Consider the following 61627-nt stretch of genomic DNA (forward strand, 5'->3'; position numbering starts at 1 on the left):
ACATTGCTCAATAGCCTTTGGGAAGGGACATTGGGCTTTCTGAAAGTTTAAGTACACTATATCCACTAGATCACCCTTATCCACAAGTTTGTTGACCCCCTCAAAGAATTCTAATAGATTAGTGAAGCATGATTTCCCTTTACAAAAGCCATGTTGATTCTTCCCCAACATACTGTGTTCATCTAAGCGTCTGATAATTGTGTTCAGTACCAGGCAAATTTGTAGAAAAGACAGTACAGAAATTCAGTTTACCAGCCTATAATCTCCAGGATCGCTTCTGGATACTTAAAAAAAAAAAAAAAAAAAGATCAACATTACATTAGCTATCTTCCTGTCATCTGGTACAGAGGCTGATTTAAGCAATAGGTTACATACCACAGTTAGTAGTTCTGCAAATTTCATATCTGAGTTCCTTCAGAACTGTTGGGTGAATGCCATCTGGTCCTGGTGACTTATTACTGTTTAATTTATCAATTTGTTCCAAAACCTCATCTACTGATACCTCAAGCTGGGACAGCTCCTCAGATTTGTCACCTAAAAAGAATGGCTCAGGTGGGGTATCTCACTCACATCCTCTGCAGTGATTAGCAATGCAAAGAATTCACTGAGCTTCTCTGCAATGGCCTTGTCTTCCTTGAGTGCTCCTTTAGCATTTCGATCGTTGAGTGGTCCCACTGATTGTTTGGCAGGTTTCCTGCTTCTGATGTACATAAAATTTGCTGTTGATTTGTGTGTTTTGCTAGTTGCACCTCAAATTCTTTTTTGGCCTGCCTAATTATACTTTTACATTTGACTTGCCAGAGTGCATGTTCGTTACTCCTGCCATGAGTGCAGGGGACTGAACAAGATGACCTCTCAAGGTCCCTTCCAGGCGCACGATTGTATGATTCCTTTCTATTTTCCTCAGTCACATTGGACTTCCAATTTTTAAAAGAGGTCGGTTTATCTCTAACCACCTTTTTTACTCTGTTGTTTAGCCAAGGTGGCTTTTTTTGCGCTCCTTCCTGTTTTCTCTTTTATTTGGGGTATACATATAGTTTGAGCCTCTATTACAGTGTTTTTTAAAAGGTTCCATGCAGCTTAAAGGCATTTCACTCTGGTGACTGTTCCCTTTAAATTCCATTTAACTAGCCTCCTCACTTTTGTGTTCCCCCTTTTGAAGTTAAATGCTATTGTAGTGGGTTTCTTTGGTATTTTCCCCAAGGATGTTAAATATAATTACATTTATGGTTGCTATTACCAAGTGGCTCAACTACATTCACCTCTTGGACCGGATCCTGTGCACCACTTAGGACTAAATCAAGAATTGCTTCTCTCCTTGTGGGTTCCAGGACTAGCTGCTACAAGAAGTAGTCATTAATGATGTCTAGAAATTTTATCTCTGTATCCCAATCCTGACGTGACACGTTCCCAGTCAATATGGGGATAGCTGAAATCCATTATTATTGGTTTTCTGATTTTTTAGCTTCTCTAGTCTCTAAACATTTCACAATCATGGTCACCATCCTGGTCAGGTGGTCAGTAATATATTGCTACTGCTATACTCTGATTCAAGCACAGAATTTCTACCCATAGAGATTCTGTGTTTGATTCAGTTAAGATTTTTACTATATTTGACTATGCTTTCTTTCACATATAGTGCCACTGCCCCACTAGTGTGACCTACTCTGTCATTCCTATATATTTTATACCCTAGTATTACTGTGTTCCATTGATGATCATCATTCCAGCAAGTTTCTATGGTGCCTGTTATATCAATATCCTCAGGACCGGCGCAACCCATTAGGTGACCTAGACGGTCGCCTAGGGCACTACAATTTGAGGGGCGGCGACCGCGGCAGTATTTCGGCAGTGGGACCTTCCACTGCCTCTGTGGCGGGGCGGCATTTCGGGGCGGGACCTTCCGCCGCCTAGGGCGGCAGAAAAGCTGGCGACGCTCCTGAATATCCTCATTTAATAATGCACTCAAGTTCACCCATCTTAAAATAAACCCAAAAGTTGATTTCAAGTAGAACTTTAAGAGCAACCTAGTTCCATAAGCAGCATCAGATCTTATCTTAGCCAACTTCACCAGTGGGGGAAAAGCCACAGCACACATTTCTCTATATTAGGCTTGAGCTGGAGAACTGACAGATGAGATCTCATTCAACTGAAACCAACTTTGCATTGGGTGGGGGCAGCTTTTCCTTCCTTCCTCCCTGTCAGCAGAAACCAAAGCAAGAGCACTCATTTTCAGAGCAGCTAAGCACAAACAGATGGACAGTATCTCTACAGCTGTCCCATCTGCAACGTAAACTGGAGATCATTAAGTCCTTGCTGACCATTATATCAAATGTGTTGAATATTAGTTAGAGGCTAATGTTTTAGTATGGGGGGGGGAAAAAAAAACTTCCGAGTACGTGTTATATTCATGTGATATAGATGCTAGAAGAAATGAAAAAGCCCCAAACAGGAAAAACTCAAAACCCACTGGGGGCTGAAAAAAGTTTCACAAGCTTGAATAGTGTCACTGAACAAGTGCCTCAATGTCACTGAGGAACAGACCAATATCAAATTGCCACAACAGCCTTACTAGGGCCAGGGAAATACTCCAGGCTAGCTTGCCAAGGAAGCTCTGAAGATAAATGTTTTAAAGAGAATATACTTATATCATCCTGTGGTTGGCAAACTGACTGTTAACCAGCTGATTTGTCTAACATGGGAGAAGTGATATCAAGTTTGCCTTGATGATTTTGAGAGTTGGAAGATAATCTGTTATGACAACAAGCAGTATGGCTTGGATTAAAGTTTGTAACAAGTACTTGCCCTTTAGGCTGACATGCTGCAAAAACTGTACATTCTTTCACAACATGAAAGATAAAGGTTGACATCAGAAAGCAAATTTTGTACTTAATACATGCTGGTTTGGGTGCACAGTATTCCAGAAGCCAGCTGCTGTGGTATAAAAATTAGTTCCAGAGCAGAGACAAACCAACTCCAATCCAGTTTCTATTACAGATGGCTAAAACATCAAGGTACTTAAATATTGAACCTCCAGGCAAGCTTTGATTTTACTCATTTGAAACGTTAAAATCTCCAGAGAATAGGAGTCTTTCTGCCTACGTAAACGTAAGGATTTCCAGAGTCCCATGTAGTTCTGAATTTAAACCTTAAAGAGACATGCTTACACAAACCTAATTTTAAATATTACTACAGATAACGCAACTTTGTCAGGTAATTTAGGTTGCCTGTTTAGATCCACAATAAAATGTTTTACTAAGACTATTTATAGGAGAAATTAAATATTCTGCAATTTCAATTTTATCCTGGTGTGTTTGCAACCTCAATGTCATAGATCAGGGCTAGCAAATGAGAACCAGAAAATGAAAGTTACTATAAATGACAAATTGACGTGAGGGATGGAGACAGAAGATCAGGGAACTGACTAAGCTGGTTTCACTGCCCGAGTAAAATACCGGGGGGGGGGGGGGGGGAAGAGATATAGCACTGATGGAGTGGAAATCAGAGTTTAAAAGTTCTTTCAGTTTTAACAATGTCTCATCATGTTAGCAACCTGGGGAAGAGCTATTAAAAATACATATTTTTAAAAAAATATAGTAGTGTAGAATAATGGATATAACCATGAAATGATACTTCTGACAACAGAACAAAATCTACAGACCTCTAAATCAGACTTTACATTTTAGTCTCAAATGGTGTATGGATATTTCACAACTACCTGAAAAATCATTGGTGTTGAGAAAGGTAACACAAGGGGAAACATGGTTCAAAGAGCACTGAACAGCCTGTTGATGTCTCTACAGGACCCATGATAAGAAGTAATAGAGATAACTACAGTTGCATTCATGTGATTTTTTAGTTGGTGTTTTACAAAGAGATCCCTTATCCAGCTTTTCCAAGGCTCTGTGCCTAGAAACAGATTACTAAATGGTTACAATATCTCAGTAGCAACTTGAGACAATTATGGATTACTACATTTAAGAATGCAACTTCCCTTTTGTCTGTAACCTTAATGTCTGAAGTCACACACCAAGGCGTACATGAATATTTCATTTCTTCCCTTACAAACTGACACTCATACAAAAGACAGGTTTCAGAGTAGCAGCCGTGTTAGTCTGTATCCGCAAAAAGAACAGGAGTACTTGTGGCACCTTAGAGACTAACAAATTTATTAGAGCATAAGCTTTCATGGACTACAGCCCATTTCTTCGGATGCATATGCTGTAGTCCACGAAATGGGCTGTAGTTCACGAAAGCTTATGCTCTAATAAATTTGTTAGTCTCTAAGGTGCCACAAGTACTCCTGTTCTTCATACAAAAGATTTACTCTTGTAACATACCACTACTTACAAGAAGGAGATCAGAACTGCCGACAGTAAAGCATGATGGAACATTTCCTAAATGAAGCATAAGGAATCAAACTGAAGAATCTTTTTAAGAGTCCCTTTATGCAAACACATAACTAGCATTATAAACAGAGATATGTTCATTTTAAAAAGTCAGCTGAGATTTACAAATGAATAAAAATTGCATTTATAAAGCGCTCATATATAATAAGCCTCCATCTCTCTTCTGAAATAGGCAAGTATTGCCATTCTATAGACAGGAAAACAGGTACCAGGGTGCGGGGGAAGGGGGAAGAGAGAGAGAGAGAGAGAGAGAGAGAAAGAAAGAAAGAGAATGGCAGTCATTGGCAAAGCAGGGAACAGAAAAAGAGTTTCAGAAGTCTAACCTATGCTCTGACCACATTTTTTCTTTAATGTGTTATGTATTCTGGGATACAGCTAATGTAATGGACGGACAAAGCAAGGGAATATGATTAAATGATTGAATAATTCTCAATATCTGTTTTGGCATAAAATTTTCAAATAGCAATCTTATTGCAGGATGGGGTAGAGATGAATCCAGTTTTTATTTACAATTGCACATAACTTGGTATGTTAAATTGAAGTGAATTTACAGTGTACATGGTTTAGCAAGAGAAGCTTATGACTGCTTTCTTTAATAATGCTAACAAGACAGAACAGAATCAAACTGAAAGAAAAAGGTGCAAAGGCAAAACGTGTCCTCCCATCTCAGAGAGGGGTCAGTTTCCCTTCAAACATTCATGACTTTTTGCTCTCTAATGCAATATCAGCAGGGTCAACCAAGCTGTGATAAGCACACTTGTTAGAAATGTTAGTGACATTGTCAAAGTTGGCAGGCCCCACATTAAGTCTACTAGAATATTAATTTTTAATTTGAATTTTGTGAAATATGCTAAATTACAAATCCCACTCTAGAGAACAAAGTTCTCTTAAACCACAATGAATAACTACAATGGCCATGCAAGGTTTCCTGTCAACGTGTCTAAATCCTTATTTGGCTGGACAATCTCTAGGGGTTTGGTTTCCCCAATCCAGTCAAGCTTGGCCACTCTGAGGAGTGCTCCAGAAATTGGGTCTATTACAGCTATTGTGGGTTTTTTTATGGGCACTTCTACTGGGAATTGGAACTGGAGTGAGACAAAACTCATTTTACCTGGGCCAGTCACGAGTGTCAACCCGAAGGTCAATTTTTGGTGATTTCCTCTTATCATGGAAAAAAAAAAAGTACATCTGCCCTCCAAACTGAGGGATGCAAAAGAAAGAAAGCACTCAGCACTCTGGGTGTGCAATTTTATATCACACCTCTTTACTACTCCCTTCTAGTGTTACTAAGATTTACAGGAATTCTACTCAGGGCATATACCTGAAAACCAAAACAAGATCGGTTAGATCTAATTTTAATCTATTTTGGTAAATTAATCTAGAAGAGGTCTGCACCATCACTTCACTTCTACTGATAAATAAAACTGATTCTGTTTCTGGTCACAATTCTTTTAATTTATATTTAATAAAATAGGGTTTTATTAATTGTATTGGTAGCACATCTAGAGTTTCCATGTGAGATAAGAGCACCATCACACTAAGCACTGTACATGGAGTGAAAGATATTCCCAACGCCTAAGAGCTTTCAGTCAAGAGACAAGATAGAGGCCAGAGAGGAAGTGAATTGGCTAATGTCACAGACGGTTATTGGCAGATCTGATGTAGAACCCAGATCTCCTGAGTCCCAGTCCAGTGCCCTGTCCTTTAGCAGCTGATATCTTAAAGGGGAAAAATTAGGTTAAGGTGTCACTCCTGCTGTTGGTGCTTATACATTAGACCCTTTTCTGAATACAGTGCACAGGATACACTGGGAAACATACAGGCATTTAAGCAGTTGTATGTAGGAGCCTCTACGACAGGAGATCCCCCACAAAAGTGGAAGATGCATAGAATGTGTCTGACTAAAAATCTGATAGAAGTCACAAAATATTATATGCATGTTTTAAAAAGAAGCTCCTCTCTCACTTCCAGATTATGGGGATAATCAGTTAAACACCCTCCACATCACTGGCAGCAGAAAGACTGTTTGCTAGTGCACAGGCTGTTTATTTTTTAAACTTAGACGTTTCATATGTGAAACAAAGCAGTCCAGTGAACAGCCAGAACTTACATAATAGAATTACAAAGACTGCAAGATCATGGCTCCTTACGAGCAAGAATACAAGTCAGCTTTTACCACCTAGGGTGACCAGATGTCCCGATTTTATAGGGACAGTCCCAATTTTGGGGTCTTTTTCTTATATAGGCTGCTATTACCCCCCACTCCTTGTCCCGATTTTCCCCATTTGCTGTCTGGTCACCCTATTACCACCAGACCTGCAGGAGACCTACAGTAATATCTATAACAAAATGAATCTTTTTCCGAGATAGGCACCCATGATATGAAAGGAAGGAAAGATTCATAAAGAGGAAGCTACGTGGAATTGATCTCAATCTGAGTCACAATTCTAACCAGCCTCTGAATATTGTAATATAATGGCTTACAGTCTTGCATCTGAGAAAGGGAACAAATGAAGTATGTTATTTAGCACAGATATTGCCTGCAGGTTAGGCTCCATTGTGCTAGGCACATAGCCTACAGTATAGCATCCAGACTGCATGTCACTACAGGAGATCACTAGGAATGAGAACATTTTCCTTTACTTTTAACTTATTGGGTGTGAGTTTAGTGCTGACAGCTCTGGAGACCAGATGCCTCTGTTTATCCCTAGAACAGGTACAAAAACAGCAATAGCAACAATGCCAGCTTCCCTCACAGACTGCTACACAATATGGATCAACACCCCACTCTGGAGAGAAAGAGTTCAGTCTCTAGCTCCTATTCAATCCCGGTCTTCCGCAAAGGCTGCCAAATAAAGAGCTCATTAGACCCAATTGCAATGATGGGTTTAAATGACAGGCACTGAGACCAAACATTTTCCATAGACTATTTCCCTTTTGGAATGAGAAGCCTCCACCTCTGTATAATACAAAAAAAAATTGTTGCATCTTTATGCTCATTTTAACTATCACCACAGGATGTTGTTTTTAAAACTACAACACACAAACAGTGGGTCCAGAAAGAATCTGGTAAAGATCTCTGAGCTGACCGAACTGACTTTCGGGCATATTTAAATACTCAGCTCATATGCTATAGACAGCCACTTTTACCCTAGCAATCCATCAAATATTCATGGCAACACAGGTATCTTCCAGGGGTCACTTGGGTCCCTAACAACTAATACATTTTGCCTTAACACCTCCCTGGTCCCCAGTTTTGCATCCTGCTTCCTGACTGCATACATCAGAATGCAATTATACAATTACATCCTATTTCACTCAGTTAAAAGGTCATGATTATCAGTAGCTCTGGGCAGACACTTGATAATATCCCCTCCCAGCATATGGATGCACAAGCTTGTGCCATGACTCACAAAAGGGCCTGTGGATGCCAGCATTCTTCACCTTTTTAAACTGGAAAGCACAGCAAAATCTGGATGCCTTACAGCCACCTGAATCTCTGTGATAAAGAGACTGTGCCTGCAAAACTAAGGCACTCAAGTATCTCAGATCACAGCATCCGGCCTTCTGAATCCAGTTACCTCTGAAAATGTTTGCACTGTATATGTTAGAAACCCTGAAAAAACCATAAAGAACTAGATTAACCACTTGTTAACTAGCCACTTCTTTGCCCACACAGCTGTTATCTAAGCTGTTTGCTGAACTGCTGCCATTTCACTATAGAAACTGGTGCTGCTGCAGTTTATTACACTCCCAAATGGGAATCTCTCTAAACATATAGGCAGCACTTTGCAGTAGGTGGAAAGAAAAGGCACACATCAATAAGCACAAGGGAAGCAAGTCTTCTATACTCTGTTTTATCAGTGACATTTGGATCAGCCCCCGCGTGTACTAATCAAAGCCCACCCTGCTTCGTGAAAGATCAATGCTTGCTCTGTGGGGAAAGAGAATGCTTCATGGCTTTATCTCCCCTGCGGACTCACAGGGAAAGGGGGAGAGGAGGGTCAAGAATGGCATGAAAGGGATTCATGCTGACAGCTTACAAAGAACAGCTGTCCCAAATGTCTCCAAAGACTGAAAGTGTTGGGTTGCTCTACAAAGGTCTCCAACTTAAGATGTATTAGGCTTAAAAAGGGACCAGACTGAGAAAAATTTGACTAACTCAAATTTGCTGCCTTTATTCTGTTATAAGATTTTCTCAGCTCAATCCTCTCCCCAGCAAGACTACTCAGTGATCCATTTTCCTGCCTGCTGCACACACTTCTTCCTAGTTCTGACGCTTTCCCATTTTTAGTCCAAATTGCACCCACCATCATAGTACTTAAGCGCTTACTCCTTAATCTTCCTCCCACATGTTAGACAACTTAGCCTATCTGTGATATGATCCAAGGATCAAAGGCTGAGGGATGGGAAGCCACCTCCCTGTCCACGTTCTGTAGAGCGCACGCTGTTGTGTATGCACAACTTTACTTCTCACCTACCAACTTTAACACCACAAAATAAATATTCCTCAGATCACTGAAGGATTAAGTTGGCATTCGACAATATCTCTGGCAGGTAAATACATTTAAACACACAACACTGGAGTATGCACAAACCAAACTGTTTAACTAGGAATAGCATGAAACTCCTGTCGTTCCTTCTCCCTTCCAGAAATAAAACACGAAGGCACCAGTGCCAGCACTACAGAAATCCTATTGGCTGAACATTAGAAATGCAACCTCTCAAGCATCAATGTGTCCACTATCCCAGTAACTGCTCAGTGTCTCATCTTGGCTTAAAGTCAATATGTAGGAGCACAAAAGTATTAGGATGGAAGGAGGCCAGGCATCTGCCAAAACACAATCTGCCAGTGGTACCCCACTAAATACTCTGGTAGTAAATATCCTTCAAAGAACTATTTACACTAAATACTGGTATTGCTGCCTTTGGTAGTCCCACACTTGTATTTTAACTGATCTCTGCAAACAGAAATTCTGCTTGAGTTCCAATAGGTCAAGTCTTCATTACCTTTGTTCTCATATCTGACATTAACTGAAATTGCTATGCAGCATCTTATTCCATTGCCTTTAGAAGCAAGACCCACTAGCCCTGGCATCATTAGTTTGGCCATCTTATGCCCTCTGATAGTCTCAAATGTCACTTGTTATGCTGCATCTGTACCTAGAATAAGCATTCCTCTAACAGTCAACTCCACTTTCATGCAAACTGAGATAGCATCTGCAGGGTCTGTAGCATTTACTAGTAACTCTTCCACATGGAGACAAGTCCCAACCACCTCCTGACACGAGTACTATGTGCTTGTTCAGTTACCAGGAACTGTTCAGAGAGCTAGTAGCTAACTGTTACTGATCTAAGTCAATTAATCTGTCCTTTAAGACCAACAGTTCTCAACTTTGCCTAGCTGCAATACCATATGATCAGTGAACAGAGTCACAAAGCCACAAAATCCTGGTGTGATGACTGACATTACACTGACAAAGCATGTAGCTACAACATAGTTAGGTATGTAGTCAGAGGACACTGCACTGTGATTACTGTGTGGCTCATTTGGGCCAATGTTCTGGGTGAAATTCCACCCTCTAACTCCAGCCTTCTACATTCATGCAACACTAAATACTTCAGGGGCCAATGGGTAGATATTATCTCTTCTTCCTCTGCTAGGAAACTCACTGCTCCCTTGTGTGTTATGGGCAATATGAGGAGTGCTCCTGTGATCAACCCTCCCTCTTGCTCTGCTCACAATTAGACCAACAGCCACATGCGAAATTAAAACTACAGACTCAGAATCAAGAGTTTAGACCAGGAATTGGCAACCTTTGGAAAGTACCCTGGCGGGCCAATCGCGGCTCCCACTGGCTGCGGTTCACCGCTCCAGGCCAATGGGGGCGGCAGGAAGCGGCACGGGCCGAGGGATGTGCTGGCTGCTGCTTCCCGCCGCCCCCATTAGCCTGGAGCAGTGAACCGCGGCTCGCCCAAACCTGCGGAAGCGGCAGGTAAACAAACCGGCCCAGCCCACCAGGGTGCTTACCCAGGCAAGCCGCACGCCAAAAGTTGCCAATCTCTGGTTTAGACATTAGCCCTGCCACAGTTGTTTTCCTGTCTCTACATATTGAGGGCACAACTTTCAACTTGCCTCAAAAATAATGTCCCATTGGTTAATAAAACTTTTCTAACAAATCACACTGCAAGTAGATGACCTATAAGCAACGTGCCTTCCTCATATGCAGAAGCATACTAGAACTTAAAAATGGTGCAAGAGAAATATTTGTTAAGCTTAGAGTTCAGTCTTTAACATGGTAATCCACAAAGGCACAGGTTTATTTGTCACCTCTATACTGAAGTAGCCTCTGTCCACATAGTCTCCCAGGAAGAGGTAGCGGGTGTTATTGGGTGATCCTCCAACTTCAAACAACTTCATCAGGTCAAAGAACTGCCCATGAATGTCACCACACACTAAGGGAGGAAGGACAGCAAAAAAAGGGAATTACATTCTAAGAAGAGGAAGGTCATGGCAGCAACAGGGAGCATGGCTTCACTTTGATCTAAGCTACTGTGGCATTATATACAGCTTCTGTGAAAACTTTATCTATGCTACCAAAATGCTCCATCTTCTGGGATGGAAAGCAATTTTAAAACCCCACTGCCTGAACAATGATGGAAAGAACACGCAGCAGCAGATCTGCTATTTTTGGCAGCTTGCGATTCTAGATAGCCCTTATATGTGACATCAGCTTCAGAAAGCTCTCTCTGACCTGTGATTGGAGCCTCTACTTCAATCATTGTCTTCTCATGCCTCAGAATGGCAGCCCCATCATTGATTATCTTCAATGCTGCATCCTCTTCTAGCCGCCCTTCCTTCACCAAGTGGCTTTTCAAGACATCAAGCCTGGGCTTTCCATCCTCAAACACTTCCTTCAATGTGAGCCGCTGCGTGGGAGGAAATGGGACAGCTAGAAAACAGAAGAAAAGACATTAGCAATGTGTCTCTTTAAAGGGACTCATACTCACATTAGACTTCTGTCCAGCACTCAGACATGAACAGTCACAAGCATCTGTTTCAATACACATTTGTCTTCTCAAATGCAACAATATCAAAGTTATGCTTCCAACCCAGTTAACAGACAGCCTCACATTAAAAATCACCATATACAGCCATGCAAAATGTTATCTGCGTACCTGGGGCGGGTAACAGGGGTGCAAAACTACAGTTGATGTGGGAACTAAAGTGCTTCCTGACTTCAGTGAGGGAAACCACTACCATAACACTGTTTTAGAAGGGATAGGTTATGGGTGCAAATATTGTATACCAGCAGAATAACTAACCAAACATACTTTTTTGTAGAGAACAGAAATCAAGTGTTGGTTATCTGGAGCTTAGGAGATGAGCATTAGTGCTTGCAGCTCAACCTACATAGTTTATCAGGAAGTTGCTTTCACCTTTACAATAATCTTGCACTTTATTCAGCACATGCACTATTTTAAGTGTGACTCATACAGGCTCAGCTCTGGGTAGCACTTGGCTAGTCATGTTGATACCCTGTATTCATTTATTGTACATATTCTAAGGCACCCATCACTTCAGTATCTAAGCATACCTTTGAGATACACTGCTTAACTTTCACCATGTTAAAGAAGGTGACACGTCAAAAGCCACTATACTTTCATGAAAGAGAATTGTGTTATTTGTTAACGGCTTCCAGCAGAAGAGAAGTATTTGAAATTTGGAAGAAAAATCTCTAATGATTTGTTAGAGGTGATCAAATTAAGATTCCCCCCTGCCATCTCTCAGGTCAGGATAAATTAAAAATAATAAAAAAAAAAACAAGTGACCCTTGCACAGTATTTCAAGGATACAGTGTTTCTAGTTCTGAAAAATGACCTCCAGAAAGACTGAATGCTGAGGGTGCTCTCGAAACAGCAAGAAAGGGAGACTAAAAGTAAAATCCTGTCAAGCAGATGTAAAAGCATGTACCCCAACTAAAGGTGGTGCCAAATACAACGTGACTTGCATGTAGCTATTTGCCTCTCTTTTCACAAAGATGTGGTGTAGAGATGATCTTGGGTCCTGAATCCATTTCCTTTTAGAAACATCTTAAATAACCATGTATCTTTTCAACCATCTACCCTTGGCTTTTCTCCTACAGCCCCCATCACTGCAGTATCTAAATGCTCAAGATAAAGCATTACTAGGAAACACTCCACAGGGAACAATTCGGCATTGGGAAGAAGAGGCTAGGGTACAGATATATTAGGAGGAATTCTACTTCTAGGGACACCCCTGGGACACTGCACACTACTGTGAGCGTAAATTGACAGGAAAAAACCCTTAACTGGTCAGGGAAAATTCCTGTGGTGCAGGTACTGTTTATGCAGATCCCTCATCAGCTGTGACATAGGGGATAGGGCCATAGTGCACATCTCTGTGGAGATTGTGGTAGCACTGCTGTCCACAAGCAGTTGGGGACTGCCCCTGGAATCGTGATGGCACAAACGTGGCTTAAAGACACCTTAGTCACTCCCGCCCCTGGGTGTGCCTGCATGACTTGCGTCTCCAAGTGTCACAGCACACAATCCCAACTTTGACTAGATAAGGTATCAGGTCTTTCCTATCTCCAACTTCAATGTTATGACCATGTACCGGGAAAATGGATTTGCTCTTAACTCTAAACCAGATGCAACACAAAAATATTACTGAAATGCAAATGAAGTTGATGTCCCTAGCAATCACCAATGAAAGACATTCAACATGCCAAACTGTTGAATTTATAAGCATGGTAAGGTTGCTTATCAAACAATACAGTGACTAGCAGAAATGTAACTGATCTCTCTTAAGTGCAAATACAGTAGCTCCTTAGGGCTGGTCTCCACTTACGATGAAAGTGGAGACAAGCCTTAAGGATTGAAAACCCACTAAATTGACCACAAATCGCTCTCCCATTAACTCCGGTACTCCACCGGAACGGGAAGAGTAAGGGGAGTTATCGGGATAGCATCTCCTCTCGACATAGCATAGTGGGGACCCCGCAAACTTGAGTTACGCTACTAATGTCACTGAAATTGTGTAGCTTAGATTGACTTCCCTCCATAGTGTAGACCTGCCCTTAGTTTGGAAACCCAGGGGCAGAGGGGAAGACAGCAAGTTTGTACCAGAGGGTATGTCTACACTGCAATTAAAATCCTGCGGCTGGCCTCTGCCAGCTGACTCCAGCTAAGGGGCTGTCTAATTGCAGTGTAGCTGTTCAGGCTGGGGCCAGAGCCTGAGCCCTGGGACCCTTAGCATGAGCCCTGCAAGCCTGAGTCAACTAGCATGGGCCAGCCAAGGGTGTATAATTGCAGTGTAAGCATATCCAGAGTGTCTTAGAAGCTGAACATTATTTTCCAATAATGTGGAATGTAGGACAGAAGGAGAACAAGACTGGATGTAATGAAAGGAGACCCAGTCTGTGACTGGAATAATGTGACAACTTTACTCACTGTCAGAAAGAAACTGCAGGATTTGGTAGCTTGGTAGGCTTGGATACAGGGGAAGGAAGGAAGGAGAGGGACACCAATGAGTGGAGTACAAATCTGTGTACAGCACCCAGCACACTAGGGCCCCATCCTGATTGGAGCTTTCAGACATTACTGTAACTAATCAATCATATTAAAAGTTAATTCTTGTATGGAACTCAGCATTTGTCCTATCTGTCCTTATGGCAGGCTCACAGAATTTGAGAGTCAAATGACTCATAAGGGGGAGAAGAAAATTCACGATAAATCAGGAATTATTTTATGTAGCCAATATACCACGTCACTGCTTTCTCAAGTCTTCAAGATGGCCAGTAACTCTAACATCACCCTAAGCTTTTAAAGCTCTTAAGAAAAAGTCAGACCACAGAATTTAGGATAGCATGTTTAATGAAAAAGGTATGTGATCATAGAAGAGGCAGTGCCCATCCACAATTCAGAAACAATCCAGGAAAAACTTCTGGCAAATTCTGCCTTGCCATTTCCCAGTAGTCTTAGTAAGTAGAGTCTTATGCAAGATAAAATGAGGATTATTTGTGCCAATCCATTGATGTGAGCAGCCAAGAACTTTTATGTACTTTTCACTGCTATCTTTATGTGACTGTTAACTCCCAGATGAAATCGAATATAAGTGATCAACTTCTTTTCTGCTCTGCCAATTTGTCCACCACTCTGCAGTGACCCTAGAGGAATGGGTGCTGCATACATACACCAAGGAGGAGAATTTGCGCCCATTACTACTGCATCTCCTACTGTGTATGGGAATATACTCCTCACTTCACTTCCTACAGACCAAGCCAAAAAGAGTGTTCTCTGTTTTTTAAGCTAGTTCTATAGTAAGGTGCTGGAATAGTAATTAAGAATGTTGTGATATCTGGAGAGGACCAAATATGCCAGAGTCCACAAGGAGGACAGATGAAAAATCCACCCAACTAGACAGAGGGGTCAAAATTGGAGGCTCTAACAAAAACAAAACCCACCCAATATTATTAAGCAATGATTATGTCTCCTGCACACAGTAAGTGATAAGGATGAGCATTTAAGTAATCAGTGTTGCCAAAGCAAATAATCCTGTTAGCCAGCATAACTTGTATAAAGGCTTTAATCAACTCAGTGCAAGTAATTATCCCATGTACTAATTTTCACCTTTATAGATTATGCCCTCATTTGCACTCAACCCCATTGAAATGGTCAATACTGTAAGAAGGTGCTGTGGAGGAAGTTTCTTTTCAATACTACGTTTAGTTTGCAAAGGGTACAGACTGCTTCATCTAGTGGTTAGATCGACAGATTGGGAGCTACGAGAACTGGGCCCAAGTCCTGGCTCTGCCATCATCTCAGACCATGGAGCTATACATTTTTCTCTAGGCCTCATCCTCCCTCATCTGTAAAAGGTGTAAATACTTACCTACCTCAGAGGGGAATGAGAAGGATCGTTAGACTGTCAAAGTACTCTGAAGATGAAAAGTACTAAATTGATCTGACACGAGGCTCCCAAGACACTGCCCATAAATACTAAGTTTAAGAAAGTTCAAAGAGGGTGAAAGGTGCACATAACATTGAACTTCTCATGATCATTCACTAAGATCCTCATGCCCACTCCTTTTGTTTACTGTCATGCCCTGTGTCAAATCTAATTTAGACTACAAAATCCTTGCGGCAGGGGCTTCCGATTTTGCAAAGCACCATACACACCCAGTATAATGAGTAATATATTAGAATTCCTGGTTAGCAAAACAGCACACATTTTATACCACGTGCCAGGCAATGACTAAGGGACACAAGCGCACGTGAACTTTGAGACGTAAACATCCATGATCTAAAATGGATTAAGGGGTTAGTCGTGTTTCAAGGAGTTCAGTAAAAGAAAGAGGATGACAATATCCTTGCCAAACTGCAGTGCAAGAATGGATGTTTGGTGAAGTTAACATGCTCTATATTTACAAATCCAGGTGTACACACCAACTGTAGGTATTCTTAGCCTGCAAACTAAGAGGCTGAATATGGCAAAAGGCTATTTACAGAATGACAACCTGACAAAAAGCCACTTCGCTGAAACACTGCAAAACCAGATATCAGGCAGCTCAAGTGTGGAACCAACTCACCTACAAAAAAGTCACTCTGCCACTGCCAAATCTCCATACTCCTTTATGTAGAAGGCCTGCTCTTTTTCTACATTACAGCTTAAAATGTTCATAATACTGTTACAGCTGCACTAATGCTACACATCTATTAAACATGGTAATAGTCTTCTCGAGCATAGACTGGGTTAGGCAAAGCAATCTGTAGCATAGTGTTATAACACTGTGGTTAATGTGTTCATAAAAAATGCTTATCACTGGTCAAAGAAATCATGCTAGTAACAAACGTTAAACAAGATCAGAATTAAGTAATCCACACCTTCAAAAAGAACAGATCCATGCTATGAAAATGGAAACACAAAATCTCTCATATTACCATTACTCGGACAATTGTACAAAATAACCAATACTCATTACTGAAAAAGGAATAAGAAGTATTTGCCTAAAATAACGATTGGTACAGACTAATTTGTTCCCAAGCCCTCCATTAATGGTTCTGATGGACAGAACCAGACAGAGAAGACAGATTTTACATTTCAAACCATCCAAGTCTTCCAGCCAAAAACAGCAGCTCAGGATTAAAATGACAGTATTGCTCAGCAGTGAACATCAGAGAGATAATGCTGCAAGTCATGAACCCAATATGGAAGAATACCTGAAAAGTCATTCACTGCAATGGGCTCCTTTCTCCTGTCTGCTTCTAGTCAGATGGGTGGAGGAATTACAGCTGGTTAGTTCAACAGATGGCTAAAAGCCTCCTCTGGGGGGAAAAAGGCATTTCAAGCATTCTGAAAGAACAGCTAACACAGTTCTGACTAGAACTGTACCCTTTCAGATAGGGTTTCATCTTGGTACAAGTCACAGTGGATTTTGGCTAGACTGTCATTTTCTACACTCAGACAAAGGTTAGCTTGAAAGAGTCTCCTTTAGAACAACTTAAATAGATTTAGGTACTAACAGCTTCCAAATATTTCACGCTTTCCACCACTTTACAACTAGTCATCTAAAAAGTTTGACAATCAGCTAACAGTCTGACAATTCATAACAGATGTCCACCTGTCACAGCAGAGGTCTAATTATTGCCAAGATCAGACCCAGATGCCCAAGGTAGGAACATTCACAATAAAAATACTGCACTGGATTCAGTTCTGTAAAACCTTTTAAAGGGTTACAAGAAACTCTCTCCTGTGTTAAATTATGAATAGCATGAATGTCAGGTCTCTGGCATTTTCTATTACAAAATATAGCAATGCTATATTTCCTGAGATCTCTTTTTGTCCACTGGTAACCTAACATTCTTCTGCTCCACAGAGCTGATTGCATATTTTTAGGGTTCAAACAGACTATTGCTTCACAGGTTTCAGAGTAGCAGCCGTGTTAGTCTGTATCCGCAAAAAGAACAGGAGTACTTGTGGCACCTTAGAGACTAACAAATTTATTAGAGCATAAGCTTTCGTGGGCTATAAGGTGCCACAAGTACTCCTGTTCTTTTTATTGCTTCATAGTCAATTGGCTCAAGCTGAACAAATCCACCTGGTTCAGTGATGAAAGGTAACAAGTGTGCCATTCTGTGTTCACAGAAGGCTAAAGTTTCAGCAATGCGCAAAGCTGTAACAGTAATTAACAGGGAACAAATACTTGGATCGCAAGCAATGGATGACATCTTTATACAGCCACAGCAATAGTCTAGTCAATCTGTTTCACTATTTCTCTTTATTCCATGGCACCATAACAAGATCTTCCTACAGCCTGTGTTACGCTGCAAACTTCCATCACCACACACATGAATAACTTACTAATTTATCCTTCTATAGCACCTTTCATCCCAAGGCCTTAGACCATTTTAGAAACAGTTCAAACCAAGTACATAGCAGAGAGATAGGAAATGAACAGACATAGTGAATACTGCATCCAAGTTAAATTGCAAAGGGAATGATAGGTAGGCAGCATGTAATGCCTCCAGATGGAATTTGGGCAGAACTCGTGGGTTGACATCTCTAAGACACATGAAAAGAGGACTATGGAATTTTTAACAAGCCATCAGTACCTCAGTTTTTATACCCCAGCTAACAGCAGCTCCAGCAGTTCCTAGGTGCTAGAATACAAATAAATAATATATTGTCCTTAGCAATATGCTGGGGCATTGGGTCTATACTGACTCAGAAGGAGAATACCACATATTAAATCTTCAACACAAGCTTCCCGCAGCCAGGGCCGCCGAGAGTGGGTTCGGGCCCCGGTGAAAAAATTTTTTTGGGCCCCCCAGCAAGGGCAGACCAGCTAAAGAGGGCTGACAAGAATGGGGGGGAAGCCGGGCCCCGGTAATTTGTTTCGGCTTCCCCTCCCCTCTCGTCAGCCCTGCCCGCAGCACCTAGGACCAATCCAACCCTGTTTCACCTGCGAGATCTGACAGAACCACCATGCATAGCTTAAAGGTGGAAATTTGGGGGGGTGGGGGGAAAATCACATTTAAAACTAGAGGCTGTAAAGTGGAAGAGACCTAGCATGAAGTTTTCTTTACAACCAGAGCTGTAAATATTAATGGCAGGCAGAGGCTTGCCATAATATTAAAAAAAAAAAAACTATTCCTGTAATATGGATAACTGCTATAGGTGTACAATCTAAACAGGAAACCAAGTTAGGTTTCTTAAGTTTTCCCCAGACTGATACCACAAATGGGTTGAACCCCGTCTGACCCTTAACATTTAAGTAAATTCATCACATTCAAATCTGCTGTTAGTTCCCCAATATATTTATAGCTAGAGTTTTCTTCTTGAAATGATCATCTGCACAAATCTCTGGTCACACAACCCCAGGAGCTCTTCATTCCTAGAGCCCCATTTTGAGCTATGTGATGTTCCCTCGCACTAAGCTGAAGTTAAGCGTCTGCAGGAATAGATCTGTGTTTCATCCTAACTTTCTGAAGCATGGACCAGCCCAGACAAATAATCTTTGCCATTATTCAGTTTAAAGCAACTCTGGCACAAGTAGGGATATTGATGTGCCTCAGCAGAATTACCACTTCAGCTAAATAAGCACCATGGAAACTAAATAATCACAACATGAAGCAAAGAACAGCTCCTCTAACCTGTTACCCACCCCAGAATATAACTTACTCCATTAATGTTTGATCCTATTAATCCAAACTCAATTCATGCCTTGCTTGGGCAGGCCACTTAATAAAATGAGAATCTACCTCGCAGGACTGTCACATCACTATGTAAATGCTTATTATTACACCACTTTATTGCTCTTTGTTCCTCTGTAACCCCCTAAACTTTTGCAGATTCTCGTATCTCCCCTGTAGATTGTAATTTTCCTTTTTTGGTATGAATATGGTGCCTGAATTTCAGAACATCCACAAATCCAGCTGAAGTGGACAAGAGCTACAAATTCTCAGCACCTTGAAAGTCAGGCCAATCGTCATCATGTGGGTATTTACTGTTGCAGACAGCCAAGGTGACATGACAGTCCCTGGATTCACTTTCAATGTCCCTATTAACGATGATATGCTGAATTTCAGAATCTGGATATCTTACCCTCCTTCCCTGTTTTTACAGCATACTCCATTTTTTTTAAATGAATAGTGACTACCCCAAATAAATTAGGAGTGTTTAAGCACCTGATTTCCTAGGGGTGATTTTAGGGCTCACCAGAAATTTTGATCCAATATGAAACTGGTCTAAGTCAGCTATAACTTCTGAATGAAAATTAATCCTTTCTATGGAACAGATTCAGAAAGCTTACCCTACCCTTCATACTGAACCAGATCATTTCTTCTGAAATTAGGATAATGCCTATAATAAATCCTAAACAATCTACACAATATTTTAAAAAATCATTCATACTAAAGTTGAACAATTTTTTCCATGGGGAAAGAGGGAAACACAGTAAGTTATCACAATACTAGATTCAAGTCTCACAGATATACCATTGAACTGAAATGCTCCCTTTAGAAATCAGAACCTGAAGTCTCACCACTACATCGCTTATCAACTGCATTCCAGTAAGGGAGCAATGCTCAACCTCTGAGGCCAAGTTCGCCTTTCTGTTCCAACAGCGTAACAGAATTTGGCCCTCAATGTCTATTTATAAGCCACATGCATCTAATTCCAATAATCAAGTTACACTTTCATGTTTCAAAATGCAAATAATCATAATATGTGCGCGCCAAGAGTGTAATCACTTTTAAAGCTCCTTTTGAAAGTGCACCTCACAGCCTTTCCCACCCTGTGGAGGGACCTACTGGTAAATACAAGGAGGTTAGAAAATAAAAGCCAACTAAATCTGAGTCCACAAGAACAGTTTGGAAGCAATATACAACACAGCCTAACCTTCCAGCTACTGCTCCGAGGCCAGGTCTACAACTAGAAACTTCTGCTGGCACATGATTGTCGGTTGGGGTGAGATTCCTCCCCCACCCCCCCAACTACATTTTTATTTTGGCAAATGCCCTCAAGCAGATGCAATTAAGTGCTTTAGCCAAGACAAACTGCATCTACACTGGGGGCGTTTGTTGGTATAGCTATGCTGGGAAAACTTTTACAATGCACACTAAGTCTAAGACAGTACAGAACTCTCTGTTTAATGGAATTTGTTGTTATAAGACTCTCCGCAAGCACAGGAGGGCATGCTACTCCCTTTTTCTATGGTTTCACAAGAGTGCCGTGAGATTTGAAATAGGAGTACTAATTAAAACAGAGGCAACTTAAGACTGCCGCTATGCATCAGCCACCCAACTCATAGCAAGAAGAGCAGTTACAAAACTTTCATTATGTAAATTAATTCTTCATGCATGGATTCATTTCCTGCCAATGGGATTTCCCAGCAAACCAAGCTGAACATCTCGGCTGCAGCTGAGACCCAAATTCATGACACGTGTCTTCTGGGAAGCCCAGTAATGCTAGCCTTCTACTGCAGAAGCCCTATTTTACTTCAGTTTCTGCAAGACAGTTACGAAAATTTATCCACTGGTACACTAAATCTATTTGCCCACCTTTCCCATTGATGATTAAGACACCAATATTCTACTTGCCTGGGAAAGCTGAATTTAGTTTTGAAGTGTCTGCAAAGCTATGCAATGGTTCCAGCTCCTAATGAGCCAAAGCTGAGTGACTGATCTGCCGTCTTTGGGCGGTCTTGGATTTTAAGCTTGTTGGGGCAGGGACCATGACTTACGCTGATGGCTCAGTAACATAAGGAGCCTGAACTGCAATCTCATACTGCTAGCTGCCATAGAGAAAGGAGAGCAGATAAGCCCTGAAAACTGGCCTGAAAAATCTTTGAGACACTGAAGCTCTACAGACTTTTCAGCAGTTAAAAATACACATATTACTATGAAACAATCACTCAACAGCATGCCACCCAGCATCAGATCTGTCATCTTCCTTTCATCAGCTCTATCAGATTGGATGATTTCCTCAGCTGACTTGAGAGGGTCATCACTAAGCTTGAAAAAAAAAAAAAAAAAAAAAAAGCATGAGGTCCACAGCAAACAGCTGCAGCTACTTAAAAAAGTGAGCTAACCAAAGGAGACGAGAGGGGATTCCTAGATGTCAGCAGACAGGGAAATTCGCCACCTGTTTTCACAAGGTTAGCAAGCTGACAGCTAGTCCACTAATAGATCATTAATACAAAAACAGTAGGGTCTTTGTGTCAAAGACAAATTCCCCACCTGCTGGTAAATGTAAATCTGACGCTACCAGCGGCGTGCGGGGGGGGGGAGGCTGAGAGGTTGGCTCTAGTTTTAAACCTACTTTAAGTGAACATGATTTTGCACATAGTGTACTTTTAAGATCAGACTCAAGCCAGCTTTGTAGGCATAAGCTGACCTGTTCCATATGGGAAACCTAAACAAAGTAACGTCCACAAACACTTTCATCGGATTCCACCGCCAACTGTGACACAGGCATGCAGAGCCCAGCCAGCAGACCTTTGACCAAAGTGTTGCATTATACTGAGCAAGAGACAATCACTACCAGTAGAAAAGATTTCAATTACTTGCATTATCAACTACAAAAAAGTTACCAAGTCACACGGTATAATCGTGGATGCCTCAATTTCTCTTCCTTCCAATACTCACCATATGGCTGAATACTTCAATGTAAGCTCTGTTTACACTGGGATCAGTTCTGGTTACAGAGTCTAAATCACTGTACAGTGTCTTTACTCCACTGCTCTCGGTCATCTGCTCCCAGGCAATGTCTTGTAATCACTGATAGTTTGTAAGAAAGATGTTGCAATATACAGGATTATAAAACCTAACCCTCCAGTCCCAAAGAGCCTATATTAGAGCTCAATGGGAGCAGTTCACCTGCAAGCAGCGTACAAAGCTAAGGAGGAGCAAACCCCTTTATAAGATCACCTAAATTCAATCACCACTTTAAGAGGAGTTATGTTACAATGGGGTGGAATATCAAAAGATTCTTATATAAGTCTGTAAGAAAATCACAGGCTGTGATTTTGTTGCAGAAACAGAAACTTTTAACATATATCACATCTGCTTGTAGTTTCCACAAATTTGAGTAGCACCGCGATCACATGCACCAGGTCGCAATGCTGCTCACTCAAATTTGGTCTGGCCAGCTCTCCATCATGCCATCCACTCACAGGGGTGCAGCGTCAATCACTCAGAGTTGGCCCAGCTGCCCCTCTATCAGGACCGGGGGAGGGAGAAGAGATCAGGCCAACTGAGTGAATGGCACTGCAACCTGGCACACTCACATTTGGCCCTGCACCAAAGCCACAGCTTTAACAAACCGTGGCAACAACTTTTGAACCAAAAAATCATGACTTTCTTACAGCCTTATTCATAAATAACTTATAAAACCTGGTAAGCGCCATAAAATTAATCCTACAGGTGTGAACATAGGTAAAAAGTTAAATCACATTACAGTAATCATACAAAGAAACCTACAACCATCACCAGAAAGAAAATTCTTCTGCATATCTTTATTATAGGCCATGCTCTAGGAAATCTTCAGGTTACAAATTTGAACACTGCAATTTTATAAGATGAATTATCTTACTACTCATTTTAAAGCCATTTTATGCCTGATCACCATCCCTCGCCTGCTTATGAAATCGAAAGCCTTCTGTAGCTAGCTATGGGAGCCAACACTGCATATTCTATCTCACCTGGTCCTGCTCAGCTTGGGGTGGGGGCAGAGGAAGTGGTTCAAAATTTAAGTGTCAGAAACCATCACCATTGCTCTTGCAGAAGCCAGAAGGCATTTACCTCTACCCCCACTCCCCAAAAAATCAACAGTGAAGAGCTGGATTTAGATTTCTGGATCTAGATTTCTGGATCTCATATAAATAAAACCTAGGAGTCTCACATAAGTAACATACCCAGGCTCCCAGCTGGAAGAGGTCATATTACTCAATACACTCACATCCACCTCTGCTACTAATAGGAACATAGCAAGAACCTATTATAGCTTCATAGCTGGAGATGCTGCTGCTAGAGAAGCCAGTGAGACTTCCTCTTCAGAGATTGGAGGTTTGAAGTCAGGAGTGCAGTCCAGATAGCACAACACTACCACTCTCTGCAAATTAAGTCTTTAAAAAGAGCAGAACAGGATTTCATTCTCCTATCCCTCCTGGGGCCTGCCACATCAATGTGGACTTTCTTCAGGCATCCCATTTTTAACCCCCATCTTCCCAACTCTGTTTTTCATCCTGTCAGCCCATCTGCTTTCTAGACAGAGACTGTGGAGCCCACCAATACCATCAAACAGAAATCATTCTGTTCTCCATAAGCTTTCATTGTACTCCTGACCCAGGACTCCAAACCAGCTCAGTACTGCAGGCCAAGAGACCAGTCTTGAAGAAGGGCTTTACAGCTGAGTTTTATATATTAACACTGCTGCTTTCACATAGCCCGCTCCCTTGCTTCAAACTGCTTAATAATGTCTAAACCCATTAACACACTGTACAGCTAGTAAACATACCCGGCATTGCAAGGCAATCTGTACAGAAGCGTAAGGGACTGAACAGGAGATGCCTGAAAACCAATAAAGAGTCGTCAGAGATAAACTCAGACAATTACTGGTCTACAAGCTAATATCTTGAGATTAATGTGTGGCTCTACCTCCACTGGGACTCCAGGATTTACCTAAATAGCTCTGTTCATCACAAACAGGCCAGCCTTCATTACTATTTTAAGCAGGCACCCTGCCCTACTTCCTACAGACTCAATTCCTAAGGAAGCAGCCTTCCTTCATTTTCTAACCATAAAACCAGCTAAACACTGAAAATTATATTACAGCTCGAAGTGGTAGATTCAAGTCATGTCTCTCTTTTTTTATTAAATGAAAAATGCTAAGCATTTTCATTTCATCAAGATACCTGGCTGATTTGAACCCATTTGTTCTGACTGCTAGAGAACCTTAATATGAAGAACGGAGTTAACTTTTCACAGAAGAATATCCAGATAGGAGGAATAGAGAAAAATCACATTATATACAGACGATTCACAAATTAACAGCAACTCTTGTCGTTTACACATGGGATTCTCCCCCTCCTTTCCATATTGTTCCACCATTCCGACACTCCATATGTGGTTCTCCAAAGAAATACAAATGCACCCCAGTCTTTTATATTTTCACAAAGCCTCATCAATGATTTCTAATGATTTTATATCTTTGCTACCATATTTTAGTCTTTGGTAGCAGCACAGACACCTCTGTTAAAATGCAGATAAATCAGAGAACAGCATAATGACAAGAGAGAGCAGTCATATTTTTAGCTGGTTTAGGGCACTTGCTCCAGCCAGGTCCATATTATAAAGGTTGCTAGACACATGAACTGGTGGTGCCACTGCTAATATACAGGACTGGGCAGGAGACATTTAATACCAGATGCACATTATAGTTTAATCTTCCACTCTCCCATAAGGTATTAGTCAGAGTGCCATGGTCTGCAATGCATTTGATTTCTGTTGCATGTTTGGATGTATCATCACATGATCTGACAGCGTTAGCATGAATTCTGCAGCAGACAATCCAAGCCCAGGCTGCAAGCTGTCCCTTTTCAAACCACATCAAATTAAGACCACCTGAGCTAAGAAGAGTCTGTGGGGCATAAAAGATCAGTTAATAATTAAGGAATATTCAGCGAGATCTCCAGATTTCTATAGCCCTTAATGGTATAGCCATGTCTATGCTCAAGATCTTGAACCTTGTCCAGATGAGTACTTGTGCTGTGACACCACCTGGCTTTTAAGGATCCCACTGAGGTGTCTTAAGTCAGCAGGCATTGGCACTTTTAGCATGGTGCTCCCAAGGTTTGAGAAAGCTCCCCTTGTCCCCCAAACAAGTTTGCACCCTTTGCCCCTACTTTTAACCACTACCTATAGCTCTCCCCCACCCAAGTGTTTCATAAATTAATTCTCAGTCATTATTACAACATTAGACAAGATAAACTAAGTTTATATCTCACAAAAGAGAACATTAAATATTATGGCAGCTATTATGAAGAACCTCAAACATGTATTTCTTTCTTTTAATAAAGATTTCCCTCATATTAAGGTCCATCTCTATGCTTCCTTATAAGATTCCCATTCCCAGTGTATGCAGTTTTAGGCTAGTATTTGTTTGATATTTTTATCCATGTGTTGTGTTATGAAATAGCTATACAGCATCTGCGAGTACCTCAGATGGGGGAGAAATATATTCAACTTCAAAATAAGAATACTGTATGTTAACAAGGTATATAATTTAAAACCACAACTTTTTATGAAGTGCAAGGTCTCAGAACAGTTTTGACTTAGCAAGGTAAAGCAGCAAATTTTCTAGCTCCATCCTGATCTGCCTTGCCACAATCTGAAGGAACCCCTTCAAAGCCACAGAAAAGCAGAATATACCAAATTAGCATCAACACTACAGCTCTCACTCAGTGGTAAAGCTCTCATTGAAGTCACTGGGAGTTTTGCCTGAATATGGACTGCATAATCAGACCCCTATACTGCCCTATACTAAGAGTTGCCCATGCCACAAATGATATATAGAACATGGCATGCACAAAGAGAGCGAGATGAGCCATCTTTTGTGCATTTATATTCCATTCAAAAACTATGCCTCATCTGAGCTGAACAAGCATACTGTTAAGGCATCACCTTGACCAGCACACAGTGTCTTCCATTCCCATAAATACTGAAATCTCCAAGTTTTGGCTACCTCTTATTAGGAGTCCTTCTTTCCTAGACTTGCTATTTACTCTCTTGGCTAACTCCTCAATGGCGTACTGCCATAGGTCTTGAGATCTAACTCACATTTGAAAAATCCAAACCAAGAACTAGACTCCTGAAACAAGAAAGGAAACAGTTTTATCTTAAGAACTAAACGTTCTTATGATAAAACTTGTTGGGCAAATTGTCAGAGCAGCAGGTCAAACACTAGCAAAGAAAAGCTGAGGGCTTTTAAACTCACTCCCTCTTATGCTGTTCCCTTAATACAAATAAGCTGGATATGCAGCTATGAGACTGACAAAGTTTAAGTGTTTGTGAGAGAGAAGCACACAGGGAGTTCTGAAATGTGATAAACTCAATCTTAACCCGAAAAAACAATTTTTGTTTGTGGGAGATGTCTATCAATGTGGTCTCAACCAAAGCAGGAACTGCTAAAATGCTAATCCCAGCATTAGCTATCATTCACTGCATGGCCTTAAGAAAGTCACTTTATTTCTCTGTGCTTCAGTTTCCCCAGCTGTAAAACAGCGAATATGCTTCCTTATTTCATAGAAGTGTTGCAAATTAGTGGCTACCCAGAAGCATTATATAAGTGTTGGTATTACATTATAAAGCTATTACGCTGATTACTGAGAAACATGAAACGGTAGTTGTAGCCAAAAGAGAAAATGCTAAATTTTAGCAATTCAGTTCCTCATAGTGATCCCAACACACTGACATCACTTCTTGAAAAAAAGTCACCAAGTTAAGGTGAGGCTCTTGTTTCTTTGCCTTGATCTGGTCAAGTGTTTAAATAACAATATCAGTTGTTTTTTTGTTTTTTTAAGAATTCTTCATAAAGACAAACATAAATATAGCTCAGTAGTCAGGTTGCTCTCTCCAGTCCACTTGAGTCATCAGGCCATAACTTTTGGTTAAGAAAAAAAATCAGGATCCCCACCGCAGACAGCTACTCTCACTGTCACCACTACTTTCCAGAGGATTTATTTTACAGCCAAGGGTGATAGTTTATACTTCATGTAGAATAAAATAGAACCTTTACTGTACAACGGACATGTCTGAAGGCCTATTTTTACAAGTTACTTCTTTGTAGATCAATGCCCTATTTACCCAGAGGAGAGGTATACAGCATTATTCCCTGACAACATGCTTCACACCTCTGTCCTGGATGATCCACCAATAGGTGTGAGAAGGGAAGTCAGTCCCCATGATCCACCCAATTCTTAACCTCACTGCTGAGACTGCTAATAAGGAGACTGTAGAGAAATTTTATTTGCAGTCCCATTTCAGAGGGCTTACAGCTGACTAAAGTATCACATTCCACCATTCTAAAGTTTTATTGCATTTCTAGCCTTTTGATCTATGCCAAGCCTTTTTAGTTAAAAAAAAAAAAAAAAAAGCGCAAAACTACACCTATCTTAATAGCTGAGTGATTTTGCTTCAAGTAACATCCTGACAGCTTCCACTGAGACCTACTTCTGGCCATGTCTAAACCATTAACTATGTTTGAAAATTAAGATGTTTGGTTAAAACAGACATCACTTGGTTATATGCCGAGCTGCTTAATAGTGATATCTGATGAACCAGAAATACAAGGGGGCCTAACACAGGATTGAAAAACTGAGCTGCTTTAAAATAATAGCTGTAAGTAGACAAACTTGAGGAACTACAATGTTTCCACTTGCTTATGACTGAACATAATTAAGGCTAAAGTTTTCACAGCCCTTGGGAAATGTAAGTTCGTAAGATAAGCATTATTAAAATATGTAACAGAACAGGAGAGACTTTTTCAATGCAGGAACTGAACAAAATTAGCTCTTCTTTCTCTTTAGGTTTAAAATGTAAATACTGCAAACAATGCACCACCTTTTAATAAAAATTCTCCCTTTTTTTTTTTTTTTTAAAGATGGATGAAATTCCTCCCCAGGCATCCACAGCCAGTCCAAATAAGGTTCATAGTCTACCTCGGGAATGACATCCATAATCACAGCACTCTATCTATAGGGCAACCTCCTTATGAGACTATCCCCCAGGCTTCACTACATGCTGTCAGCATGCATTTGTGTAGTGAATGATCATACTGTCTCCCTTTAAGCTCCAGTGAATAACTCACTACATGTGTGTGAGCTCCACCTGGCTGAGGACTAATTATCAAAGGCCATTCCCAAACTCTGGCTTTCTAGATATTGCACTGCTGGCTAACCCCCAAAGCTACTCTCTCTACTGAATGTATTCAATCCAGTACATCCACAATGTACACATAATTGTTAATAGGATTTCACAGAAAGGAGTCCAAAGGCTCAGCTACAATGTAAACTAAGATAGTGTTGATATAGAAGACAGCTGAATTGACATTACCCTCTCATTTCTAGCAGCAATATTAAACTAAAATCACAACAAAAGACCAAATGTTAAACATCTAAGCAACTCACAGGAACCTCAGGGTCCAGGCTGCCACCCTGTTCCACTTTGTCTATGTATCAAGCAGCAGCTATTAACACCTGAACACAACAGGTAAAAATTCATTTGGGCCCAGGTTAGAGTAGCAGGTAGAGGTGACAGTGTAAGCATCTAAATGGTCAGCAGAGGCTCCATACATGTGAAATTTGACATATTCCTGTCCATATCTCAGTCCTGTAACAGGATGGGTTAAGGGTAGTGTGACTAAATATAACAATTTAAGATGCCCAAGTGAGCAGCCTTTGTAACTGTGCAATTGTATAGTAGTGATGGCTGCTGAGCAAAAATTTAAACAAATACAACGTATAAAATAGATGTTCTTCAATACATGGGCATGAGAGATGGCATTAGATTAATTAGGACAGCTAAATCTACATTGTACAAGCTTCCAACTAATCCAGGAACTTCTCGATTAACATTTTGCCCTCCTCTCTATTAACCGCTTCCAACATCATCAGCTCTTTTAAAATAGCATCTACTATGGGAGGTGCCCAGCACAGGGCAGTGTGCACCAAGTACAGCATGTCAAAACAGGAAGACTTCAGGAAGACACTCAGGTGCAGGCAAAAAACGAGGTGCATTGCACATCAGGGGCTCGGGAGAGCAAGGGGAAATCTCCACCCTTCTTGGAGCAGAAAGAATATCAGCACTGGCCACTGCTCGGCTCCGTAAGTCTGAATGCCCAGACTGGAAACGGGCAAGTGGGGTCGCCCATGTGCCCGCCCTAAGGGGAAGGGGCACAAACCCCAACTCCCTGATCTCTTCCCCCTCCTTTACCTGTGAAGGAAAGACAGCTCCCCAGCCTGCACCACTCACCCGCCTGCTCCCTCCAGACAGTGCACCCGCAGGGCCCCCAGCCCCCGCACGCACACTCGGGGGCCCCCTCCCAAGCGCAGTAACCCCCCCTCTAACGGTGCCCAGCCCAACGGCCCCAGCGTCCCCCTCCCCCTACGGGCCCATACAGCGGGAACCCCCAGGCCCCTCCCCTCTGTACTCACAGCGCGGCAGCCCCCCCCACCCGGTCCCCCGCCGCCACAGAACGGGAGGGGCCCCCAGCCCCGCCCCCCGGCAGCGCCCCGGCCCCTCACCCTTCACGATGCGCTCGGTCGTGGGCAGCTTGTTGTGGCCGCGCCCGGTCATGGTGCCGCCTCCCCGCGTCGGCTCCCGGACCGCCCCTCCCCCCGCGGCCTCCCCCGGGGAGCCGGGACTCCGACCGCGGCTGAGCAGGCCCCGCTGGCGACGGCGCTGCAGGGATCCGGATCCGCTCGGTGTCCGGGCGGCGGCGGCAGCGGCTCCTCCCGAGCTCTTCTTCTCCCCACCCCCTCCCCGAGCCTACGCCGTTAGCGCGCAGGCGCCAACCTGCCTCCACCTCCCGAGGAGAGCGCGCGCAGGCGCCAACCCCCTCATTTCCTCTCGTGCGCAGGCGCCACCTACCGTCTCTGTTCTTCTCTGCGCGCATGCGCCAACTGGTGTTCCTCGCCCCAACCCCCGCCCGGCCCTTTCCTGGCGCACGCGCACTGCCCCCACCCGCGCTGATGGTCTCCCGCAAGCGCCTTTAGGAACGGGCCTCCCTCGAGGTCACGTGACCAAGCTGCGGGGAACCCTTTCCTTCTCTCTCTCTCTCCCCCCCCCCCCACTTTGAATAAGCAGGGTTGCTAAGAGCTGAGGGTCCGGCCTTGCTTAGGGCCTGCGGCCTAGGGTGGGAGGCAGCCTGAGCCCAGGCACCAGGGGAAGCTCAGAGCCTGATTCACCCCCGTAGAGCAGAGCTCGTGCCCCCTCCTGGAGGCCCAGGCTTTCACTCCCTGCCCACCTGGGAAGAGGGGGCTGGGGCTGCCCCCTTTGAGGACAGAGCTGCAGGAGACCCCTTAACCCAGCCTTATTTTTTCAAATAAGGCACATCCTAAAGGGAAAGGCCTCATACCCAACAGGCCAGAGGCTTAAAGCATGGCACAGATCACAGGATTTTACATCCTACAGTGAAACATGGCAGGGAGAGGACACCCCTATGCACCCCTCCGCCCAGCTTTGTGCAGTAGTTTTCCTTTAACAACATGTATAGGGATTGCAATGTACACAGGCCACTGCCTCTACCGCCACCCATCTGTCCAACCACCAACGTTACATGCTAATACACAGTGCCTCCTCTCCACCCTAGAAATAACAGGCTGCAGTGTACTTAGAGCCATCATCCCTATCCACAGGGCTCTAGCTAGCCTGTCAAAAGGCAAAAAGAGACACCACACACTCAGAACACAGGGTTCCATTAACCTGACAAACTATTTGAATGGTGTGCATTTAACAAAACAATAATATTAAGCTCACCTTTAAACAGGAAAAGGGGAATTGCAAGTACTTGTGTACAAGCAGAGTAATTGAGCGAGACTGACAAATTTAGAGATAAAGGATAGGTAGCAGTGACTGAAACCAGAAGTTTGAGAATTATTGGTAAACAGGCATCTATCTTTAGAGAAAACTTTAAAAATGGCTCATTGAAACAGTTGGAAAAAAGTCATTTTAAATTAGCAAAGAAGAGGGGTTAACTGTAGCAAAAATTGCAAAAGTTTCTGGGATTTAAACTGAGCCAATAGTCTGAGGTACAGAGTTGCTGACAGAAAAAATGGGCACGTGGGGAGCCATGATTTGAAAACAGTCAAGAAGCTCTGGTCTATGCCTAACAGAGCCACGTTAATACTGAAGAAACCTTACTGATCAACGGTCCGGATGAGCATACTTGATTCCTCAACTCAAACACTGCATTAGGAGGACAGCAGTAAGTCACATTTGTCCCAAAATTATTGTTCAGGGTTATTTATTGTAAGGGCAGCCAGGATAGTTCAAGGTTTGTTTGTTTAAACCTAGTAGGAAACAGTTGTTTTTAAATAAATATTTTATTGCTTTCAAACAAAGTTGTTACAACCAGGCTACTGCAGTTTTGGGCTACGGTACAAGAGCCTGGAATGTGACATTGAGTCGAAATTGACCATGCTCATTTAAAAAAAAAATAAAATAAAAGCAGCAAGAATGACACAGGCACCGCTGGCCCAGACTCGCTTCATATGAACTAGAGTGAAATCCACCAGGCATCCCGAAGCCCCCTAGAGGACTCTAAAGTCCTAATAGGCAATTGGCTTGCTGCCCAAAGACAGTATTTTGAATGGACATATTTTAAGAAGGTGAACACTTAGAAAGTGAAAATGTGAGAAAGGGGCACCACAAACCAAAGTATTCAACAGATCAAATGATGCATGAGTGGGCATCAGTGCCATCTTCTGTTTAAAACGCAGCACTGCACTTAAAACCAGTGTCCGCACAAGCAGGGTAATCAGAAGTTATAGATGGAAAAGTCATATTACATCATCCAATGCAGCCCAGCCTTCTAATGTAGGATTGCTCCCTCCAGCCCACCCTCAAGTCCCCCTCACCCCCCAGTCTAGTTTTAAACATCTGAAGTAATGAAGCTTCAGTCTCTTCCCTAGGGATACTATTCTGCAACCTTTCAGGCTATATACAGTACTGCCTTTAATCAGAATTTGATACCGCACAGAGCACACTTGCAATTCTCTTTCATTACAGAATAGATTTTAATTTATGGAATTTTACAAATAAACTTTACAGTTCACAAGACATAAGTTATGTTCTTTGTTTCAACAAGTGTTTCAACAAGTATTTCTTATAACACCTGAGATATTAAAATACTGAGATGGAACTTGAGTTGCTAATCAGAGGTGTAAAGGGAAATATAAATAAAAACACTCACAAGCTCAGCTTTATGTCAATTTCCTTTCTCAGCCATCCCTCCAGTTCCTCCCACACACACCCTCCCTCCTTCCGGTTTGTACCATCCTGCACAAACGAGAGACAGGAGCCTCTTCCAAGCACCCCTTTTAATTAATGCATTGATTACCTGCTTCCCCCAGCTACACATGTAGAGAATGTTTTTAGAGGGTTTCATAGGTAACTCTCTAACAGGAGCTCCATTCCTATGAAGGTCTTTGCACCCCCTGCAATTCACCCAAATATCCAGCCTGTAATTTCTTGATAAAGTCAGCTCCCAAGAACACTGACAGGAAACTAGAGAAAAGGACTCAGGATTTACTCTGTTATCTTCAAGGTCTTGGAACAGCCCAGAGGAAATTACATATCAGTTCTTCTAGAGTTTTCTACCACCTGGAGCACAGCTTAGTTTCTAGTTTTGGTTTGTTACTAAGGACGATGGGGGGGAGGGGGAGGGTGTTGTTCCAGGAGAGGGGCAGATTTCCCAGATGCTGGCAGTGCAGTGCCTCCTCTCCGTGTACCATTGAACCATCCTTGCCAGAGAGAGCTCTGGCACTATGAAAAAGCTAAGCCATCTTCTCCCTTTTGGAATGCACTAGATCAGTGCTTCTCAAAGTCGGGACGACGCTTGTTCAGGGAAAGCCCCTGGCGGTCCGGGCCAGTCTGTTTACCTGCCGCGTCCGCAGGTTAGGCTCCCACTGGCCGCGGTTCACTGCTCCAGGCCAATGGGGGCTGCAGGAAGCGGTGCAGGACGAGGGACTTGCTGGCCACCCTTCCCGCAGCCCCCATTGGCCTGGAGCCGTGATCGACCGAACTTGCAGACACGGCAGGTAAACAAACCGTCTCGGACCGCCAAGGGCTTTCCCTGAACAAGCGGCGGCCCGGCTTTGAGAAGCACTTCACTAGATGGCATGTGCTTTCTAAATACTTCCTAGAGAGAGAATAGGCAGCCCAGACCTTTCCCCTTAAGACAGGGTTTAATCTCTCACTCTCAGACTTTACTTAATTCAGATACAGCGCTGCGGCTCTCCTACCAGTGGTAGTGCATGCTTTTTGATCATAGGCAGTTTCCCTCTCAAGTACTGTTCCCAGAAGCTGGCCTTCTCACTGTTACAATGAGAACTTCTCCTGGTCAGCTGCTGCTGACAGAAGCTGGCCTGACCAAAAATTTTCCCGTGTGACTCACAGAAGAGTGCCATCCTATTCCATTCACCTCTCAACTGGGCAGCAGGAATCCCACAATGATGGTTTTCCCAGGGGAAAGGAGATGGTTCTGCTGCTTTCCAAAGGCCCCTATTCTAGTCTCTTTATAAACATGTCAAGGAAGGGTTTGGTGAAATGGAGTTGGCAAAGTTTGGGTGAACCCATATCAAGCATTCTTTGGTGAAGCACCATAAAGAGATGGTGTAAACTAACTAGGATTTAGGTCTGGGCCATAAAAGGCAAGAATGGCGTGGGGCAAAGACCTTCTCCTGGCTGTGGAGGAAGACAGCACGCCAGCTACCTAAGATACAGGCAGTAAACATGAGATACTATTGACAAGGTTGTAGTCCTTTGCCCAAGTTAACAGAGCTGCTCTGAAACTGTTTTTAAAATAGGATAGCCCAGTAGGCTATTATGGATAATTGGTCATGCGAACAAAAGTCTGTATTGCACAGGTACTACAGGATTCTACGCTGTTCAACATGTTTACAAGGACACTCAGTGCTATGAATGAGACAGGGACTATGGTTGCTGCCATATGTAAATGACACCCAGCTGTATCTCTCCATTAGGGCCAATCGTGCTAGTGCAATGGAACAGATGACTGACAGCTACAGCAGACTGGGGTTTGATGTCCAGTCTTTACTGAGCAAGTTAAAGTTAAGCATTAGAAGGCAGTCAAAGCAAGTCATGATCCTGCTGGAGGCGCTGTGCCTGCCAGTTGTTGTCCCAGGTGGTTTTGGTTATGAGATCTATTCCTTTAGAGTTACTCCTATCTCAGCTTGCCCTCATTGAAGGGAAGCAGGCAGAGGGCCTGGGTGTAGCTGCCTAGCTCACATTTACCAAAGAGGGGCCTAAATCCTTGAGGTGTGGGGTGTGAAAGCATTGGATATGATAAGCAAACAGGCTTTTCACCTTTCTTCTGAAGGGAGTGCAGGGGGAAACCATCAGGAATCGCTTCTGCTCAGCCTCTGCCATGAGGACAGCATAACAAGGCAACACAACTTTGTGCGTCAACCAACAAGTTACAAGACAAGGGACTGGACAACAACTATTCCTTTACGCACCAGGCAGCCAATCAGGCAGACGGAATGATCACAAGAGACAGAGTGGCAGCAACAAACTCGACACCCCTCACAGAAATAATAAGAATCATCATCATCCCTAGCTCTTATCTCGTGTTTTTCATCAGTAGATCTCACAGCACTTTACCATGGAGGTCAGCATCATTATCCCCATTTTTCAGATGGGGAAACTGAGGCACAGAAAGGGGGGAGAGGGGGAGTGACTAGCCCAAGGTCACCCAACACGCTAGTAGCAGAGGCAGGAACTTCTGTTAGTCAGCAGCCATAAATTCACAATCATGGGAGGCAGAGTCTGGAACCTCATTCCCTGCCCAAGCTGAAGGGACCAAACATTAACAGTAAGTTTGTTCACCTAGTGAATCGGAGGAAAGCTAGCCCAGAAGCAGCGCTCTGAAATGCCTTTAACTCCCTTCCCAACTCTTACTGCTACCCAGAGCTGGGTTCCAGTTCCACAGCCTGTGTTCCTGGGACCCTGTGCCCTGAAGAAACGTACAGTATTTTTAAAAAACCTTTAAACTCAGCAGTGTCAGTGTTTAAAACCAGATGTCCAATTCCAAGTGAACCTGGTCACAGTGTAAGGATCGCTCTCGCAGGAAGGCCTGAGAAACTGGCACCAGGACTTGTGTTCCACACCGCCCTGGTCTGACTGCAGCTGCCATGTTCTTCCCTTGCAACGGTGAGATCCTGCAGCAGCTGCGCTTCACGGCTCCGCTCCCTCTGCTCTCAAAGTGTCCCGAGTTAGGATGGAGGGATCTAAGCACTTTTCCTCTTTGTGGAGGGACTCCTGCAAGGGGCAGCGGTGTTTGGCTGTTCTACCTCCTGGAAGCCACCCAGAAGTGTCCATTACAGTAATTCTGACCACCAGATGCAACTGTATAGTTCATTAAACCCCTACAGGAGCAGCATAACTCCCCCCCTTCCCCCTCCCGAAGCCAGTCTGACCGCATGTCAAACACTTCTCCTGCCCTGGTATCTTCAGTGCTGCCCATGCAGCCAGTGGGAAGAGACCAGAGCAGCAACAGCTGTGACTAGGAGAGCAGGGAAACCAAGGCTGCCTGCCCAGTTCAGTATCCACTACCTGTGCCAGGAAAGGATCGTTCCAGCACAGCAGCAGGATACGTTCTTGCTCATCCCTCTCCCTGTGCAACCTTCCCAGACCTCTTCATCTCGCTTTCACACTTCGCCCCTTTCCTCCAGCCCAGCGCACACTGCAGAGACGCTGGCAAGTGAAGCTTTTGGAGGAAAGAGAGCCACTCTCGACTCCATATTTAGGTCCAAAAGGCAGGCATGCTCCCCATGCTAAAGAGAAACACTGGCTACCTGCACAACCAGAGCATTGGAGGCTACAGGTAATGCATGTAAATACTGGGGCTGTCCTGGGACCCACGGCTGTTCCTATGCCTCACATTTCCATTGCCCGTGGAGGGATGGAGTACGAGGGATGAACTAGTACAAGCCTCAAGCACAGCGTCTGCCTTGGTAAAGTGGCCTCCCGTCCAGCGCTGACACCACATCCATCCCCCATCCGCAGCCACTCGAAGAGGAAGGGAAGAAGTAATGTCCATGGTTGGAGCTCTCCGAAGGGGGCGATGCAGCCAGAGAGTCCATTCTCCTGATCCTCTCACATGTCCTTCCTAGGAGTCCCTTTGATGCAAGGAGAGTAGAGGAAGGGACGCTACACTGGATACAGGTCCTTGGGTCACTATAGATCTAGGGCCAGGAGCTTCATCAGCGCCCCTGAAATAAACGATACAAAGTCTATGGGATAGTTTTAAAAAAAAATGCCTTTTCTGTAGTGCTTTTGCAACGCTGATGTCTCATACAGGTGCCGTCAGTCCGTGTGCTTGCGGGTGGGAAAGCCCAATCAAACCAGGCCGGTCCCTACCCTATCTGGATCTGGCCTGAGAACATGGTGAGCAGCAGCATGATAATGAATCCGGTCAGCAGCCCTGCGTTCTGGATAGCGAAGGCAATCAAGGCACTGCCGTTCCGCTCGTCCTCCTGGCTCACTTCATTCATCTCTGGGAACTGAGAAAAGAATTGGAAGGTTTCAGTCATGGAAATTCTCCACCCTCCAGGCTCCCTGCGAATTGGCACCTGCAGATCCCAGTGCTGTATCCCCCAGATCTCTTATTAGGCATTAATTTATATAGAGCTGTTCACAATCAAGGCCAAGTGTTCTTGATCTGACCCCGTCCAACCCTGCTAGGCTAAGATCTGATAAATTTACAGCTCAAAGTGGTCTGGCTATAGGCTAGTTACACACCCTCCATTTGGTGGGCACAAGGGAATAACCATCCTTCTGTACGCGATATTGTCACCATTCTCCCCTCCGTACCCAGGGTTGCAGATACTCCTGACTTACACAGGCCAGTCAATACCCCGCCTCAAAAATCACCCAGAGGCCTCACTGTGAAAAGCCGGGCGGGAATCCTGGTGTACCGCACATGATGTTGCCGTTAGGCAAGTCCTCTTAGTTCCCAGAGCTCTGCATCCTCGAAGCTTTGCAGTGCAACAATAATCCTGACCCTGGCTCATCAGTGCTCATTGGGCACTGGTCACTGCAGGAAAAACAACAACCCTGCAATGCTCTCATCCCCTAGTCGGCAGCCCTCCATTACTCTTGGTTTGGGATTTACCATATCAGCCAATGCAATGTAGAGGAACATCCCACCAGCCAGAGCAAAGATCCAGTTGGCAGAGAAGTGGCTGCCGGCCAGGATCCCAAAGGCCAGTCCTAGGTAACAGCAGCAGGCCGAGATGAAGTTGAAGAAGAGCGCCTGCTGGATTGTCATTCCGGCATTTAGCAGGATGACGAAGTCACCTGCAAAAGGGAGGAAAATGTAAGGGGAGGAGGAGACAGACAGCTACACATGACCATCTGTGGGATGGACGCATCAGCAAACTCCTGTCCAAATGCAGCATCCCACTGGAGAACAGCACTCAGCAATTAGGTCCCCTACTCACTGAGGTACTTAAGCACGTGCATAACTCGAGGCATGTGAGTAGCCCCACTGAAGTCAAAGTCAATGGGTCTCTTCAAATGCGTCAATGCTCAACCCTCTTGCTGAATCAAGGCCTTACATAAAAATTAACAACAACAATGCCTTGCTCTTATAGAGCATCTTCATCCATAGACCTCAAAGTGCTTTAAAGAGTAGGGTATCATTATCCTGATTTACACCTGGGGAAACAGAAGTAAAGAGAGGGGAAGTGACTGGTCTAAGGTCACATAGTGAGCTGGAAGTAAAGACAGGAATAGAACCCAGGTCCTCCTAAGCCTCAGAGCAGTGCCCTATCCACCGCACTACACTGCTTAAGAAGCCATCTTATGTCAAGCCCCATCAAGGCAGTTAACTGCAAGAACAAGGTCACCCTCGCACAAAGGAACCAAAACTTTGCTACACTGACAGACTCGCCGATTCACCAGGTGCCCAAGGTCTACATCTACTTCCACGTATAACTCTCGATATTCAAACACAAAACAGATGTTTTACCAGCTGTCTCACAATCTACATTTAACCAAAAACTCCCCTGGTTTTCAGAACAGATTACACAATGGGATTCAGCAGCTTTCCTCCCCTGGTTTCACATACCACCCTCCACCACATGCACACACTTCTCTTGCATTGACTGAGAAGTTGGTACATTTTGTTGACGGTTGAAAGAAAATGGTGAAATAGGTTCAAGTTAAACAAGTGCTTTCACTCTTTCCTTAAGGACTTAAGCACATGCTTAAATACTTGGCTGGCTGGGGACCAAACGCAGTTAGGGTGCCCAGCTGAAGAGCCACATACCCAGCTCGTGGGGGAACTCCTCGCAGAGGATGGCCACGGAGGTGCTGATCCCTTGGAAGACAGACACGGTGAAGGAGGCACCGATGGCCAGGCCGTCGATGAAGTTGTGGAGCCCGTCACTCAGGGTGATCATCCAGGCCAGCGTGCCAATGTCAGAGTATCGCACCCCCTTCAGCCAGTAGCACGCACTTTGGGAAGCCTGCAGGTCCTGCAAGGGAGCACCCAAAGTCACATGTGAACCCCACTGGCTGGGTCACCAACCCACACCATACTGCGGACAACTCCATTTATCTTACTGCGCTGCCCAGTGTCATGCCCATCTCTGCAGACTAAGCCAACGCCTCCAATCAACAGCTGTAACTGGTAACAACCCCAGGGAAGAGAAGCACTAACCTGGACAGACAGAGAGCCCACAATGATCTTCTCATCCACAGATGGGTTCTTGCACTCTAGCTCACTGGTTCTGTGAGGGATCATGTGATCCATGTCCCCATTCTGCAGTTTTTCAGTGACCCCTTCCTCCTGGTCCTTCTTGGAGGGGAGGGTCTCAGGGCTGTAGTGGCTGTGCCCATGATGGTGCTGGAAGGATACAGAGATTTACAGGCTTTAGCCACATGCAGCATGGATGCATGCAGTCACTTGTACATTTCCGGCTCAAACGCCTGGGGCATGCTGATTATTTTAGCTTGCCCACAAGCTAGAACAGGAAACCTCGCAGAGACAGCGATGCTGAAGCTGACTAAAACCACTAGGAAACTAGTCTCTTTGGTTATTAAAACCCAACATTGTGATTGTACATTTTCATAGCATCTTTCATCCCAGAGCACTTCCACCTCTGCTAACCGACTATACAAACTACACACACACGCACAAGTCACTACAGCTACTTCTGGGATGGCATGTGACAGCTTTTGGGGTGGATCAGGAGAAGGAAGAAACATACAGCATCATGCCCAACTGTCTCTTACTTCCCCCTTTTTTGTCAAAAATATCACCCTCCCCTAAATGTAAAAAGGGAACCATTGTTTGTTATACAAAGATCTGAGCCAGGGGTGGCCAACCTGTGACTCCGGAGCCACATACAGCTCTTCAGAAGTTAATATGTGGCTCCTTGTATACGGACCGGCTCTGGGGCTGGAGCTACAGGCGCCAACTTTCCAGTGTGCTGGGAGATGCTCATTGCTCAACCCCTGGCTCTGCCACAGGCCCTGCCCCCACTCCACCCCTTCCTGCCCCTTCCCAAGCCTGCCATGCCCTCGCTCCTTCCCCCTAAGCCTCCTGCACGCCACGAAACAGCTGATTGGGAGGTGCGGGGAGGTGCTGATCGGCAGGGCTGCTGGTGGGCGGGAGGCGCTGGGAGCTGCTGGGGGGCTGCTGAATTAGTACTGTGGCTCTTTGGCAATGTACATTGGTAAATTCTGGCTCCTTTTCAGGCTCAGGTTGGCCACCCAGGATCTAAGCTTTTCTCTTCACACAGTATTTAAGAGTCAGTAAAGCAGGCAGCCTTTCCAGAGTGCACCTGTTTGAAAACTGCATCCGAGTAAGCCCACTGGGAAGCACCTTTCTGGCAGCAATACCATCTGGGAATGCCTAACCCGCTCCCCCATGGGACTAGCTCAACCTCACCTGATCTTTCTGCTTGAGAAGCATCTTCAGGATTTTCTCTGTGAAGAAGAACAAGTAAAAGCCCCCAAAGACCACTGCAGATTTGGAGACATAATGATCCTCCTTAGGGTTGAATCCAAAGGCCTGAAGACAAGGGGCAACAGAGAAAGGTTTGAGAACCATGAACTCCAGCAGCATCCCTTGTCTCCCCTACCCTTGTCTCTAGGAGCTCTCAGTACAGGGACAACAGAACAGCACTTCAGTTAGTCTTTTCTCCCCCAATGAATGCTTCAGGGAAAGGCTTAACACACCTAATTGTGCAATACTACTGCATGCTAGAAGGGAATGTCTTCCTGACCCCAGATGTAATCAGCTCATGCCCTGATGCATGAGAACTGTTAGCCCATCTCATTTTTATCTCAGACACAGTGCCACTGCAGATCCTACTCACATTAATCTAAAGTATCTAATACCTCTATAAATCTCACTCAGCTACTCATCTTGATATCCTGTGGCTGTGAGTTCCACAGGTTAATTATAAAATGCCTTTGCTTTAAATCTATTGGTTTTTAAATTCACTGTCCCTCCTCTCACAAGTCAGGTGTGAATATAAACACAGGCAGGTGGGCCAATCAAATCTCTTGTATTAGCAAGCCCACTCCCAGAAAACATCTTTAGCTGACATCTCCTCTTGAGCACAGAATCAGGAGAAGCAACTGCACCAACAATCACTTATCAGGCACCTGAGTAGGGGTTTTCTGGACAGTAACACTCCACCTTTCTCAGCTTATTCATTTTTTGTGTGCATAGGTGGTGTTTTCAGCAAGTTCTGGCACATGGGCTTGGGGACCCTTTTATCTCAAAACCCAGACTGTCTAAACCACTTCTCACAATGAACTCACCAGTGAGACTATAGCCTGGAGTGTGTGCACTCTCGACCAGCACGAACACTGAGCCTTATATAAGGGACGCGAGTGGCACCAACAGGCAGCTAAGATTCCCCTCAACATGGAGTCTTCTTTCCACCCCATCTGCTCTCTACCATAAAAGTGACCCAGTCAAGCCTGGCTTTGTTCACACATCAAAGCCACTTTCTTTATATGGCCTGAGAATGGCTAAGGCCTGGTCTACACTTAAAAGTTAGGTTGCCATAGCTCAGGTGTGAGGAGAAAAACAACAACCTACAGTTATGCTGACCCCACGGTGGACGTAGGTAGGCCGATGGACAAATGCTTTTTTTTTTTTTTTTTTTTTAAAACACAGCAACTATAGCTCAGGGAGATGGTCTTCCTACAGTAATGGAAAAACCCCTTCTCTTGGTGCAGCCTGCTTCTAAGATATGGGGTTATGCCAGCATAGCTATGGAGTCTCCGTAGTGTGGACGTACCCTAAGGCTTTGAGGTCCTCTGAGCAGTGCTAGATTATGGCCAGACACCTCATCCTGGCAGGTAAGTAAATACCATCAGGGCCATTGGGCACACAGGCACTGAAAGATGAGGTGAAAGTGACTTGTCCATGGTCACACAGTCAATGGCAATGCAGCTAGGAGCTTAACAAAGTCATGCAGCAGAATTTAGCCTTGCTGATGGGCCTTAAATATTTCCAGCACCAGACACAGACACAGACCAGGTTTGACCATATCTTTGTCTCCCTGCAACAGTCACTCATGTTTCTCGTTAAGTTCCACCGGCTTCTCCTCAAACCAGCAGACAGACAGACAGACGACACACACACACGACAGGCCCAAAGGCCCTCACCATACCTCGGGGATGAGCTGGAAGAGGGCATTGGAGTAGAGAGTTCCAATCGCCAGAGCTATGAAGTAGAGGAGCAGCCGCTTGTAAAAGGTCTTCTTCATGAAGGGCACTACGCTGGCTCCCACCAGGGAGCAGAGGGAGATGACGGTCACGCAGAGGAAACCGTAACCCCAGACTGCAGCGTGCGTGCCAACCCCACCCCAGTTACACCACAGAGGGCAGGAGAGTCCAGGGAAATCAACACAGGACAGCAAAGAAGTGAATCCACACCAGAGAGAGAGAGAGGGGGGAAGGGAGGAGAAAAGGGGACATTCATTAGTGATTTCATATCAATCTGGAATTGGTTCAGGGAGGCCAGAAGCAAACCTGGTACGAGATGGCTCTGGAACTCTGACATGCCGGCCCCCTTGGGGAGGGCAGGATCGCGGCTGTAACGTTACAGGGAATGTGAATCAGCGGAGCTGGCCCTGCAGCCCACACTGCAGGATGCAGCTGCTGTGACTAACTGCATCACAGACTGATGAGAGGATGGATTCTCTCCTTGGGGAAGCAGGGGTTTGGGTGAAGGAATGAAATTCCTCATCCTAACAAGGCTCTTACTTTACAATAAACACTCCAAGAATGGAGGTTAGCTTGTGGACGGTGGATGTGAAGTGTATTTTGAAGAGAGAAATAAAATCAGGGTTCCATTCCCAAAACAGATTCACTTTCCCGGTGACCTTGTCAGGCTCCCAGTGGGCACATGCCATTCCCAAGGGCATAAGGCCCCTTTAAGGGGAGGGGGGGGGGAGAAGAGTGTCAGAGTTCCAGCATCCTATGGAGCACTTCAGTTTTACAGCCAGCATCTCATACACTCCACCCTCATTGCACAGCAGAGCCTATTCACCCTGTGCATGCCTAGTGCACTCATCACTGGAGTATCTGGGCACCAGACAACATCAGAGAGGCCAAGCACTCTGCCTGGGCTGTACGAGGCCCTTCCAGCCTAAGGGATTAACCTGTGTTTACGTTCCATGCCGTGGAAGTTCTCCTGCAACGTGCATCCCATGGGGGTGGAGTGTACGCCATCATTTTAGTTCCCATCAGATCAGGAAACAAGGCATTTTGTTTGGTTTTTAAGAGAAAAAAATACAATAAAGTTACAGTTCTGGAGCTGAAAAATACCTCCCCAAGTCCCACAAACAAGGGGCTCCATCAGACTCTGGTTTAGAGATGTGGTAACAGCCCTTGCCAGCATGGGATATGCAGGAATACTGGGAGTTAGGCTGAGACCACCAAGCCTGGGAGACCCAACATGAAACGTACTAGCTTTGTTTTAGCTTGCAAGGGGCCGAGAGAAACAAGCACCAAACCTGCTGTTCCCAATTCCCTCTGCTTGCCAGCAGGCGGCTGACTGAAACAGCCAAGAGATCCTGCACTCTGGAGCACTGGCAAGGAAGGGTAATTAACGATTAGATACCCTGTCTTCTTCAGGGCAGTACAATGCACACACACATGCTGAATGCAAAGCAGCCCTGGGATCACGGTGGGAGGAGGACTCCAGTGAAAAGCTGAGATTTTATTTTAATTCCATGACTTCTAGGCTGAAAGTTTGAGGATCTGAATGGATTTGAAGTCCCTAAGCACCTAGACCCTGCTCAGAAAATCCTGCTGCCAGAAAGCAGGATGCTGGAGGAATGTGTGTGTTTCCAACACCTGATTGTAAAGCACATGGGAATATTTATTTAGCTCCAGAATTGTGCAATTAAAACAAAAATTAGTTTGTAATGTATCTGACAAACCCATCAGGGCACCAGGAAACCTCACTTTGCATCGATCTTCCCAGGGGCTCTGCCGCCTTTAATCAGCAAGACCGGGAGCCAGGAGAAAGCTGGGATCCCCGGCAGGAGGGGTTTCTTCAATTCCTTCTGTGCATTTTTACCCTCTGTTCCTTCCTTCCTTCCACACACCCTTCTTATGAGTCCCAGGAATGCCCCTACACCAGACTCTGCCCATTAGACCAACGCTGACGCAGCACAGCTGCTGCCAACCCAGCACAGGAGTGCCCTGTCCTCTTAAAGCTCCCAGACACTGCCTGATGTACTTGCATATACTTGGTCTATGCTTAGTGCCACTCATCACAGGCAGGCTTTGGGAAGTCTCCCCTTTGGCAACTAAATGCTAACAGGAACACAAAGAGCAAGAGATCTTTATTACTACAATCTGTTACACGAGAAGAGATCTCACTGGAGCTAGGACCACCCATATTTCCAACCACTACAACCGGGAGGAGGAGAGAGGCTGTGTGACCACCCAGCAGGAGTCACATGGGGGAGGGAGCTATCTTCTCCCTCCCTCCAGACTTAGGATCCCTGCCAGCTGCACTGCAACTACAGGATACTGCTGTTCTCAGAGAGGCTGCAGGCAACCCCACAGGAAGGAGGGGAGGAAGCAAGCTAGGATGGCACAGGGCTCCCCATTCTGCCTGAACACCAAACGTTAACCCTGAAGAGACCATGCAATGTTTCCTGGTGCTCAGAGGAGCAGGAAGGACCTGGAAAGCCACTGGCAGGAAGCCAGCATGGAAGAGAAGTTTCCCTTGGCCTTGGCGATGGAGAAATGTTTGGCAGGGGCTGGGCTGTAAAGGCCAGTGGGAGAGTCAGCCCCTTGAGAGACAGAGAGAAGGGCAGGGTGTGTTCTACTGCACCTCTGGGATCATCTGGAAGAGCGCATTAGAGAACAGCGTCCCGATGGAGAGCGCGATGAAATAAGTGAGGACCCATCGGAAAAAGGCCTTGTTGGTGCAGGGCACGATGAAGACTCCAAGGAGGGAGGCCAGGTTAATCAGTGACACACTGAGAAAGCCAAAGCCCCACACTGCGGAACAAGAAGAAATGAGGGCTGGATTACCAAGGCTCTTTGGGGGTGGGGAGGGGCAGACGCCAGCAGCTCTGGATACAGCTGGGCAGGGAAGGCCAGGAGAGTCAGGCCTCACTGAGGAGGGGGCCTTGTTGTGACTGAGAATCACTCCCATCCGCTGTGCTACTTGGGATACTTTAACGGTGGGACAGTTACAGGACAGGGAGAGGGTGTGGAAATAAACCTGGTTAATGCGTCTCCATGTCTCTGAATTACTTTAAAGGGCACTGGGAGTAATTATGCTCCAGGCTATGTGCTCAGTTGTAGCCCATTAACAGGCTGGAAAAAGTGAGCCAGAGCCAGGAACGCCTGTGAGCCGGGGGGAGAATCGCAGGCATCAGAGATGGTCTAACAAGGAGTTCCTGAGACAATAATTGTGTGTTCCAATAGGGGGCGCTATCGTTCCAGAGGCCTGGGCCACTTTTGATTGTTACAGGTCCCCTGGCACTTTTGGAAAGTTAACCTAGGACTCTATTTTGATAAGCTCCTTTGGGGCAGTGTTTGCACAGCGCCTAGCACAACGGGGTTCATGGCTGGGCTCTGAGGCACTACCACAATACAAACCACCAGCACCCTGGCATCCGTGGGAAATTCTAATCTGAGCAACTGCATGCTGCTTCCCTGAACCCTCCCATAACTGCCGCGTGATGGATGGCGTGCTATTCTTTACAGTCTGTCCCACAGCGCTGCTGTGTGGCTACCGAGACAGCTGCCGGGGTCCACTCAGAGGTGGCAGTGGTTTCAGGGGTGTGCAAAATGCAATTCATGTAAACAGCTTGTAATGTGCTTTGGATGAAAGGGGCTATAGAAATCCCTGTTATTTATTAACCTGCAACCAGATCCGCTAGTGAAAGATAAAAAACAGGCCCTGCTGAGCTGAATTAACTTGGAACAAGTGTGAGAGAGAATGTGAGTGAGTGTGTGTGGCTGGGGTAGCAGGCACAAACACAGGTAATCAATCACTACTTTCTCACTGATAGACAGCACTGCCTCTGCTATAACTACGGAGCAAGAGAGCACTGACTGCTCTGGGAACTAAAGTCACATATCCCCCAGCAAATTCTCCACTGTGCATTGTCTATGGTCCAATTACTGCTCTCTCTCTGCCCTGCAGTGCCATTGGTAGGGAAGGCGAGGGCGGATTCAACAGGCTGCAAACATTAGTGCCTCTGCGTTTTCCATGGAATCTGCAAGAAAATTACACTGGGGAAAAGCCATCAATATTCCAAGCTACCCCTGGAAAGTTCACTTTCCACGGTTGTCACAAGAGAAATGTCTCTCCCCGCCGACCATGAAAAGTCTTTGCAATGATCTAAGGAAAGAGAAAATCCAGCCTTGCATACGCAGGTGTGGAGGGGTGATTTTACTGGAGTCCCTCTGCTTCCAAACAACTGCCCCAAAGCCATCACTAAGAGGACAGGCTTAATAGCTGTACAGTGCATTCTGACAGCATCTTTCATCCCAAAGCACTGCAATCTCAGACAAGCCCCCTGGGAGGCAGGTAAGGATTGCCACACAGATTAAAGATGGGAAAACGGAGATGTGGGGACATTTGACGTGACTTTCTGTAACGTAACACTGGGGGATGGCGACTCAGACCACCCTTCCCCTGCACTCTGCCATCTAGCATTAATTGGGCTAGCACCTAACAAGCAGCCCCATCACGACTGTCAGCCCGATTCCACATTCAACTCAGAAAGCAACTTCAAAGGGCTACCTGTTGGAAAGCTGTGGTTTAATGTAAAATAAGACCCCCGCTGCCTAGGATCTCTGTCCCCACAACTCCCCTGTGTAACAAAGGGCCTATCTATATGGGGAATTAGTTCACACTGGGCTGACACGCAGTAGCTGGTGCGTGGCACGTAAGTTGCACTAACAGCATGCACGTGGGACAGCGGTGCAGTTTCAATTCACATTGTGCACATACGGCGGGCATGGTGCACGCTAAGCCTGTGGCATTCCAGGTGGGTATCCCATGCTCCTTTGCATCGCCAAGTGCATTCTGGGATTTTTCTCGCTGCACATTGTGGGATGTATAGCAAAGCTAGTGGAATTCTGGGACTTGGGAGTCAAACTCCCAAAAATCCCATGATTCCATTCCCTCCATCCCATGCTTCCTCTCTTTCTGGGCAGGCTAGTGCCATTTTCTAATTGCTGTCAGCCAAAGACAGAGCTCTGGATGCACTGCACAGCCCCAGTGCGTCGCTCCTGCTGCAGGTCTGAGGCCATGGCTTGCCCTGGCAGGCTGGGAAGGAGAAGGGTTATGAACAGGCGCTATTACATTAAGCCCAGAACATGCCCCATTTCTGCAGTGAGGGCTAGAAAAAGTATCTATGCCCTGCACTCGAGAGAGGCGCTTGGAAAGCTCACACTTCAGCAATGCCTTTAAAGCTAAAGCAGGTCCTGGTCCCCTCTCTGTGCCCACTGGCTATCCATTCACCTTCTGCCGAGCTGGGCTTCCCCTCCTCCGTCTGCTCGTTCTCCTCATTCTCTAGGTTCTCTGCCGTGCACGCCCGAGACTCCAGCTGCTGCAGGATGGTCGGGCAGAACTCCTGGAATTTGCTCGGGCCAACATGTGACCCTTCGCTCAGGTTGTGGGTGGCGAAGAGCTCGGAGGAGCTGAAGCACTGGCATGGGGAAAAAGAGACCTTGAGCATCCCATGACTGTGCTCTGCTGTCCGGCTTGGTAACATGGGCATCCCCGGAGGGCTCCTTGATTGCATCCTCTCCCTCCTCCCAACACCTTCCCCTCCTGGCACAATGCACACACAGCAGCCGCTCATTGGACTCGGGCCTATCCCATTGCATGTGAGGCCCTAGCTCCCTCTGCAGGTCTAATGGTCCCACAAACCACCTAGCTGCAGGGGCTGTTTTTCTCCCCCTTCCCTGAGAATTCTCTCCACTCAAGAGGCAATATCCCGTCTCCCACCATCACAGCAGTTCTGCTTGGCCTGTAATGGATTCCTCCACCCACAAGGGCCAGGATTTCCCTCCCACACACCTTTTGCCCAACTTAACCAGCTGGCTCCCTGGGAGCCGAACACTGAACACAATGTACAGCAGCTGGGGCAGCAAGGGGAGCAAGCCAATATAGCAGGGGAAGCAACTGTCTCCAGAGTGGAGCTCAAGAAGATTCCCTGCATGGGTGACCCAGGGCCCACGTGAGCCCAAGGAGTATCCCTGCAGAGAACACGGCCCATCTGATCATCCATTCCAGACAAGCTTAGCCAGTGGCCTGGTGACCCCACACTGTTTATGAGGGGGCAGCCGCTCAGGCTGTCCCTCCTGGGGCACTGCAGAGGGGAACACAGGAATTCACATTACCCGGGAGAGGTTCCTGCGCTGCGGCTCCGATCGGGAGATGTTCTCATGCCCCACCCCCACGTCGAGGCGATTCAGCAGGGCCTTGAGCTGCTGCAGGGTCAGCACGTCGCTCTCGCCGTACCGGTGCAGGAGATCCTGCAGGAAGGAAGCTGCAGTGACGGCGGGCTGCGGCGAGGCGTCCGTGCCAGCCTGCGCCTGGCAGGAGATGCCCAGGAGGCAGAGCAGCATCACCAGGAGGGGGCATCGGGGACTCAAACCCAGGATCATGGTGACCAGGCGATCCTGCAAAAGGAGACAGGCATTGTGGTTAACTTTAGTGTTCCCTGCAGACCTGAGCACTAAGGGAGTCACCCCAGACAGCTCCTTGCAACGGTCTCTGTGTCCAACACCAGCCACTGGCTGCTGGACTGAAAGGGCACAGACAGGCTAGGTGCTAAGGCCTGCAGCCAGCACCTCGTTGGGTAAGAACCACTCCAGTGAGCACGGCTGGCTGCACAGGGGCTGGAACTAGGGGTGCTGCTGCACCCCCTGGCTTGAAGTGGTTTCCATTCTATACAGCACCCCCACTATACAAATTGTTCCAGCACCTCGGCCTGGCTGGGTTAGGCCCCATCCTTCCAGCTTTCCTATCCTTTATTCGACTTCCCCACACAAGATAACGTGCACCCAGCGGTGAGGATGACACAGGCCTTCCTACGCCCTGTGAAGGTATGGCAGTGTGCCCTGCAGGGGGCAGCAGATTCCCTTTGCAGCTGAACATCACTGAACCCCATGCCACCTGCAGGCGTCCAGCTGTTAGTGTGACAGCCACGCTGCCAGGCACTCCCTCACCTGCACAGGGACAGTGATTCAGTGTGGAACAGAATTCCAACACTTGCCATGGTTAGTAGCGAAAGCACCGATCCCTCTAGCAGAGGAAAGGTACCTGGAGTCTTCCCCCCTGGTCTGTACCCAGATCAGGACTCCAGGTCCATGGCAGCTCTACTAAATACCAGAGATTGCACCATGTAGGTATTTCACAGGGAGAAACAGGCAGACACTGCCAGGAAAGGAGCTCTGCCACGTGGCCCGTTCCCGAAGGGTCACAGCCGCAAGGCCTGCCAGGAAAGGCTCTGCTTGCTGAACTGCGGCATGTGAGGAGCTGGAGCGGAAGGGGAGAGAGAGGCTGCAGGGCTGCTGTCGAGTGACTCCAGGAAGGTCAAGTCATATCAACATTTTTTAAGGGAGAAAACCAACATCCATGCAGATGGGCAGGAACGTTAATGGAGGGGTCTGGCACGCCATGAGGTCAGATGAGGGGGTGGCAGCACACGCAAGCCCCGGGGGACACAGTGCTTCTCACAACAGCCGGGAGCTCCAGGAGCCGGGAATGGGGGCGATGTGCATTTCAGGTTGCGGATCAGACTTGAGAGGTAATTTCCAAACTCTCAGGCAACGGTGCCACTAGCCACCACTTCAGTCTCCACTGGCCACTGTGCTGGGTTTGTGCCTAGCAGCTTCTCAACTGCTCATGCAGCCACACAGTGCTCCCTGGCTGGCAGCCCTCTCCCCGGGACGGTGATATCCAGCACATACAGAAACATTCACCCCCATGACACGAGGCGGTCAGGATTACTGCCAACATCTGGCCTATGGGGAAACTGAGACAGAGAGAGCCATGACTTGCCCCAAGCCACAGAAGGACTCTCCGTCAGACGCGGGAATTGTCCTTGGGAGGCCAGACAGTGCTGCCTCACTGAAGGGATTCAGAGGTGGAAGGGGACTGTCCATCTCTCCAGCCAAGCAGCACGGACTGAGCCCTGAGTGGCAGACAGGGCCACACTGCCTCACTCACTCCCCTCCCCCCACCGTGACAGCAGACCTCGAGAGGCACGGTGTCAGGAATGAATGGAGAAGCCCCAGAGCATCCGCTGCCAGAACCACACAGGTATTCCCCTGCTTTGGAGAACCCCCGCCATGCTCACAGCAGCGTTCCCCCGACGCAGGGCACTCACCTTAGTCAGGCCCAGAAACACGCTGGAGTAACCTGGAACAGGCGCCGGCAAGCAGGGCACGCCGAACGCTCACGGGCAACGGAGCTCACAGTCCCTGGAAGGGGGAGAGGCAGTGTAAAGGGAGGATGGAGTTTGCAGCGGGAGAACCATAGCGTTTCATGCTGCTCTCCTGCTGCCACAACACTCTGCCCAGGGGACGGGACAGTGAGCCAGGAGCTACCAAGGGGCAAAGGGTTTTGTCTACATGCATGGCTAAGGCTGCCTGCTGAAAGGAGTTCGTCCCAGACCCATCACACAGCTCTGTGCTTCTGCAACGCATGGGATGGGCCAGGTGCAGGCTGTTTCCCCCACCTCTTATCTTCTCGCGCCAGAGCACCGAGGCCGTCAGGCTCTCAGCACACCAGGCCAGCAGAGCCACTGCAGTAATGCAGCAGAGCGTTTCAGGAGACGCTCATGTCTACAGGGCCCTGGGGGAGACAGCCCACGAAACACACCTCCTCCAAGACTGCAGAGCTCTCCGGAGCACAGCCCGCATGCCAGCAGCCACCACTGCCCTGGTGCAAACATCGCCCCAGTCCCCGCAGTGCCTGGAGGCTGAACACGGCAGCCTTGACCTAGCAGCCGGATCAGAGGTTTGGGAAACTTCCTGTGAAGGGGCCAGGCCAAGGAATTGGCAGCTGGCTGCGGCTTCCTTTGGACACCGAGCGCCAGAAGGCCCCCTCCACACAGACCCACAGAGGGTGCAGGGGAAGAATTTGTACCCGCCTACTGCCCCCAAGAATTTATACCCCCCTCTGCGTAGATGGACGGGCACCACAGCCAGGATGTTAGCTGAGTGCAGCGTTCCAGGCCTGAAAGCTGCACCATGCCTGGTTTTATTCACCCCCTCTTTCCTCTGTATCTTCTAAGTTACAACCACTGCTCAAAGCCTTCAGTGATGATGGCTTTAGACCTGGGCCCCTATGACCACACCCCTCCCCATATGGTCAGTTACCCTGATGGCCTATCCAGGGCCTAGAGTGACCCCAGTGCAGGCTTTGCACACTCAAGACAAGGCCCCTGCTCCACAGGCTTCCAGCCTAACTCACACAAATCTCAGACCCACATTCAGACAGGAGGCACGCAGACGATAGCACAGCGATCAGCAGTGCAACTTTGTGGAAACCTGGGTGCTGGGCTGTAGCGAGTCATTCTGAGCTGTCTGGGAGCCCAGGAGAAGCATGCAGCAGCTTGAGTGCCTCAGCAATAAGAGGTGTCCATAATGTTATATTTTAACCATGCTGCTAATTATAAGTTGAACCATATCCCAGTGTCCTCTTCCCCAGGCGGAGGCGTATATGTATTTTTCTTTTATATAAAAGATTATCTGGCAAGGGCCAGGTAAATATATCAATAAAACTGTACAGCGCTACAATACTGGGCAGCACCAGCTCTGCCGCACAATATGTCCTGAGGCACAAAGAGGGCGGCCTACATAAGAACACAGGAATTGCCAGGCTGGATCAGACCTGTGCTCCCATCTAGCCTGGCATCCTGTCTCTGGAACTGGCTAGTACCAGCTGATTCAGAGGATGATGCAAGAACCTTGTAGAAGGTAGTTATGGAATTATCTGCCATCAGAGGATGTTTCCTCCTGACCCCTCATACCTTGAGACAAGCTGAAGCCCTGAAGCATGAGGGTTGAAATCCCAATCCTTCCAGGCTCTTATTAAAAAAATACCATTATAAATATTACTGACCAATACCAGTGTCCTTTAACTGCCAGGACAGTCACCAGACCATGCACAGGAGCTGATCTAGGACTTCTCCTACCTAGTTTAATAAACAGACTTACAGAATGCCTTACTGTAGGTAATGTTTCATGTGTCCAGTGAAGTCACCACAGTGTGTTGGGTGAAACAGTGGCCCAGTTAAATGGCAGTGGCAGCACTGTCTTCAGTGGGGCCAGAATTTCACCCGCTGTGCTCTGCATGGCAAATCTCTCCAAGGTAAAGCCACCTGGCACCCATGGGAAGGCTTCAGGTGGCTACTCCAGCTATTTCTGTGCAGCTGGTTCATGGCCAGCTGGAGTCAGGAAAACATTCCTCCCCCCATTCCCCAGCATGGCAACAGGAGGCGCATTATGGCATCCAGCACAGAACAGATAATTAAGCCTCCATATAAATCCACAAGGCTGAGAAATGGAAGACACTTGCACAGACGGGGCTTCTTGCTGCAGTCCAGGAACGAGGCTACGGCTTGCAATTCCGATAAGCACTGCAGAGTTGGACTGTTTCCATGGGAGGGGAAAGTTGTGTCTCTGGGACACAGGAACATTGACACATTGTGCTGCTGAGACCTTATCAGGGAAAAAACCTTGGGTGCCAGGGAATGTTGACTATCTCTCCAGGAAGGTCATCTGCACACTTCAGTATGGTTTACGTTCTTTGCTTAGGCCTTGCCAGATTTCTCCCCAGATCTCAGGCCATACGCTGCTGAAGCAGACTTTGGTACAGGAGTAGCAGCACATCCCCAGCTGGTGCCCAGTATTTTAGCAAGTGGGGTATCTTAGCCATTAAGCCTGAGGAAAAGCTGCTTTGAGTCCCTGCTGTGGGCATAGTTATTTTCAGGACTCTGGGCTTCAATAAACTACAACTGCCCAAGAGAAGGATGGTGAAGTGGACAAGACTGGGACTCCCAAGATCTATGTTCAATTCCCAGCTCTGGCACAGATGTCCTGTGTGACCCTGGGAAAGTCACTTAGCCTCTCTGTTCATCAATTCCTCATTTGTAAAACAGGGATAACACCACTCCCCTGCCACACACAGGTGTGGTGAGAATAACTGCATTAAAGATTGACACACTCCGATACTTTGACACAGAGATTACTGCAAGGCGTAAGGGTGTGTAATTCACTATGGGGCCTTGGAGGTGGTTTGTATTCAACCCAGGCTGGCAGGGACTCAAAGTCACTCCCTCCTGGCAGCTGTTTAGTACTCTCTGTGAAATGAGTCTGGGGGGGGGGGGGGGGGGGGGAGATCAGAGAGGCCAGGATGGAATAGGCCAGGGGGACTGATCTCCCTTCCCCTCCCCTAGTGGTGGCTGCTCCTGCTGTGGGTGGGATGCAGGTGCAACATGCCCTATGCCTGAAGGGTGTCACACCAGCATTGCATTGACTTAAGACACTGACGTTTGTTGCTCTGCTCACACACACCTACCTATCTATGACCTAGAGGGGAATGCGGTCTGTGCTCCCGTTCACTAGGCCCACAGCCATATTCAAAACAAACCTTTGCTGATGTGTTACAGACTTTGATCTCCTCTAGAAGTTGATCTAAGGTGTTTTTGGACCCTACCCAAGCAAATGTTCTGAAAATAAAAGTTTGGCTCATTGGCCGGAGCCATATTTGGACTGGCAAGGCCTCTCCTGACTGGTCTGCTCTGCAAGGAGCGGTTCTCCCAGCCCCTCACATTGACTGGGGCTGGGTGGGAGAAGCAGAGGTTCTGTTGTTGCCAAGTCAAAGCTACTCAAAGCAAACCAAACTCAGGCGCCCAATGGTGTTGTTATGCCACATCCACTGTTTTCTTATTAAAAAGGGATCGACATTCTCACAGTCTCAAGAGCTTACTGCAACTTTGAAATCTTTGTTTTTTAAAAAGCACCAGGAATTCCTTCAGAGAGAATTGGCCGGGGAGGTTTTAGCAAGAGCTTAGGGGGGATGATTTGCCGATTTAACCCCTCCCCTCCCAAATCCGGAGAAAGGCAATGCATCAGGAAGCAGTGCAGCGCAGATTTCAGGACGTGCCAGGGACACAAACACTTCCACCAATCCCCCTCAAGACTGCAGGACCCACCCCTTGCTCCCACCCTGTCTCAGAGCTCCTTGCTGTTTTAAAGGACTGGGGACAAAGCCTGGTAAAGGTCTGCAGCACACAGACAGGAGATTGAGGTTAAAAGGTACAGCCCAGACGGACCACATACTCACCCTTGGGAAGATGGAGTGTGACATAGCTGCTACCCCTATGTCTTTTTAGATGGGCTTGGCAGCTAGGTGAGAAGGGAAGAATAGCCTCAGGTTTCTTGTCTCCCCCCTTCCCAGCACTCAGTTTACCAGCTATTTCCATCCCCCCAATCCATACTAAGCCAGTCACCATAGAACACAGAAATTGTCAGAGCAGATCACATCAATGGTCCAAATGCACAGTGCTATAATGACAAGAGTGTAAAACCCTGCAATAACCTGCCCATAGGAATTTTCTTCTTGATCACCAGCAGTTAGTGGCTGGCTGGTACCCAGAGGCGTGAAGACTTTTACCCCTTACACATTTCTATCCTAGCTACTGTAACTGCAGATGATATCCTCATTTACAGGGATGTCTAATCCTTAAACACTTCCTCTCTGAGCTGCCCAGAATGACACCCAGGTTTGTTTCCCTGAATGGTGACTGTTGGTGAGAACCCCCCCCCCCCCACATCAACATGTAGGAGTAATTCAAGTTGTTGCTTCCAGCATACCTGCAGTGAATTTCATTTGATACCATGTTAGGTCCCTCTGAAGCTCCTCATAATCCTTTAGTTCTAACTAACCCGCGAATGTTTGTCTCCACTGCAAATGCAGCCACCTCTCTGTCCAACCCTCTTTTCCAGATAAAATATATTTAAACAGCTCCGGGTCAAATATACACCCTATTAACCACCTCCTGCCTTGCTTAAAACTGACAACCTAAGTCATCTGCTCAGTAAATACAGTAAGTGCATTATACTGACTGCAGAAGAAATTTTTAACTAACACCACTCACACAAAAAAACCTTCCCAGAAGTCTGAGCTGCTGGAATTCATGGAAACTATGAGAATGTCACTAAGATCACACCACTCCCAAGTTTCTCTCTGCCAGCTCTGTATCCTGAGGTGCAGGAGTGGAACAAGAATGACTATTCAATTCAGTAAAAGTTACAGCACTGCTCTCACATATGTCAGAGCTTTAGAGTTTAAAAAGATGCCTGCTAAGCAATGCATGTGGCTTGGGTCCTGTCTTCAGTGCTAACGGTGGTGTGTTTTTTACCTTAGGATGATTAGTATGTGTGGGCTATCCCAAGGTAAAAACACAACACACATCAAGCACAAACAGTCAGGAAACCCCACCCCCCCCCACCCACAGCTGACCTCTGGAAAAAATTACCTCGCAGTAAAACTAAAAGTGCCTGGTCTTCTTTGTGAAAGAACATACCCCATAACCACTGCAGAGTTGAGCACAACAATGCAAGAGCAGCCAGAGAGAGAGATCTGTCATAGTACATTATGAGGGTTTACATGGGGCTACAATGGCAAAAGAGGATTGGTGACAGGATTCAGTCTCACTCTGAAGTTGGCAGTTCAAAACCAGACCATGCTGTTAGTGTTCAAAACTCATTCCCCTGACACCTGTTCAGTGGCAGACCCGGAAAGAGCTGGTGGACTGGTGTCAGTTCCACAAGTCACTGCCACGCCCCTGCTGGCAATCTTGGAAGAGACCAAGGATGGAATGGGCCATGGGGAGCAAGCTCCTCACTTCCCTAAAGGAAGTTCCCCCTGAGTGAAGCTGAAACGCATTGGCAGGGGATGATGAGCCGCATGTTGTGCCTGCCCTGTGGATAGTTCACTTTCCAGGGATGGCAGCCAGCACATTTCACTAGCACTACAAGAATTACAAAGGGTTAGCTCTCCAGGAACTCAGTCTGAACCTCACTGGCACTGGGGAGCAGGGTGTTTTTTCTTCATTTTTTTTTTTTTTTTTAAGGTTCAGAAGCTTCTCCAGCTAGCAAAGGCATTCTCAGTTGATAGTATACTGGGCCCACAGATGGGATCGAATCACAAGGAGATTCCCCGTCACACCCTCATGGTGCCTCTTGTCCTTTGTCAGCATTTCCTAGATCATGACTACACAACATGTAGCACTCAGAATGTTGCAAACCCCCAGTCAGAAGAACCCCATGTTGCTTTGCAGCCATTTTTGCTGCACTGGGAGACTGCAGAAGTTTCTTCTAAGGGACCCTTTCAGACTGGCAACAGCAGGCCTGGCATCCCTGGTGCATGCAGGAAACGTGGTCCAGAGCATGCAGGAAAAGTGATGATACAACATGCAGGAAGAGTTCTATAGTGCAGATCCTGAGCGTCACTAGACATCTACTCCCATGCTGCCGAGTGAAAGGTTCTAAAGAAATGCATGGAGGATGTCTTTCAAGATTTATTTCCCTATGCTTGGAGGAATCAACCCCCACCTGTCCCCTATTCACTACTTCATTTTTTTGGAGCCACGAGTGTCATTTAGAGAAAAGACAGGACAGGATAGCGGGCCTCCCAGGAAGGAAAGGCGATGAAAGCCTGAGATCAGGGGAAGACTAACAGTACAGGGCAATAGCCTGGAAAGAAAAGAAGCCGCGAGTCTGGAGCATCCCCTTCTGAACAGAGGAGAGGGAGGAATTTCCAGTGCTCGCTGGAAACCGGAGCAGTCCAGCTGCCCACGTGCAATGGTTACAAGAGACACCTCACACAACTAGTGGAAAACCACCACCTCCCCGCCTCTCTCACACATTCAGAAATCCACAGCTAGACTGGCTGGCATCCTGCCTGTTCCATCTCATGTTAGAATTCTCCACCCCCACCAGAGATTGACCTCCTGAGGTATCCTCTGTTTGATTCAACACCCATTAGCCTCTCTGTCAGCCCACTGAGCCCTCTGACCAGGAACATTCTTGATACAGGTGTAAAGTCTGCTGGGTTTTCATTTGAAAGGAGATTTGCGGCGTTACTTTTAAACAGAGGGGGTGGCGGGCCTGAGTCCCAATCGGGTCAGATCTTGCCCCCAAGCACCTGTTGATGGCTCAGCCCCAACACTTGGGAAATGACACAGTCAAAAGCAGCAACGTTTGACCTACTTGGAATTGAAGAGAGCAATATTTCGTCCTTGTCTCCCTCCCCACCTTTGGCTCACTGCTCTCAAACCCCAGGATGTTTGAATGTCAGGAAGAAAAACAGTGAGTAGAGGACTCAAAATCAGGATCCTGTGAATTCGTCATTAACCCCATCTTACAGAGCAGGAAAACGACCTGCCCAAGGGAGACAGTGAGTCAGGAGCAGAGCTAGGGATAGACCCTAGTCCTTAAAGTGTATCTAATTCTTTGAACGTGCAATGGAAATGCGAAGTATTACACATTATTGTGATGCTTGAACACAAGCCTGGAAGTAACATGTTAATTTCAGCTAGAGGGAGAACCAATGTTTCCCAGGGCAAGAAGACACCCTGATGTGAGAAAGTTATTATTTTCAAGCATTTGTGTTATTTGTTCAAACATAGGCAAATTAGAAAGAGTTAAAAGCACATGGTGGTGTTACATCATGCTACCTTCCCCTTTCTGCTCACTAGTAAGGTGCTACCCATCAGCTTGCAATCCTCTGACAAAGATCCCGGGATGTCTCAGCATCGCCCCTCTTCATAACCCACCCAACCCACGCCACGTTCCAGAAACAGCCCCAAGACACTGGCTGTGTCAACATGAACGGCATTTGAAACCTCCAGCAGAGGGGACAGGAGAAGTCATTGCAGCTTTTACTGAAACAAGGTCAAAAGGGCACATTTTCCATATGCCTAACCACTCCCTTCATGCTTTAAGCTCAGACTTCTCCAGACTATTCAGCCCCTTCAACACTGATGTTTTTAACCCCCTTCTCCTCCCAGAGCGTGGATGGGAAACATCATTGCTGTAGTACCAGCGTTAGCATTCCCCTCTCCTCTCTCACTGCAGGCATGTTTCTCAACCCTCTAAAGCACATTCTCTCCCCACACTTTCGCTCACTGCAACCATAAAGTTGTGTGCAATACGCCACAATCTTACACCACATGCACAACAGGCCAACAGTGCAAGCAGAAACAACTCCACTGACATCACCAGAATTGTGCCTGCTCACACCAGTACTGCATATGGCCTTGTAATGGTATCCCCGTTACCACCTACTGGGAATAGGTGTGCCCATCTAAGTGGTTCTTGGCTGTCTAAATCTGGCCTACATGCCTTCTCTTTCAAAACGGACAGTCCTACATGGCCTGGGATAGTGCGTCTCAGTCTAGTTCCCCGTAGGCAAGTGTCCAGACAGCAAAAATCATTGCCACCAGGGGCAATAATTAACCCACTTGTTGGCAGTCTCCTTGCAGAAGGCAAGGACTGAATTGCATACCAGCTGCCCTTTGCCTTGCGTATTGCTTTGCATCTACGGATATCACAGCAATTCACAAACAAGGGAGGAGAGCAGGTTAAAAATCATGTTTAAAGAAAAAAAACCAAACAAACAAGAAGTCCACACTACTAGTAACACACCTGGTGATTAGAACTGATGGGCATTTGAAAGTGAAACTGACCTCACAGCATTTATGCTATTAGTCGGTCTTCTGCATTTCCCCCAGCTCAGCAAGAGATAAGGGAGTAGCCAGTTTCACTACTATTTCTAACCATTTTCCCCCTTCTCCAGCCTCAGCCCAATGCCACAAGGGCCAAGTGGCAAAGCAGGGAAAGTTGTGATAGGGAAATATTTAAACACAAAGGAAGGGTCTGAATGATTAAAACATTTCTACCAAGCATTTCTACCAAGCAGCAGATTCCACCCAGCAGCTCTCAATCCACCTATGAAGTAACCCTATCTCTTTCTGTGAGACACAGAGAGTAAGTGACTTGCACAAGCCCAAAGAGGGGGTCAATAGTAGGACCAGGAGAGAACCCAAGACTTCTGACCCTCCGCCTCCCTCCCAGAGCTGTGAGTAGCACATGTGCTCTATGTGAGGACTGCAGTCTTGGCCAACAATTGGAGAATCACCTGGAGCTAGGGTACCTTCTGGGATTTGTCAAAGAAGAAGAGAAGAGCAGCCCCTCCAGTGTAATATCTGGCTTCTATCAGCATCCAGTCCTCTGGGAGGAATTATTCCTGGCACCCATTAGGCATAAGTGCAGACTGTGAACAGCCCACCAGTTTCACTGCTCTCCCCAAGCGTGTCCCTGCCTGTCCTGCAGTGTCCCTTCAGGCAAATGAATGTCCACAAATTACCTCTGCTCCCTACATGCCCCTGCCCAGGCCTTGATATCAGCTGTTCTCCAAGCCCTCTGCCTCTCTTATCCCCTCTCAAAGATGCCACTACCTCTTCCACTCCCAAGGCCCAGCAGAGCCCCCTTCCCCACCCACAATAAAGTCTTTCTTTCCCCCCTCACCTGGCTTCTCTGCACTCCTTCTACCTACGCAGTGCCCTGCCATCTCCTTGGTGCTTAGCTCCCTGTTGTCATACCCCCAGATACCACTGATACTCCACAGCCAGGGCCCTCTCCGCTTGCCCCACAGGCAGACCACCCGCTTACTGCCACCCTGATACTGCCCAATTCCTAGTGCCCTCAGCACCTATCCTGGTGTCACTCCGGTGCCCCAGGGACCCAGAGCCAATGCCCATCACAGCAGCTCGGCACTAGCATCCCAACTCTGCTGTACCATCACACCCAGTTCACACATCCCCCCCCCCTCTGCCAACCCCCAGTTCTCCTAGAGCCTAGACCCTGCAAACTCACCCACAAGTCCTGCAGCCCTCACCTCCACTGCTGGCCAGGACCTGCGGATCCTCAGACACCCCCTACACAGCACCCCCATGTGCCCTGACTCTCCCCACCCAGCACCCCCTCTGCCCAGCAACCCCTGTCCCCCCACTCCCTCTGTCCAGCAACCCCTAGTGCCCTGACTCCCCCCATCCAGCACCCCGTGCCCCCCACCCCCTCTGCCCAGCAACCCCTAGTGCTCTGACTCCCCCCACCCAGCAACCCCTGACCCCCTACTCCGACCCCGTCTGCCCAGCACCCCCTCTGCCCAGCACTCCCTAGTGCCCTGACTCCCCCCACCCAGCACCCCCTCTGCCCAACACCCCCGATCTCTGCACCACCCTCTGCCCAGCACCCCACAGTGCCACGACCCCCTGTGCTCAGCACGCCTCCAGCACCTTGACCCCTAGCCACGCGGCCCTGACCTCACCGCCCGAGCTGCAGCCCCCGGGGCCACGGCGCCGAGCGCCGGCCGCCACCCGCAGTCCGGCCCCGATCCCGGCCCTCACCTGCCGGCGCGGCCCCGCGGCGCTGTGCGCTCGGCCCCGAGCCCGGCCCGTTCCCAGCTCCGCACGGGCCCGCGCAAGCTGCAAGGCACCGGCGGCGCATGCTACGTACCAGGGGGAGAGCCCAGCGGCTCCGCCTCCTGCACACAGCCATTCGCCACTGGCCCGCGTCGATTAGCATAGCCACGCCTCTGCTGGCTCCGCGACACGCCCATTCGGAAGCCAGGAGGACCACGTGGCGCGTGGCGCGTTCTCGTTTTGGGCCCAGTGACAGTGGTGGTGGAAGGGGGAGGGGAAAGTGCTGGGGTGAGGGGAGGTGGGGGAGCCCCTTGTTTTGTTCTGCGTTTATACAGCCCCTAGCACAGTGAGCGCCTGGTTCCTGCCTGGGGCTGCTAGGTGCTTCTGCAATACCCATAATAAATAAGGGGCAGGTCTAGGAGAGAACCTGTGCATTCCAAATACAATCTGCACTATTAAAACACATGTGACAACGGTGTGTGTGTGAGAGAGAGAAGGGGCTGTACTCTTTGCCTGTATCTACACTTGCACATCTGCCTATGCCTCTGCGTGTACCCCACTACACACTTACAAACCCCACGCCCAGCACCAGGAATGCAGGGCTCTGCAGTTTTCCCACGCAGCGTGAGTCGCTAACCTGATTGGAATCACAGGCTTAGGGTGGATGACAACATAATAACAGGGTGGATGACAAGAGCATAAATAATAAATGAATAAAAAATGACCCTTTGTCCTTCTCTAGCCCCTTCCTCATGGGGCCCTCACAGCTCTTTACAAACCCTCATGAATTCAGTTACAGCAAGGCAGCATCGTCCCCGATTTAGACAGAGAGAAAGTAAGGGATGAGACTGGCCCAAGGTCACACACAAGTCAAGGGCAGAGACAGGAAACAAGCGTCCGGGTTCCCAGAGTTGCACATTAACCAAAAGACCATCCACCTCCCCCCCTTGTAGGGTGACCAGATGTCCTGATTATATAGGGACAGTCCCAATTTTGGGGTCTTTTTCTTATATAGGCTCCTATTACCCCCCAACCCCTGTCCCAATTTATCACACTTGCTGTCTGGTCTCCCTACCCTCTGGGGGCCATGCTCAAGCATTGGCCTTTTCATTCCCATCTGCAACAATAACCGGCTTTTCTGTAGTGTTTTTCACCCACAGACCTGGAAGCACTTTACAAAGGAGGTCAGTATCATCCACCTTTTACAGATGGGGAAACAGAGGCAGCAAACTGATTTGCCCAAGGTCACCACGCAGGCCTGTGACAGAGCTGGGCATGGAATTCAGATCTCCTGAGTCCTGCTGTGAGGCTCTATCCTATGAGTCTAGCATTTCTTCCTCTTGACAGGTCTTTGGCATGACAGAACCAGCACTGATAGTTTTCAGAGTAGCAGCCCTGTTAGTCTGTATCCGCAAAAAGAACAGGAGTACT

At 46.6% G+C, this 61627-nt stretch overlaps 2 protein-coding genes across 10 annotated transcripts in view; both read right to left on the minus strand.

Moving 5' to 3' along the window:
* The window catches only part of PPP3CC (protein phosphatase 3 catalytic subunit gamma), a 52704-nt gene extending 22721 nt beyond the window's left edge, over window positions 1-29983 (minus strand). For all 6 annotated transcript variants that reach the window (XM_034761884.1, XM_034761887.1, XM_034761883.1 and 3 more), the window contains exons 1-3: window positions 29738-29983; window positions 11165-11362; window positions 10741-10865 (exon numbers count right to left, since the gene is read on the minus strand). In XM_034761884.1, the coding sequence (XP_034617775.1) occupies window positions 10741-10865; window positions 11165-11362; window positions 29738-29789 (375 nt within the window). In that variant the 5' untranslated portion in view covers window positions 29790-29983. The remainder of the gene's footprint in view (window positions 1-10740; window positions 10866-11164; window positions 11363-29737) is intronic.
* A 3841-nt stretch (window positions 29984-33824) lies between these two features.
* Window positions 33825-60316, minus strand: SLC39A14 (solute carrier family 39 member 14). 4 transcript variants are annotated; one of them, XM_034761888.1, is made up of 10 exons: window positions 60182-60316; window positions 50087-50180; window positions 48093-48374; window positions 47209-47395; window positions 41876-42045; window positions 40135-40257; window positions 38902-39087; window positions 38509-38716; window positions 37351-37535; window positions 33825-36739 (listed from the first exon to the last, which is right to left on the minus strand). In XM_034761888.1, the coding sequence occupies exons 3-10, from the start codon at window positions 48357-48359 to the stop codon at window positions 36593-36595; spliced, it is 1473 nt and encodes a 490-aa protein (XP_034617779.1). In that variant the 5' UTR covers window positions 48360-48374; window positions 50087-50180; window positions 60182-60316; the 3' UTR covers window positions 33825-36592. The 4 variants fall into 4 exon arrangements, with proteins under 4 accessions (XP_034617779.1, XP_034617780.1, XP_034617782.1 ...); XM_034761889.1 differs by lacking the exon at window positions 60182-60316 and adding an exon at window positions 58912-59246; XM_034761891.1 differs by lacking the exon at window positions 60182-60316 and adding an exon at window positions 54582-55192.
* Between the last annotated feature and the right edge of the window lie 1311 nt (window positions 60317-61627).

The sequence above is a fragment of the Trachemys scripta genome, chromosome 2, assembly GCF_013100865.1.
Source record: "Trachemys scripta elegans isolate TJP31775 chromosome 2, CAS_Tse_1.0, whole genome shotgun sequence".
Lineage (NCBI taxonomy): Eukaryota > Metazoa > Chordata > Testudines > Emydidae > Trachemys > Trachemys scripta.

Bases quoted from the DNA above. Each gene is read 5' to 3' on its own strand.
- SLC39A14 (XM_034761888.1), bottom strand. From the start codon at position 48,359: ATGATCCTGGGTTTGAGTCCCCGATGCCCCCTCCTGGTGATGCTGCTC. The intron at 40,258-41,875 runs GTATGGTGAGGG...CCTTGTCTTCAG, and splicing joins TCTTCCAGCTCATCCCCGAG to GCCTTTGGATTCAACCCTAA. The intron at 39,088-40,134 runs GTGAGGTTGAGC...GTATCCTTCCAG, and splicing joins TTCTCAAGCAGAAAGATCAG to CACCATCATGGGCACAGCCA.